Source organism: Amblyomma mixtum, chromosome 10, assembly GCF_055824585.1.
Source record: "Amblyomma mixtum isolate Tamu chromosome 10, ASM5582458v1, whole genome shotgun sequence".
Lineage (NCBI taxonomy): Eukaryota > Metazoa > Arthropoda > Arachnida > Ixodida > Ixodidae > Amblyomma > Amblyomma mixtum.
This window is the reverse complement of record NC_143021.1, coordinates 127,121,528-127,193,425: the sequence shown is the minus strand read 5'-3', so window position 1 is coordinate 127,193,425 and position 71,898 is coordinate 127,121,528. Positions and strand designations below refer to the sequence as shown.

General features: G+C 47.8%; 1 protein-coding gene and 2 pseudogenes across 1 annotated transcript; 2 read left to right on the top strand and 1 right to left on the bottom strand.

Moving 5' to 3' along the window:
- The first annotated feature begins 17,767 nt into the window (after positions 1-17,767).
- LOC149326902 (uncharacterized) lies at positions 17,768-28,130 on the top strand (annotated as a pseudogene).
- Positions 28,131-39,990: 11,860 nt separating this feature from the next.
- On the top strand, positions 39,991-43,559 carry LOC149326901 (uncharacterized). Its single transcript, XM_089563209.1, has 3 exons — positions 39,991-40,516; positions 40,582-40,789; positions 43,171-43,559. Exons 1-3 carry the CDS (start codon positions 40,049-40,051, stop codon positions 43,557-43,559), a joined length of 1,065 nt encoding a protein of 354 aa, XP_089419335.1. The 5' UTR covers positions 39,991-40,048.
- Positions 43,560-43,900: 341 nt separating this feature from the next.
- LOC149326900 (uncharacterized) lies at positions 43,901-46,718 on the bottom strand (annotated as a pseudogene).
- Between the last annotated feature and the right edge of the window lie 25,180 nt (positions 46,719-71,898).

Genomic DNA, 71,898 nt, shown 5'->3' with positions numbered 1-71,898 from the left:
ATTTGAGCTCTTCGTAACCGAAATGACACTTCTGGGGCTTCAGGGTAAGGTCAGCCGAGCGGAGAGCGTCGAGGACAGCCCGCAGGCGCTGGAGATGTTGATCAAACGTTTCCGAAAAAACGACGACATCGTCCAAGTAGACAAGACAGCTTTGCCATTTGAGGCCTGTGAGGACGGTGTCCATCATCCTTTGAAACGTAGCCGGGGCGGAGCACAAACCGAAAGGAAGCACTTTGAATTCATAGAGGCCATCTGGAGTCACAAAAGCGGTTTTTTCGCGGTCCCGTTCATCTACTTCAATTTGCCAATAGCCGCTCTTCAAGTCAATAGATGAGAAGTACTTAGCGCGCCGTAATCTATCCAGCGAATCGTCAATGCGCGGCAACGGGTAGACGTCCTTTTTGGTCACACTGTGCAGTTTGCGATAGTCGACACAAAACCGGAGAGTGCCGTCCTTCTTCCGAACGAGGACGACAGGCGAAGACCACGGGCTTTGGGAAGGTTGAACAACGCCATCATCAAGCATTTCCTGAACTTGGGTTTGAATAACTGCCCGTTCTTTAGCAGAAACACGGTAAGGCTGCTGTCGTATAGGGCGAGCGTCGTCATAGGTGATGATGCGGTGCTGCGTGATGGGTGTTTGACGAACCTTCGAGGAAGAAGCGAAGCACGGCTTGTATTCCTTCAGCAGAAGCTCCAAAGCCAGTCGTTGTTCCCGAGGCAGGTGGCAGTTTATGTCGACGTTTTCAAGGGAGGGCTCGTCAGTGCCGGCTGCCGCGGAAGCAAAACAAACAGGAGTATCGATAAAAGGTTCGGCAGAAGCAATAGCGGTTCCTGCAAAAAGATGTCGGTATTCATTAGAAAAATTTGTGACCAGCACCGCAGATCTGCCACTACGAAGCGTTAGTAGACTGCGAGCGGCACAGATGCCTTGAGTAAGCAGGAGTGAACAGTTAGCCTCGGCGACTGCTTCTGCGTCATGCAAGTCGTTGCAGGCGACTTCAACCAAAACACTGCTCCGTGGCGGCAACGTGACACTGTCAGCAGAAACTCGAAGGGCGGCACTGCGGTGGCAAGAGTCGGCGAGGTGGGTGGCTTGACTGGTCGAAAAGCTGATGATTCGGTGGCGGAGGTCGATCACAGCACCATACTCCCGCAGAAAGTCAATGCCGATAATGAGATCGCGGGAGCAATTGCACAGAACTACACAACTGATGACGAACGTAGATCCATGAATCTGAACGCGAGCCGTGCAAATGCCCTTTGGGGTAACGAGATGACCACCGGCTGTACGAAGATGCACCACAGAACATGGAGTAAGCACTTTTTTCAGAAGAGTCGCCAATTTATCACTGATAATTGAATAGTCGGCCCCGGTGTCCACTAATGCACTGACTCTGTGACCGTCGAGAAGAACAGGTATGTCCAAAGAAACGGGGCTGTCTAGGTCGGATGACGGTGCCATCTGTTCACGGTCGGAACGTAGCGGCGGCGACGGGAGGTCTTCAGCGCAGCGACTCCCAGCGACCTCGCCCCCGAAGGTCGCCGGTCTCAGTTTTCCCGACGAGGGCTGGGCGAGCGACCCTGTGGCGCTCGCGAGGAGCTGTGGGGGTTCGGGGAAGAGCGCCTCGGAGACGATGAGCGCGGCTGATGCGGCGTGCGGGCTGAAATTCGCTGTTCCGCTAGGAAATCTTCAATGGCAGGGGGCCGATGGCCAAACCGGGGTCTGGGTGAATCGGCTCGAAAGCCCTGCAGACCGAGACGTCGATAAGAGCAGTTACGGTAGAGATGTCCTGGTTCTCCGCAGTGAAAGCAGAGTGGCCGGTTATCAGGTGTGCGCCAGACATCGGCCTTCCGCAAGGGCGCTCGGCGATCGTCGAAATACTGCACTGGTGGCACTGAGGACCGCGGCTCAGGAGGCGTTACCGGAAACGGTGGTGGCGAAACCGCAGCCGGGCGCCTCGCAATTTCAGCATAGGTGGGGCGGTGGCATTCTCCTGGTAGGGGAGGTGTTTCGACAGCAGGAGCCCTGAACGCCTGTTGCACTTCCTCGCGAACAAGAGCAGAAATCGAACCTAGCGCTGGCTGCGAAGGGCTGCAAAATTTCAGGACCTCTTCACGCACGATGGTGCGAATAAGTTCACGCAGATCGTCAGGGTGGCTCCCGGAGGTAGCAAACGATGCGGTGACAGCAGCAGCATGCACGGGCCGGTCGTAGGTCGCAGAACGTTGTTGCAGCACCTTTTCCATCGTTGTGGCCTCTGTAAGGAATGCAGCAACGGTCGATGGTGGGCTGCGCACGAGGCCTGCGAAAAGCTGCTCTTTGACGCCACGCATCAAATGCCGGAGTTTCTTGTCTTCCGGCATGGCCGGGTCAGCTGTTCTGAAAAGGCGCGTCATGTCCTCGACGTACATCTGGACACTTTCGTTCGGCAGCTGGATGCGAGATTGTAGTGCACGCTCAGCTCGTTCACGACGATCAGCGCTTGTGTAGGCCTCCAGCAGCCGACGACGGAACTCATGCCACGAGATTAAAACGTCCTCTCGGTTCTCAAACCAGGTGCGAGCACCATCCTCGAGGCTGAAGTAAACGTTCCGGAGTTTGGCTGCGTGGTCCCATTGGTTAAACGCAGCTACGCGCTCAAAATGAAGGAGCCAGTCCTCCACATCCTCAAGAAGTTCCCCACGGAACGTCTTGGGAATCCGCGGAGTCTGCAGGGTGTAGTGAGATGGCGCGGCAGCGGCAGTTTGCAGAGGAGAAGGAGCGGCTGTCGCCATGGCGCCGCTCTCTACTAGTCCTACCTCCGAAGGCAGTCCCTGGATCCTCCGACTGAAGCGGTGTACCGGGGTGTCGAGTGGTACAGGGCTGGCGCGACGGCTGCCTGGAGGGGTCTCTTGCATGGGCTCACGGGTACCCCGCACCTCCACCAAACTGTAACGTACTTGTTGACGAAGGGGGCTTTAATAACAAGTGCGAAGACAGACAAGGCCACGCAAGCTGGGGCAGCAAGGGCGACAGATTCCACACGGCGCGAGCCCTTCTTCGTCGTCATCAGCAGCTATGCGCCACCTGGCAATGCTAGGTGGCAATATCAAAGGAAATTAATTGGTTCGGGCAGCATGCTGTCGGCTACCTTCAATACAATCTGATACACAAGCTATCACGAGTACTACGGGGAAACGTTAAGACATGGATAGCTGTGGGTTCATTGATGGCTGTTATTAGGAAACTATAGATATGAGCCAAAATATATAGTCGTCAGCATTGCGGCCGAGTAAATTCTATGGGATCAACCTGTGGAAAGAAATGCAGGAACAGCTGAAATTGTGTTGCTTTCCGATGCATTGCAGATGCAGACGAATCCAGCCTGGCCCAACTGAAATACAGGATTATTGTCCAATCGGGGAAGTCGCGCTGCCGTTTGCCTTGAAAAAAATGTCCCGTAGGTGTTATATGCAGCTAGACACGAGCACGAGACTGAAGCAGAATAACATTATCCTGAATTACCAGAAGAAGCAGCCAGCATGGAGTCAAATCGATGATATGCAATAGTTAATATCATTCGGCCAAATATTTCGCGCTGTTACACAAAGCAGTGCTTAACGGCTATATTGTAACGGAAAACAGGGCGGCAGGTCGCTAACCAGCAGAATGCTGCAGCCAGCCAGCCAGCGCGAGACACTTCACCGTCTTCGAAGACACTTCAGCGCCACCTGAGAACACCAGGTGGCAATATCATTATGAACTACTGCGTGACAGAACTAAGCCTGAGTCGAAAAGTTGTTTTAAAATAAAAGTGTTTATACATGCAGAAAACTCATTTATCATCCACCAGTAATCGAGATTCGTCGAAGGCACTCCATTTGCTTCAAATCCAGTATCTGCCTGTGGCTTCCATTATGGTGACAGGATAGCATTGATCTCATTTGTAATGAGTGGGATCTCGCTCACTTCCAGTTGCGCATCGATGACCGCAAGAAGGCATAAATTCTTCAGTGTCGGTTCCATGTCCAACACGTGAAGATCGGCCAGAGTCTCGTCCTCCTCAACAATCTTCCCTTCCTGAATGTTCGCTACCGGGCCATAGCCGCCGAACACGAACACTTTTTAGCCAGTAATGCAGCACCCTGGAAACCACCTGGCAGACGGTCGTGACCCCCATGGCTTCACCTCCGTCCAGCACGATGTCTGAGGGTCGTACTTGTGCATGTCTGCACAGAAAGTGTACTGAAGTAGTTTGAACCCCCCAAAGATGTAGTACAGCTCGCCCCTGTTTATACAAAGGCTGAATGCCCATGCCGGCCCACGGGGGCAAAGCCTTGTACCGTGTAAGCCGTGTTTTTATGATTATGTAAAGCCGTCGCCATATATATATTGCTTTTCTTTATATCGCTATCACTTTTTTGTCCCCTGCTGTATTGCTTTGTGAACGGGGTGCTAGCCTTTGTCAAGCCGTTACAGGCTTTTTGCTAGCACCCCGTTGCATCACGAGTTCTGTAACATCATTGTTGATGCTAAATAAATTTGAATTTGAATTTGAATTTGAACCTGTGGGCGCACCCAGGTCGAGGTGTTCGTTTCAAGGTAGAATAGAGAGGTGACGTTTTCAAAGCGACCAGCGAGAAAAGTGGCAGCTAAGCCGCCACCCCACACGTACATGTGGGTCCCGATTGCAGAGGCCGTGTGGAAGGTTCGCGGAGCAAGGACTTCTCCACTGGTGGGGACGCGATGCCACTACATGGTATCCAGGTCTAGCGCGCTGACGTCTTGGGAAAAATCCGCGTCACCAAAGATATACATGCGCTGACCTACCATGCAAGCTGAGGTGCCGTAATGCGGTGTCGGCGCATCACCATTCACTTGAGGGCAACTCCAAGTCGTGGTGTTGGTGTCGAAACGATAAAGGACGCTTTCCGACTGCGAGCCGTTCCGTAAGCCTCAAAGGTACGCGCAGTGACCGTAGGCGACAACGGTGCGACGGAAAATGTTATTCGGCCGGCCATTGAGCTCTGAATGTGTTTGCACGACATCCCACAGCGACGTTGCAGGGTCGAAGATGGACACGTCGACGAGGTTCCTTAAGGGGTGAGGCCCGTCCTCGTGAAAGGAGCAGAACGAGTATACCTTGCCGTTGATGGAAACGGGACCGTGGCTGACTTGCTCTGGAACACCACTCAGTCGCGCCGTCCACATCTTGACGGGGCACCTAGTGCACTGAGAAACGCGGCGCGATCGTTCCAGCGATTCTGCCGACCTCACGTGGCCTATTCTTGAAGCAGCGATATGATTAACAGTTTCCGCGGCGCATGCGCCAGCGATGATTTGAAGGGTGGCTATGGTTATGTTTCTCATATATTAGAATTTTTTCGTCATTTCATGATGCGCAGGTGGATGAACGTTCCAGGAAGAAATTTTAAAGTTGCTGTCGGCGAGAAAAAAAAATCTAAAATCGCCTTAACAATTATAGGAGCGGTGAGGCAGGCGCTTCAGTGATTTTGCGAGCCTGTTTCTAAGCGAACTGTCTTGACGCTGCGAGTCACGCCTTTAATGCTTCCCACTTCACTTTATTAGACACTTTAAGCTAACCGGTTTTGTGGTCCGCTACAGAGCTGAGCGGGGCGGATTCTCAAGTGTGCATGTGCAGCACGCTCACCCGCTAGCGGGTCAGCGGAGCGGCGCCTCCGTTGTGCAGGCGCGCCGGTTTAGTGCAGCGTCGCATCGTACGGAAATGCCTCCGGTTTTCTAGTTAGTTCAAGATGTCTGCCTCTGGCTCGACGGTCATGTTTGAGAGCGCTTACCAGTTTCACTGTCACAAGGGCTCATTTTCTAGAATAAAGTCGTCGAAAGCGCTTAAAAATGTACAAAGTTCGCAGTTTGCACTGCGGCGTAGTCGTGGTGAATCCTCTAGCGCGACTGTGAGCTGATGTGGAAGCGAGTGTCTGAAGATGTCGCTGTCGAAACAAAGCACGATTGGACGTTGCGAGTTGCGAAAACCGCGTTAACCTCCTTACGGGCTACATCCAGCGAAATACAGAGCACATTCGAGAAAGTCGCCGCCTTCACGCCTGTCTCAATTGATTTTGCTAATCAGCAGACGTTTGTGCAGTCGTATGCAGAAGTGTTCACCTCGACAAACTGCAAACGTTTCCAAATGAAGTTATCATCTAGTTATCTCCAGTTTAATAGCGCGAAAGGGAACATACACTGCCGCAGTTGGAATTCTTGTTGTGCGCAGCGTAGAGAGCAGGAAAAAAACTAAAATAGCGGTTGAAAGCGACGACACCCACGAACAGTGCGGCATTGGTCAGTGTGGATCAAACTGCCAATGCAAGTCGCGTTTTCTTTCACTGAGCTGCCCAATCAGGTGCCCTTTAAGCAAGCTTGTTCACTTAAAACCAGTAAAGTTCCAAGCAAACAAAAACAGAGAGATGTGAACTGATAATCATCATCAGTCCGGCTACTACCATTGCAGGGCAAAGGCCTCTCCCATGTCTCTCCAATTAACCCTGTCCATTGCCAGTTGCGTCCATCGTATCCCCGTAAACATCTTAATCTCATCCGCCCACCTAACCTTCTGCCACCCCCCGGTACGTTTGCATTCTTTTGGAATCCACTCCCTGGAATCCGCACAGTGGATATGAACAAAAATGTTTAATTTATTATTTTATTGGTGTTTAACGTCCCAAAGCGACTGAGGCTAAGAGGGACGCCGTAGTGAAGGTCTACGGAAATTTGGACCACCTGTGGTTCTTTGACGTCCACTGACAACGCACAGTACACGGGCGTCTAGAATTTCGCCTCCATTGAAATTCAGCCGCCGCGGCCGGGATTGAACCCCCCTTTTCCGGTCAGCAGCCGAGCGGCGTAAGCAATGAGCCACCGTGGCGGGTTGTACTAGAAACACTCATCATTCGGTTCTATTTTTCACCGCTAGATGGCGTCACAAGTCAAAACCACTCTTCTGAACCTTACCAGCAGAACAATTTGCTTTATAAAACTTGCTCGCCGCACTCCCGCTATGCTTATGTTGAGCGGGCCAGCATAAGCGGAGGGGACCGTAAAACCGGCCAGCTAAAACTGTCTTATCGCATCCTTCATAGCGAACCGCATTGATAGTGGCTAGAATTTGTCGCGACCTTACAAAATTATATGAACGATATATTGGTGATATTCTGATGCCCATGTTTTAAGAGAGAACGTTTTATTCTTTTAGTTTCGCATCCTAATCATGGCGCAACTTTACCGTGTATCAGTCCTGATTACAGTTGTCATGAAGCGCTTGCTCAATCGGATTCTCAGGAATAAACTACCTGTCCGGCTTTTCCAGAATAAAAGAAAAACGTGAGTAGCGGGTAACTAAAAATTGCGTTTCCGCTTCTTGTATGGATAGCCCGAATGGCTGAATAACTGCGTATGTTGTGTGACTTCAACAGCTACGGTGCTGACAGTAATTCGTATGTCAACATCGCAAACGTTTTTCGAGATGTGCGTGCGAGGGCTTTTACGTACATCGATTCTCAAGCACGCGGTAACTTCCAGCCTTACTAAGGAATCCACCAGAGCGTCATGAAGCCGCTTTCTTTTCAAAGATGTGTGCTTTATAGAGCCGGCGTTATCACCCCCTTCCTCCTGCATAATATACTGCTGCAGTACCACGTGTAGAACAGGGAAGGCCCGAACAACGTGCAATGCTGGGACGATAAGCACCGGGTTTGCCTGCACTCCGCGCATGCAGCACCTGTTTCAGGAGGTATGCTTGAAAAACTTTCCATGACATGAGAAGAAATGCTAGTTGTTCGATTAATTAGGATCAGTCGCACTATAGTGCGGTAGCACCTATAGTGTGGATTCCCCGTTTTTATCCGATGTGTTTTTGTTTGCCTGTTTCGTCAGAGTATGGAAAGCAGTGGACCACGATCCCGTGAGAGAAAAGTTTATAACAGCTGTTTTTTTTTTTTTGAAAACACAAATGAATACAAGCAAACTATGTAGAGTGGTACTGGACCCATAGCCAAGGATAGTGTCGGGTGCAACACAATGATAAACTGCAAAATGCAGCAGGTGGAGAGAACACTTCTCACATAAATTATTTCAAAATATTAAAATCACAACATACATAGCTAATATATACACTTGTTATCATGCATACATTCTTAGTACGCAGTAACCTTAAATATTAACAATTTTACAGTCATTTGGGTACAGAATTTACAGCTCAACCGGCGGAAACTTACAGATTCAGCAAGAATATTTTAAGAGATTGTGAAAAATTAACTTTTATTTTAACATCATTAGGGATGCCATTCCATATTTGTGCACCATTGAATTCAATCAACCTTTTCCCGTAAGTATTGTGCAATATTGGTAGGTTGAAATGATTTGCACTTGCAGCTCTGTGTCCCTTTTAGGATTTATAAAGATACTGTGATCAAACGGGTCATTTAATTGCAGAATTTTATGAATTGTCTGTGCTGTTTTTGATGTGTAGATAGAGTGTAAAGATAAAATATGTGCCGACTGAAATAGTGGCCTGCTGGGGCAAGTGTATTTTGAGTATGTGATAATTCTTAGAGCAGTCTTTTGTAATCTGACTATGGGTTCAAGATATGTGGGGTACGTATTGCCCCAAGATTCTATGCAGTAACTTAACTGACTGTGTATAAAAGCAAAATATAGTATACGGAGAACAGGGAATTCAAAACATTCTCACGCTTTCTGGAGAATATGGCATCCATACGCAAGTTTTGAACAAACTTGTTTTGAGTGATTTCTCCAGTGCATATCAGAATTAAAATGCACACCTAGGAATTTAAAACTTGTTGCATGTTATTGAAGAAGCGTAGCTTGTTGGGCCAGTTGGTGCATGGTATGCCAGTTGGTGCATGGTATGGTTCCAGCGTTGTCCTGTGTACTTCTCCTTGTGAATGCGTCCTTTTCGCTGGTTTTCTACATATTGTTACATGTTGTAAGGGCTCATTATTTACAAGCAAGGTGATAGCATTGTAGTTTAAACTTTTTCCCCTGGACCTAAACACTGTGTATTTTGTTTTCTGAATAATAACAGTGAGCTGGTTGGTAGTAAAGCACTTTAGGACCCTGACAAGTTCTTCGTTTATTTTGCTGTTTAGTTCTTCTATTGATCTTCCTATAAATACCGGCATTAACAAACGAGGCAAAAGCGTGCTGGGTACCGATCAGGATACAAATTTAATTGAGGACAAGAGAGCTAGCTAGTGGAAGAGGGCAGAGTGGGTCATAAAAGAAACCGGGGTGAATGGTATTCTAGACGAAGCGAAGAAGAAGAAATGGCCTTGGTCAGGACAGGCAATGCGACGGCGAGGTAACCCGTGGTCATCAGTCAACGGCGTGGATAGCAAGAGAAGGCGGGCGTAGCAGGGCACGGCAGAAAGTTAAGAAGGCGAGTGAAATAAAGAAGTTTGAGGGGGTACGGCAGCACAAGCTGCCAAAGGACAGGGTTAATTGTACAGATATGAGAGAGGGCTTTGTCCTGCAGTGAACGTAGTCTGGTTGATAATGATGATTTGCTTGTTTGCTTGTCTGTTTTTGTGGAGTCTGTCTTGTGTCCGGCTGCCAACCGTCCCTCCGAGTTGTGGACCACCTGCCAGGCGTGTATATGGCGGGTATTTCAGCGCACACTTTAAAAAATTCAAATATAGGCTTTTTGGTGTAAAAACATGGCTTTTGCGGCATAGCATTATCAGAGTTGGCGGACGCTACAAAACCGATGAATATTCTCACGTAGTAAGCTGATTAACTAAGTATTAATAATTAACTTATTAACTAGTAAAATTGGGTACCTAGTCGCAACTGTAGCCGGTTGTTTTGCAGACGGTCGTTGGTAATAGCCCTATCACAAATTAGAATTTCGAAAACGTGCTCACCCTTGGCGCTGTCGCCCGTGAAAATTTGGCCTTTTTACCTGCACTGGAGGGGTTGCTTTGAATACATGCTTTCGAAAGCGCGTTTATTCTCGCACTGTGCAGCGAAATTGGCTCTCTTTCTCATTCAAAAACACCAGTCGAGTGCTGACACAATTGTCCACTCTCTCAGCAATTTCAGAAGCTTCCGCCATCTCCCTCGCCACTTTGTTCACGTATTTGAGAACTGTTGTGGTTCTTCCGAAGAAGAGCGGCAATTTTTTAGGAATGTAACCTGCACTGAGTTACGAATTTGGGGGTTTAACCCTGGGTCTCTTGGGTTCATGCCTGATAGTTTTTTAGCCTGCGTTTTGCTTGCCTGTTCGTGGGAGAGTTGGTCCTGGTGCAACGTGATGCCGGTGCCAGATAAAGCGTAACATCTCCCTTTTCCTTTCATTGCTGCACATGCGCGCAAAAGGGTATTTGTTTACGCTACGCGCAGCATTAAAGTTTTGGCGAAGTCAGCTCTTTGTGGTTTTTCCATATTTGTCCGGGTTTGTCTTTGCGCTGTGAAGCTGTAAGCACAATTTTCCAACACGCCCAGTAAGTGGTGTTAAACTCGTTATAGTATGCTGCAAAATACTTATCTTTACCCTAAAAACCTTTTTAGAAAATTTTAATTAGTCCCTGAAACACCTGGTATCTATTGCAAAAAAATTAGCTGAAGCTTAGCTCTGGTTAAGCGGGCATGTTGCGTAAGCAGCGTCGAGAGCGCGCGACTAGGCGCGCGGTAGCGGCGGCGGCGCAGCGACGATCCTGCCGCCTGGTGGAGCGCGGCAGAAACGGTTGCTGTGGCTACGGCGCTCCTTCTCTTTGACCTCACTGCGGTTAAAGGTCTACCGTGACCACCGCCGGGAGCTACGCGACGGCTCGAAACCTGGCGTAGTATTGCTTACGCAATAAAAGAAGACGCAGATTTGAGCGAAAGACGAAGATGAACCTGCGCTTGAGCGGCATTCACATCGCCGCGTGTTGCTGTGCTTGGCCTGGCTTTATTCCTTCTTCTTTACGACTTTTATCTGCCTGCTACAGTAGATACCACTCTCCATTACCAACCGGCGTCTGCGAAACATACTCCTGTTTGTAAACTCGCGCAAAGTGCTAACGCTGCCGCCAGCTCTCCCGTTGAACCATGACTGACACACAGCATCGCCAGAAATGCTTCTCTACTGGCCCGCTTGTGTGACTTTGGATGCTATCAAGCACCCTTGGACGGTCCTATACGCAGTGCCCACCATGGCGGGTGGCAGCTCAGTTAATGAATGCTCTTGAGCGGTGTTCGGGAAGAGCAGCCTAAGTCTCTCAGTTTCCAACGTTCAAACACCTGACACCGAAGGGCAGTGCCGCATCGCTTAACCAGTGCACCAGTGGAACCAGTGCAATCAATCCAGTGTCATTTCCACGAAACATACACTTATTCTGCCTGGCCTTTCTATGTGTCTAACGACCTTGCGCCCATGACGTTTTCATAAAATGTACCACTTTAATCCATTCCTGAAAGAAAATCTTTTCACCGCACCCATCTGCACCTCATCTCGCATCGATCATCAACACAAAGTTGGAGTGCCAACTTGCCGTACTAATTCGCACCATTCTTTCTTTTGGTCAAGAACAGCTACTGAATGGAACCGCCTTCTCGCCTACACAGTCTCCATTTGTGATGCCATTCACTTCAAGATCGCGGTTGAAGGTGCCTTAAAGTTTTTTTTGCTGTTATTGTTCTGCAACTAATGTTACAAACTCAACACTCTTTTCTGTAGCGCCTACGGGTCTTGAAAGTTTACGTAATAAATTAATTAATTAATTAATAAACTGGTCTGTTTAGTCGTCGCCTTTGAACTGACCGCAGCAATGTCTCTCGATAGCCCTTTAGCGGTCGCCTAGTATTGCCCACGAAGCGTTTGCGATTTGCATAGTGTAGCCACCTGTCTCAGGGATGCATCGAGAATAAGGCGATTGAAATAGAAAAAAATTCGGCCACTTTCTCCAAATGCTTGCCAATGACGTGACAAGAATATCGGCCTGCCCGCAAACACATAGCTTAAGCAGATTTCCCAATATTTGGAAGAGTTCATTTTTCCGGAGCTCCTCCCCGATGTCTACCAGATATGGCATCACCATATTGTGATCAATGCAGGATATATATAAAGAAAATCATTTCCGTTCTGCTCTGGAAACGACTTGAATGTTCACCACACACTGCAGAGACGGCCACGAAAGTCTGGGATATTCCGTCAATACGCAATCATGCGCGGGGCTGAAACAGCTCAAGCAGCTTGTCCTTAACGACACCATTGAAGAATTGCGGGGATGGACAGGCCAAGACTTCACCCGCATTTTCCGGCGGCCAGAGGCACGCGCAATGCGGAACGCTGACGCGAAGAACACGCTTCACGTAATTATTCACCATCCATCACCAGCATGGAATACGGAATAATTTAGCGGTCACAGCTATCGCTCGCTGCCGCTTCATGAACCGTGAGGTTTCATGCTCTGAAGGGCGAGGATCAAAAACCTAATATCAACACTTGATCCACACCGATATAGTATTACTTGTGCTAATCGCTGGCTAATTCTGACAACCTTATCCTCTCGTGGATTTTGATTACAGCTCCCAGAGTTTCTACGATGGCAGCGGCTTTTGCAGTTGGCTTGCGAATGTCTGTGGTTTACCCCGGCAGATCAGGGCTGTTGGTCCGTCCGAACTTCTCCAAAGTTACCTCGTGTACAGAACTCAACCTATAAAGTTTGCTACAGCTTGGGCGTCTCCTGGCGACAGCCATCAGCTGAAACTGGTTCATATAGTGCCACATACCATCCTTGCCTATAAACATAATGATGCCTGTCAGTGCAACTAGTTCAAATGATAAATTTAACGGAACATCAAAAGAGACTGTCCAAGCCATCGTCTCGGACGTGGCTCGTGTGACATCCAAGGAAAAATCCATGTCAGCACGCTCTCTCACGGAATTCCTCTGCATTCACATGACCCAACATACGATCAACCAACACGACACAATCTTCCAGGGATACACATGTTCCAGAAAATTTGTCACAACTTAAGGCAGGCGCCCATTTTCTCATTATAGTGTGATCAAGGAACCGATAGGGGTGCTTAAGCGTCAATAGTTTTTTTTTCTTTTTTCTTCAACCTTTGGCGAGTGTATGTCTTTCGCCAATCGCGATGTTTTTTTTTTCACGTGTAGGATTCCAGGGAACCCTGCGTTTCACCGTGTCTTCTGTCTTCGTCCACGTGTCGCGTACGGCGCTGAAGGATGAAACGTTCGTGCATTTCTTTTTTGCGAACACGACGATGTATGTTATATCATAGCGTACGCTTTAAGAAACATGTACACTATCCCGTTAGCCTTTCTTCATTTGATGGCCTGGCTTGCTCTGCCATTCACATCTGAGATTGCGCTGGTGTGTGCCCACAAGATGCGATGTTTTCAACCTATGGCCGTCTGTGAAATACACGCTACCACTGTATATATATCCTGTTCGGGCTGGTGTACACTTTTCATTTTTTTAGACTTAACATAATTTATGTATACCAATCCTTTGGCGCAGGCTGGGACTCTTTGTTCTTACATCTTTTTCTTCGTCCAAAAATAATTTTTATATCGATGTTTTGGTGTTCTTCACCGAAAGCAGTTGCCCAAATGTTGCGTCGCGGCATGCTGATGAAAACACAACGACCTCACGGATAGCGATGGCATGAACTAATGTCCGCGGGTATAGCACGTCCATCAGTTGTCACAAACAAGGAGGAGACCATCCCCACATAATTGGGCTTACAGAAAGCCTGAACACGACGCGCGCGGATATAATTTCTATTTAGTTGTATGCTGAACACAAAACGTTGGATTAGATACTCCCGTACATTACCTACGTGTTTAACAGCGCAATTCAGGAAATGACCTGCTTTACCGCGGTCCGTATTGTCTACGGGAGAGAAGTGCTGATTATGCTGGACGAGGAGCTCTCGAGCGCCGATGAGGACGTCGCACAAGACACGGGCACAATCGTCGCCCAAGCCGAACAAGTGCGTCAGTTGGCTCGCTTACTCATGAAAAAGCAGCAAAAGACGGACTCCCGACATTACAACCTCTGCCAGAGAGGAGTTTCTATATCCCATGTGACCGTATATGAGTGTCGACGCCTGTCCGCCAAAAAGGGTGAAAAAAATTCAGGGGGCACTTTGTCTAAAGTGCGTAGAGGCGAAAGCGTTTTCCGCACCACTTTCGCTGCTTCTGTGGCACTGGTGGCGTCACATATAATCGAGTACTAATTACTAAGTGATGACAAATCACTAATTAATGCCTAATTACTGATTAATGCCTGAATACTAATTCACTGCTAATTAATGACGCTTAAGTTTCGCCTTTACGAGTGGAACGCGACAGCGTGTTGTAGCGCTTCCAGGGAGTCCACGGAACGCCACCACCCGTTCGGCGCGATGCCTTGCCCTTTGAACGCAACGCTTTTTGAGGAAAGGAAATGACCCAGTAATTCTCTGTCATCTCGGTGGACACCTGAATCGCACCGTAGAGAAAGGGAGGAAGTGGGAGTGAAAGAAGTCAAAGAGGGCCCGTAATGAAGAAAATGAAAGTTGTATTTGAGGAAAGGAAATTACGCAGTAACTGTCTCGCATATCTCGATGGACAGCCGTCAAAATTCAGGGGGTCACTTTTTTTACCTAAAGTGCGGTCACTGATGTGTGGTTAAGATGTTAAGCTTCGCCTCTAAGAGTGGAACGCGACAGCGTCTTGCAAGGCTGCCAGGGAGTCCATTGAACGCCATCGCCCATTCGGTTGTACGCCTCGCTCGTCGCTAAATTGGATGTTGAAGAAAGGAAATGTATCTGTCTTTCATACCTCGGTGAACACCTAAACCTCGCCAGGAGGAAAGGGAGGAGGATGTGAGTGAACGAAGACACCGTATTCAGTAGACGCGCCTTTGTTCATTCCAAACCATCGCGCTGGAATGGCGGAGTGGATAGCATGCTCGTCTCGCACGCCGAAGACCGGGGTTCGATTCCCGAGCTCAACCAATTTCCTACTCGGTTTTATTTATTTATACGGCCTGACTAGAAAAGTTAATTAGGCTAATTGGGTAATTAAGCAATTAACTAAGCTCAGTCCCACTTGGAGCATCACTATACGATCCCTTCAATAGGTTGCATGGTCACTAGCCAAAGTACAATTGGCCCCGTTTGAAATTCGCGCACTATGACGTCACGACCATTTCGACCTACTGAAAAGCGTGACATTTCTGTCGACAACTGCTGCTCACAACGATGAGACATTAAAGGCTTTCGCCTTAAAATTCCTGCACTACTAATTCACTCTATATCAAGTTTTCGGCCACGTCGAAATCATGAATTATGAATTCGTTCCTTACGGAACTGTGGCCGTTGGAGAGCATCAATAAATGTTGTGCATGTGTTCCACTTGATCCCGCAACTCTCACGTGACTGCAGAGCTCCTAAGGCTGTACATTAAACACCTTGTGCTACTTGTTCCGCTACTATCCGTTTAGCAGAGAAGCAAGGGCTAGAGGCCTCGATTACTTTCTCTTTGTGCCCGGCCGAGAAGTGTAATTGCGTAACACGGCGGGTGCTTCGCTTGGCAGCCAGAAAGCATTTAGGGATATGCGTACAAGCAGCAAGAAACTTTTTTCTGCAGGTGGTGGTGAAAACTTTTAATTACTGAAACAGAGTTTGGGAGCCACAGAGTGGCCCCGCTACATGGTCGGCGTCCCTAGTCCGGGACACCGCATGACAATGCCCCGTCTCTCGCCCGTTTCACCAGAGCCCTTTGGGACTCAAGCGAGCAGCAGTTGAGCAGGGCAGTCTCCCATGCCTCTCTGGAAGGGGTAGGGGAAGGGGGGAGGTGGGGATTTTGAGTACATGCCCACACCATGTGGAAGATATCACAGGTCTCCCCACAGTGCGGGCATCGCCCATCCGTGTTAGGATCGTAACGCTTTAAGATTGCAGGACAGAGTAGAGTACCTGTCTGCAGGCGCCTTAAAGTACGCTCCTCCGTCTTACTCAGCCCCTTTGCAGGGGCCGGGAAAAGGCGGTGGATGTCGCTATAATGCGTTATAATTTCCCTGAATCGCAGCAGCGGCTGGTTAGTCTCCGAGCCAGAAGAGCTGGGATGAGGAGCCCGGTGAGTAAGCGCTCGGGCAGCCGCATTGCTTCTAAATACTGCGTCGCTCGTATTAATCATACTTGATAACATTGCTGAACGCAATTTTTTTTATTTCGGGAGCGCTTGGAAATGTTTCTTATGAGATGAATATTTTCGTACCTTCCAGAAAATTAGCGAAGAATCGCAAGATATAGAATGATAAAACATCTTAGTGCTAGGTCTTCAGGACATAGAGCCAGGCCAAGGGTTTGAAGTCAGTCATCAGATCAAACCATTCCAGCATGCGACACAAATGAATAAGATTTATCAGCAGTATGACTAAAGAGCGCGCTCGTTGCTCTCCTCCATTAGAAGCACATGAAGCCACGCACTAATACGTATGTAATAAAAACAAATACTGTCAGTGAACTGATTGCGTTTCTTACCTAATCGAGGAGAGTGCGCACTTTCAAACATCCAGGGATGCTGGCTAAGGATCAGCGCATAAGCACCAGAACAGGGCTCTTCAATGGCGGCTATACACATGTCAAATATGCAAGTTATGCTGCGTAGTTTCAATCCTGCGCACCTCTGCCTTCTGGACGAAGAGAACATGTGGTGGCTGCCGCGCGGCTCCGGGAACTGCCGCCGTCCCACATTCACCGTGCAGTATGAGAAGGGCCCCGCCGCGGTGGCTCAGTGGTTACGGCGCTCGGCTGCTTACTCGAAAGACGCGGGTTCGATCCCGGCTGCGGCGGCTGAATTTCGATGAAGGCGAAATTCTAGAGGCCCGTGTACCTTGCGATGTCAGTGCACGTTAAAGAACCCCAGGTAGTCGAAGTTTCCGGAACCCTTCACTACGGCGTCCCTCATAGCCTGAGTCGCTTTGGGTCTTTAAACCCCAATAAATGGTATGCGAAGGCGTCCAAGCTGCTGAGTGCGACGAATACCGTCTCCGGCGGATAGCATGGCTGCGCGGCTGGATGGCGCATCGCCAGTGCATAGAAGTGTGGCGGGTCCACTGCCTTGGGATTTCACCTGCTTATGATTTGTGTCCCGCACTGCTGATTCGCATTGCTGCTGCCTTGGGAATTGGTCATCGCGAAGCAACACTTGGCTGGACAGTGCAGAGGACTGTGGTCACCGCCTGCTTGCTGACCGAAGAGCCGGAGAACCCGACCCAGACACACAGTGCCGTGTATATAGCTCTGTGGCCGGGGTAGCCCTTACTGGCCGTCGACTACTCCGGCAACACTATTCAGCAACGAGTGATGGCAGCTCTGCGCATGGCAATAGGTTACTGTCCTTGAATGTTGCTCTGCGTGCATCAGAACAACATCGAGGACGTATACGGCGTCGCCTACCATGCCCTGCGCGATTGCCTATCTCAACCAGGCATCGGCCTGCCACTTCAAGAACCACGTAATTCTATGGTGGATTCCCGCACTGGTAATTCTGCAGCCTCTTAGGTTGATGAAGGCAAGCATACGCTACCATTCAGGAATTTTTTCTTCTCGGTAACATATATAGCTTTAAAATATATTGCCACCTGGTGTTCTCATGTGGCGCTTGACGAGGAAGACGTTGAAGGGTCTCGCGCTGGCTGGCTGCCGTGTTCTGCTGGTTAGCGACGTGTCGCCCTATCTTCCGTGACATATTTTGGTGGAGGTGCTGGGTACAGATCCCTGTATATGTCTTATACTCCTTCGGATACGCTGGGCTCCAGTCCTTCGCTTGTGGACACCCCTGTGCACCATGCAAGCCGGAGAAACCAAGGCCTACTTCCCGAACACGGGCCATTGGAGTCTGCCAGAGCACCCTCCCATCGACCTGTCATGCAATCTGCAGCCTACTATACCTTGCCAAATCCACGACTGCCCAAACCATTCCTTGGCAGTCAGCTCGAAGACGTCGAAGACTGGCTGGTCGAGTTTGAACGCGTCGCCTCGTTCAACCAGTGGGACGACGCCGCCAAGCTTCGAACCGTCTTGTTCAGTCTGGAGGATGGTGCACGTACCTGGTACGAGAACCGAGAAGACGCCTTAATATCATGGCACGAGTTGCGCCGACGCCTCCCGGAGACCTACATCAGCACAGATTCTCGAAAACGGGCTGAACGGGCTTTGCAGTCTCGTATTCAGATGCCGAACGAGAGTGTCACCATGTACGTGGAGGACATGATCCGGCTTTTCCGGCAAGCTGACCCGGCCATGGCCGAGGAGAAAAGGTGCGCCACCTCATGCGCGGCGTTAAAGAACAACTGTTCGCTGACCTCGTGCGCAGTCCACCAGGGACTGTTACTGAGTTTCTCACGGAAGCGGTCACGATGGAGAAGATGCTCCTGCGGCGGGCTACCACCTGCGACCGGCCGGTACTCGCCGCTTCACTTACAGAGCCGCTTCCTGCCTTCGGGGCTAACCCTGATCTTCTCCGTGACCTGATCCGCTCCGTTGTGCGCGAAGAGCTTAAGACGCGTTTCGGTGCTCCCCTGCCGACGGCCGGCTCTCTCACTAGCCTCGTCCGCGAAGAAGTTCAAGCCTTGAGACTTTCGTTCCCGTCTGTTGACCCGTCGCCTGTTCCCACGGAGTACCGTCGGCCAACCTATGCTGAAGCCCTGCTACGTCCTGCGCCCTCTTCGGCGCACTTTCCTCCGTCCAATCAGGGCTCACTGTTTTCCGCAAACCCCGACGCATACATCGACAACCGACGACCGCCCCAGCGAAAGACGGACCTGTGGCGTGCACCAGATCGGCGCCGCCTGTGCTTTCACTGCAGGGAACCCTGTCATCTGTATCTCCAGTTCCCGTATCGACAGCTTGGGCTGCAGGGGTTCCCTGTCGACATGATCCGCCCACCAATGGGTCAAGGACCTCGGGAGATCGAGGACTACGTGGCCCAGCAGCGTAGGGCGACAATTCCCCAGCGGCAGTCTCGGCCTCCATCACCACGCCGACCTTCACCACAGCCCCAAAGCTCCTCCTGGATGGCGCAGAGACGGTTCGCCAAGTCCCCGCCGGGAAAACTAAAGAGAGTGACCTCCGGGGGCGAGGCCGCTGGCAATCGATGCGAACAAGACCCCCCGACAGCGCGAACAGCGACCGACCGCGATTTAAAGTCAACGACTGCAGTACCTGAACTCGGAGATCGATTCTCGTTCGATATACCCGTGCTTCTCGACGGCTGTAAGGTTAGTGCTTTGGTGGACACTGGCGCTGATTTCTAGATTTTAAGCGGAAAGCTAGCGGCGCTTCTTAAAAAGGTAATAACGCCATGGACCGGCACGCAGATTTGCACGGCTGCCGGACATGTCGTAACTCCGCTTGGCCTGTGCACGGCAAGAGTCCAAATTCGCAGCTCCACATTTGTTGTCAGCTGCCTAGTTCAACCTGACTGCTTCCGTGACTTTATCCTTGGCGTTGATTTTCTCCGGGAGTATGGAGCTATTATTGACCTCCGAAAGCGCACTCTCACATTTTCTACCGAGAAAGCTGAAGTTTACTCCGAGGACTGTCAACGCCGCACTGCCCTTCGAATATCGGCCGAGAGCTTTTGGATTCCGCCACGCGCCAGTGTTTTTGTGAGTGTTCACTGCGACGGACTACGTGAAGGGACAGCGGTTGCAGAAGGCAACCTGTCCCTTTTGCTCACCCACGGCATCAGCGCACCGCGAAGTCTCATCCATCTCCGCGACGGCTGGTCTGAACTCCTGGTGACTAACTTCACTAACGAGCCCCAGCATCTTTTTCGTGCTACTGCCATCGCATCCGCCGACCCCTTAGCGGAGATTTCTGAATGTTTCGCGTTCGAAGCTGTTAAACCTGTGCGCCCATCCCTTGATGCTCTTGACATCAGTCCGGACCTTTCGGTGACTGAACAGCGAGAACTACGTGCCCTCCTACTCGAATACTCTACCTGTTTCGCTTCTTCGTCGAAAGTCCGGCAAACGGCTCTTCTGAAGCACCCCATCATTACGCCCCACGATGCTCGCCCTATCCGTCAGCAGCCGTACCGTATCTCACCGAAGGAGCGTGAGGCGATCCAAACGCAGGTGAAGGCGATGCTTTCAGATGGAATCATTCAACTTTCCAGCATCCCCTGGTCATCACCTGTCGTGCTGGTGAAGAAAAAGGATGGGACACTCCGCTTGTGCGTCGATTATCGAAAACTGAACAACATCACTAAAAAGACGTCTACCCGCTGCCTCGTATCGACGACTCGCTCGACTGACTTCGTCGCGCCCAGTTCTTCTCCTCAATTGATTTAAAGAGTGGGTACTGGCAGATAGAGGTCGACGAGCGGGACAGCGAAAAAACGGCTTTCGTGAGCCCCGACGGTCTGTACGAATTTAAAGTGCTGCCTTTTGGGCTATGTTCAGCGCCGCCAACTTTCCAGCGGATGCTGGATACCATTCTCGCTGGACTCAAATGGCAAACTTGTTAGGTTTATCTCGATGATGTCTTCGTGTTTTCCGAAACCTTTGCCGAACACCTTGAACGCCTGAGGACAGCATTAGATGCCCTCCGATCGGCCGACTTGACGCTCAAGCCCGAGAAGTGCCCCTTTGGGTTCAAAGAGCTGAAGTTTCTCGATCACCTTGTGAGTGCCGATGACGTTAAGCCCGACCCCGAGAAAACTGCTGCTGTCGCCTACTTTCTTGTTCCTACAACAAAGAAAAGTGTGCAACGCTTTTTGGGTCTCTGCGCACATTACCGCCGCTTCATCGCTGACTTTTCATCCCGCACCCCTGTACCACCTCACGCGCGATGATACACAGTTCGTGTGGGCCGCCGAGCAACAGGAGGCTTTTGTCGAGCTGCGCAGACGACTGCTAACAACCCCTGTTCTAGCGCACTTTGATGAAGAGGCTGAAACCGAAGTCCACAGTGACGCGAGCAACGTCGGCCTCGGGGCTGTACTCGTCCAACGCCAAGGTGGCGTGGAACGTGCCATCGCGTTTTCAAGCCGCACGCTTGCTCGCGCTGAAACAAACTATTCGACCACAGAAAAGCAATGCCTCGCGGTTGTGTGGGCAACCATGAAATTTCGTTCTTACCTCTACGGCCGCCCGTTCAAAGTAGTTACCGATCACCATTATTTGTGCTGGCTGGCCAATCTTCGCGACCCATCGGGGCGCCTAGCCCGATGGAGCCTCCGCCTCCAAGAATTCGTCTACACTATTCGCACAAATCTGGCCAGACGCACGAAGATGATGACGCACTCTCTCGCGCACGCGTCGGGTTAGCCGGTGATAGGATAGAGGACGAGGGTGGTTTTCATGAAGTTGTCAGCGACTTAGACTTAATGACCAGACAGCGAGCTGACCCAGACCTGCGACCTATCATTGATTATCTGGAGGGCCGAGCTTCTGTCGTACCTCGACAATTTTCTAGGAACCTGCCGGCCTTCTGCCTCCGGAACGGCATTTTGTTTGAGGAAAACTCCAGCACTGCTGACAGAGCGTAGCTCCTCGTCATTCCGGCAGACCGCCGCGCCGATATCCTTCTTGCTTGTCACGATCAGCCCACCTCCGGCCACTTGGGCTTTGCCCGCACACTTGCACGCGTGCGCCAGGCGTATTATTGGCCCAAACTTTCCCACGCCGTTCAGAGTTACGTCAGAGGCTGCCGCGAGTGCCAACGTCGTAAGGGGCCCCCTCTTAAGCCCGCGGGTTAGCTCCAACCTATTGAACCGCCTCGGACGCCGTTTGATCAAGTCGGCATCGATCTTCTGGGCCCATTCCCTGTGTCATCGGCCGGTCATAAATGGATCATAGTCGCGACCAACTATTTAACAAGGTATGCGGAAACTAAAGCGGTGCAGCGTGGCACGTCATCTGAGATCGCCCAGTTTTTTATGCAACAAATCGTGCTGCGTCATGGCTCACCGTCCCCCGTAATCACTGATCGAGGTACGGCGTTTACGGCACAGCTCATGCGCGACGTGTTCGAGGTCAGTCACAAGAGTCATCGCAAAACTACTGCCTATCACGCACAGACGAAGGGGTCACAGAGAGACTGAACAGAACGATTGCCGACATGATCGCAATGTACATAAACTCGCAGCACAAAACCTGGGACGAGATTCTCCCGTACGTTACGCACGCCAACAACACGGCCACCCAGGAGACGACCCGCTTTACACCATTTCGTCTGGTCTACGGACGTGACGTTCAGACGATACTGGATGCCATGCTTCCATGCTGCACTGATGACCACCCACTCACGCCAGACGCTGAGAAGTTCGCTCAGCGCGCCGAGGAAGCACGTCAACTTGCCCGTCTTCACATTCAGCGGCAGCAGAGCATGGATGCGCGCCGCTACAACCTCCGTCATCGGCACGTCGAATGCCGTCCCGGTGACCAAGTTTGGGTGTGGACCCCGGTACACCGCCCAGGTTTGTCTGAAAAACTGATGTGCCGTTGCTTTGGATCTTACCGAGTTTTGCGCCTTGTAACAGAAGTGACCTACGAAGTTCTTCCTGACGGGACAGTGCAGCCTCAGCGTCGCCCACCCCGCTCTTAGGTTGTGCACGTAGTCCGCATGAAGCCGTACTTCACGCGGTCATCGGCAGTACGCTCAGTGTTCCGCTAGTTGTCGCGTGGGACACCTTCGCCCACCTCCCTTGTACATTTTTTTGTGTGCTTGTGCTGTTGTTTCTTTTCCCCTTTCATTGCTCTTGCTCCAGCCTCGCTTTTATATTTTTTCATTTTTTGGGAGGGGGAGTAATGCCACCTGGTGTTCTCAGGTGGCGCTTGACGAGGAAGACGTTGAAGGGTCTCGCGCTGGCTGGCTGCCGTGTTCTGCTGGTTAGCGACGTGTCGCCCTATCTTCCGTGACAAAATTTGTAAAACTGGCTTTGCGCTTGATATGTCTGTATCAGCGTGACATTTATAATAGAATGTCCATATACAAATTATCAGCTGCTTAGCCACTGTTCGCAGTAAATTATCCCGGAATATAAAACAAAATGGAACAGACACCAAAGCTACGCCTTAAGGGTATGAAAAGATAGCGCAATGGGTTAACTGCCCTATATGCAGGTCATTCACTAGTTTGCATTCATTAATCCCTGGGAGTCCTCATTCCCCTCCTGGCGAAGTGGTGCAGCGTTTAAGCGATGCGCCACGGCCCTGCAATGGCGGTGCTCCAAACGATGGTCAATGTGCGACTGAGGTTTGTGTTCTGCTGCTTCAGTTTGCTGCTTCAGACCAAACCAAATGCAGTGACGTGCTTGTCCGGAACAGCAGGCGCTGCTCGCAATAGAGGTCGCACGGAGTCATGTTCAAGCTGGAAGTGAACAGTGTACATTGATGATCCGCCCCAAGGACAAACGGCTGCGAGCAGATTTGTCTTAAAAAATTACACCTAACCTTACATTTCCCACGGGTCTTAAACGCTTCCAATCACTGCCACTATTTTTTATATGCAATGGCCTGAACATCGATCTTAATACTTTGCCCCCTTATCAAAAATAGCAATGCCTGTAGGAACTGCAGCCCTCCCGACTTATCCGAACTGAACCCGCCGCGGTGGCTCACTTAGGGCGCTTGGCTACTGATCCGGCGTTGCCGGTTTCGAACCCGACCGCGGCGGCGGCGTTTTGATACAGGCGAAACGCTAGAAGGCGCCCATGTGCTATGCGATGTCAGTCGACGCCGAAGATCCCCAGATGGTCGAAATTCTTCAGGCACCTTCTACAACGGCACCGCTTTAATCCTTTTCTTTCTTTCACCCTTTTCCTTTTCTCTTCCTTCCGGTGCCGTTCGCGTCTCGAAGGATATACGTGGAATTCATTTCACCATTTCCTTTCCTCAAAACAAAACTTTTTATCAGTTCCGCAAACGCACGGAATCCGTGGCTGGCTCTGCCGATTCAAGCTTTTCGTCAGGGGCGGAAAGAAAGAATAGTGCGCACTAGAGAACAAATTCTGGTACTCTTCGCAAACATATCCTTACGGAACGGCCAATTGATCACCCATCGATGCTCTATGCGAAGTACAGGTGTGATGTTGTTTGAATGTGTTGTGTGCTTGGATATGGTACACACATTTTTTCATTTTATGTTTAACCTGCATGTCTTACTATGCGCCTTGTATGCAGACTCCTCAGTGTTTTCCACAACTTCACTTAGGTACCGACTGTTCGCTTCATTAGCGCCCTACGACGGAGTGAATATACGAACGCGGCGAGAGTTGTTGCCTTGATGCTCATAACACACAAGCAAGGCTGGAAATCACCTGCTAGATCGTCCCTAACGCCGCGCGCATCCCGAATTCCTTCGATTGTCTATCGCACTGTTTCGCATACATGGCACCGAAACCCCAATATTACCGGAAGCATTTCCTTCCGTTCATTTAGAGGTTAAATTTTTATTTCCGTTTATATTCCCGGTGAGCACAAATGCAGGTCTGCCTAATCCACTGCCGTAACCGTCGGAAAACGTGAACATGCACTGGATTTCCATGGACACAAAAGCGAAGTGACAGAGGTGTGTCGTCAAAAAGGCAGAGACCGACACCACAGAATGTAGCTATATTAGTCCTTTTCCATACGTTTCCTTTTCCATTAGTCCTTTTTTATTGACGTTGTAGTGCGGGTGATCTCTGCCGCTGCACACTGCGAAAAAACGCTAGATGACTGTGGCGGATGCAGATTTAATTCATTTCATTGAAGGCTGTCCAGAACTCGAGTTGAACACGAAGAAACTGTCACAGCCACTTCGGCACCCGCCAATAGCGACCGCTGCGTCGTATCGCTTGTGGGCTGGTACTGAGCCGATTGGTTGCAACTTCCCGAGTTACCGAGGGTGCACAACCGCTACGAGAGGAAAGTAGCAACACATTGAGGCGCTATAGCAGAAGCGAGCGCTCTAAAAAAACCAGCCGAATGTTGTAGCGCCCGATTTGGACCAGCATGAGGCGCTAGCTGGCGGATCTCATAGAGCACAAAGCCCTCTGTTATTTATTTATTTATTTATTTATTTATTTATTTATTTATTTATTTATTTATTTATTTATTTATTTATTTATTTATTTATTTATTTATTTATTTATTTATTTATTTATTTATTTATTTATTTATTTATTTATTTATTTATTTATTTATTTATTTATTTATTTATTTATTTATTTATTTATTTATTTATTTACAGAATACTGCAGACCCAAAGATGGGTCCAAGCAGGAGGGGCAAAAGCACAAAAAAAGAGGCGCGGCAAATTACATAGCACATTACATAGCACAAAACAGTAATAGAACATAGTAAAGAACAAGGGAAAAAAACAAAACAAAAACAAAACAACTTAGCAATTATTAATAAGCAATTTTGTTAATGGCATCGATGCTGTTTACAACTTCAGGCGGGAGTTCATTCCATTGAGTTATTGTGTGAGGAAAAAATGAGTATTTAAAAGCATTGGTTCTAGCGCTGTAAGGTGTAAGTGATTCCGTGTGACGATGTCGTGTTAGTCGCGTTGTGATCGGTTTAAGAACTAAATCTGGGTTCATGGAGAATTTGTTATTTTTGAGTAGGAAAAGAAATTTCAATCGTTGAATTTTTCTTCGTGTTTGCAATGTCTGTATGTTGTTTGTGCCATAAGAGTGGTTGGAGAGTCAGTAGAACGATATTTATTAAAGATGAATCTAACACACTTTCGCTGGATCATTCCCAGTGCCTCAATGTTATGTTTTGTGTAAGGGTCCCAGACGGTGCATGCGTACTCAAGTTTCGGTCTGATAATGGATGTGTAGGCTAGAAGCTTAGCACTAGAAGGGGCACCTTTTAATCTATGCCTAAGAAAGCAAAGTTTCCGAAAGGATGACGTACATATGTTGGTTATGTGTTTGTTCCAGCTAAGTTTATTGGTTATAGTAACACCTAAGTATTTGTATTCGTTAACTTCCTGAAGCGGATGATTTGGAAGGGCATACGGAAATGATTGGCTACTTTGTTTATTGGTCACTTTCAAAAAGACTGTTTTGTCATCGTTAAGCTCCATCTCCCATCGACTGCACCATGAGTGAATGTTGTGAAGGTTAGAATTAAGGATGACTTGGTCTTCGTAGGATCTGACTTCATGAAATAAAACACAATCATCGGCAAAAAGCCTGATTTGCACTGGTTCACTAATTACATCCACAATGTCATTGATGTAGACCAAAAACAGTAGTGGTCCAAGCACACTTCCTTGCGGCACGCCAGAAGTGACCGGAAGGTAATTGGAACAATGGGCATCAATACTGACGAACTGGGCGTGGTTGGAAATGTAAGCAGAAACCCAAGAAATTATAAAAGAAGGAAGACCGATATTTTCAAGCTTATGTATTAGTTTGGCATGAGAAACAAGGTCAAACGCTTTCTTAAAATCTATATAAATGACGTCCATCTGCCCTGCTTTGTTTAGAATGTCAGCAAAACTATGTACAACAAAAGTTAATTGAGTGACGGTCGAAAAGCCCTCTCAAAATCCATGCTTATGTAAGTGGCTACAATGTAAGTGGCTACAATGTAAGTGACTACAATGTGTTCGATTAGTTTACAAGAAGAAGATGTAAGTGATATCGGACGAAAATTAGTAACAGATGAGGTTGTACCTTTTTTGAGTATTGGCACAATCCGCGCAACTCTCCAATCCGTGGGAACAGTGCCGGTTGAAAGGCTGGCATGAAAATTTATGGCTAGAAATTGGGATAAAAGTTCACTATAACGGCGCAAGAACATATTTGCAATTCCGTCTGGACCAGGAGACACTTTTCTTTTCAGATTCAACAACACTGAAAACACACCTGCAGAAGATACAATGCTTGGTTCGGGATGGCATGACACAGCAGGGTGACATAAGAGGGAATTTGATTTCGTGAAAACACTGTGGAAATATCTGTTAAAATGCCCAGCAATGCTTGTTTTATCAGTGATAAGAACACCATTGTGCAGAATTTGGTCGACAGGTTTGTTTTTCTTGCACAAGTGACTCCAAAACTTCTGCGGAGCATTATGAATGAAGCTTGGTAGCGTGTCCTCAAAATAATGTCGTTTTGATTGCCCCACAGCCTGTCGTAGAGCACCTTGCGCAGCTTCAACAGCGTTTCGGCAGGCACGTGTTCGTTTTAATCGCTTTAGTTTTCGTTTTAGGTGCAAGACTTTACGCGTAATCCAGGGATTATTTTTGTGTTTGTGTTTATTTTTTGTGTTATGAACAGCCTAAGATATAAAAAGCTTCTGCAAATATAATAATAAGCCCAAAGCTCGCTACGAGATTCGCCAGATACGGTGGTCATGCTGCAAGTAGTAAACGCCACTTGACTCAGCCTGAACATGCCAGACAAAGTGATTATTCAGTAATGGAATCGCGAGCTGCGCGCAGCTTAAGGAAGATGCTATGAACCGACGGGCGCCCAGCCGTGTGCTTCGTTCGCATGCAGCCACTCCTGCTTAGTCTTGCGATTCGCTACATCATAGAGCCCTGATGGAGCGAACAGTCGAAGCTCGAGTGATATTACTAAAGAACAGGAATCACGTACAGCCTCTTGCTTCATGCAAACCAATGAAACCAGATAGGTTTTCATTTCACCGTCTAAAGTTAGGTTCGTGAGCACTGTCGGAAAGAAAAAAATCACCGAGGCGCCCTATGGAAAAGTATTCAGTGGCCCGACTGCACATTTGTGCTTGGCCAATGAGCAACACGTGCAGCGCAACAGCTTATAGTATAAGCACTGTGGTCTAACTTGTGCTATGGTAACTGGAATAGAATGACACTTTGGTCACCTGTCTTCCGGCGCGGCGAGAGCGCCTTGTGTCATCCCGTTCACCTCCTACCAGAGGTTCTGCTGGTCTACTTTCTTTTGGCTAGCACTGCACTTCGCGCAACACAAGAATAGCTTGACCAATCCTATGCCACAACTGGAACCGCTCGCCTGGAATGGTGTGCGTTACGCAAAAATAAACGGCGCGTTAGCTTTTGTTAAATGGAGTGAGAAGCGGTTGCTTCACGATGGTTTAGAGTGGCAGCGTCTTGTTGTGCGGTTTGTTGAGCGTTTCTTTGGCATTTTTCAGGCTAAACAATCGTGAAGCTACCGCTTCTCACACCCTTTAATTTTTTATGCTGGCTTGAACGCGCGACGTTACTGCCTAACACGTAAAAACCACATGTGCACTTCGTGCCAGGCGCGACAGTGCTACTCCCATTATGTACTTCTGTACACTCGCACTCCCGTTATGTACATCTGGCGAGCAACCGTTCGGTCGTGCGTAGTTGTGCAGCCTTGTGCGCGCACTTAGATGACTGGAAGAAAGCGAGCGAAGTTTAAATGAATAAAAATTGGCAGTATAGAGCCCTAGAAGGTGTAAAGATGATTCTGGCGTGTTAGCATTCATGTGTAATGTAAAACTGAAAGCAAGCTAATAATAAAAATAATAATAATAAACACCTTTATTTTCAAAGAACAGAATACAATCTTTAAGACAAGTCTGCCCAAGCCATAAAGGCTTGTAGGGCAGTACTCGGCAATCGATGAAAGACAGATATATTAAACAATAGGTGTTACAAAGCAAGCAAACAATGATAAACCGCAATACCTAAGGCAAACAAGAACAAAGAAACAGTTTAGGTTACCGACATATGTGTTTTTTAAGAAGTTCTTTAATAGAGGTTTAGTAGAACGTTAAGTTGGGCGAGTTGGTATAGGTTCATGGTTGAAAAACAGCGCACAAAAGACTAGACACAAGAGTAAAGGCGACGACAGGACAAGCACTGAACTCACAACTAAGGCTTTATTGCGAAAACCTGGGTATATAAGGAAGGCATAATCATGAAAACAAAATTGAACAAACAAAACTATGACAATGCTAAAACTAGAGACAACGAAGAAACTGAAAATATTGAATCAGGCAGAGAATTAAACATTTTTGGTATGTAATAATTACGAGTGAAGTGGCCATAGTGAGTGTAGCAGCGAGGTACCGTAAAACGGGGATGACGTCGAAAAGGACAAACAGGAATGAAAGGCACCAAAAATGTACTCTCCCAAAAGTGAGCACGAATGACTACATGATGGAAGAGGGCCTCAAAAGAGGGCACCTGTAAAAGCGAAAACAAGTTGCAATCAGGTGAAGCATTTGTGTTGTATGCCACGGATCGAAGGATATTCTTTAGTATTGCATTTAATTTCATTCGCCAAGTCTTTGAGCAATGATAATAAAGAGTGACTCCATATCTGAGAATCCCATAAATGAGAGCATGTGCAATAAGCTTGCGAGTCTGAAAAGGTAATAAATAACGAACATTGTATAGTACACATGATAAACCACGAAGCTTGTTGCATACTAGGGTAAAATGACTGTTCCAAGACATATCACTGTCAAAAAGTATACCAAAGTACTTGACACTATTTGAAAAATTAATTGGAATGCAAGAACAATTAAGACAATGCGAAGAATGTAAAAACAATGGTTCAACAAAAGAAAGCTTTTTATGAGGATTACGAAAACAAATGAGTTTAGTTTTCTGTTGATTAATTGCAATAGAATTATTTAAGAACCAGCTCATAACATGCACCACATCTGTTCTAAGAGCATCCATGGCCAGAGGCAACGAAGTATTTGTTGACAACAATAACGTGTCATCGGCGTATTGAAAGATGTAACATTTTGCGACAGCATTCGATAAATCATTTACACATAAATTGAAAAGCAAAGGCGATAAAACAGAGCCCTGTGGAACACCTGCCGACAAAAATGATTCAGAACTTCGATGCCCGCTTATTTCAACAACTTGAGCCCGATTAGAAAAATATTCTTTCAGCAAATCTTTAAAAGGACCCCTAAAGCCCATGACATGAAGTTTTTCTAGCAGTAGGTCATGCCGAACACAGTCAAAAGCTTTGCTAGCGTCCAAAAAACAGACCACATGCGAATTTGTTATTATCAAAGCATGAGTAAATGATATCAGTAAAGGTTTCTAATAACAGAACTGTTCTTTGAATATCGGCCACAGGTCTTTGAAATAATCCAGGCTTCCGTGTTTGTTGGGACAGCGCAGAGCATTATTTTTTTCGACTTCTGCGACATTGGAGCGGCACGCTGGGCTAGTTCATGCGTGTTTATCTTGAAAATGCCACCGCCGTCTGGAAGACGTTGAAGTAACGAGAGTTAGCCGTTCGGTAGCGCCATCTATCGCCCATGTGATGTGCTGCCGCGTGAATAGGCTACTTTTCCATACCTTGCAGCGAGCGGGCACCAACAGCCTTGAGGTACGGTATATTTGAGCAATTTGGGCCGAAAAAGTTTTTCCACTGTTTGGAGGCCCATTTTTCCTTACCTCAAGGCGGTAGGTCGCCATGAGTTATGAAATTGGGAGCTGCCGAGTGCTGACCACACGGCCGCTTGTTAAGCCTAACCATAAGTAAATATTAGCCTAATTAGCCAATATTGGTGTCTGACATGTCCTAGTCATGAAGCCTGTTACTAATATCCATTATAGATGATGGTTTACCGGTTAGCTAATAATAAGCAATTAAGTATAAGCATAACCATAACTAGATAATGACTTCATTAGTTAATTTTGGTGTCTAACGTGTAGTACCCATACAGAGGATTCCAAATATCTAGTTCATTTTATGATGCCTAATTAATTACTGAGTTAAAAGCGATCAAACATAGTCACGTGACTATTTAATTACGACTTCACAAAATCAGTGACGTCACCAATCGCCAATTCGATATACTAATGACGTCAACAATCAATCACCGACTGGGTTGCTATGTCGATTTACTACAGGGGCCGCCATCTTGAATTCCTCGGACTTAGAAAATTTCACGTCAAAGGGAGCTGGTAGCAGACGCCAAGAAATCGAGAAACGTGAAGAATAAGAGCTAACGCTCTTAAAAACCACCTGCTCAGCGCTATACTTTCGCTGTTGTCACAAACTCTCGTCCAGAAACAACTCGCAATCAGCAAGTACATTTAAGGATCCTATGCATATACACTTTTTTAATTTGTTTTTTTTTGCAAGTTGTTTCTTTTTTGAGGAAACGAAATGTAGCAGTATCTATCTAACATACCTCGTTGGACATATGAACTGCGCCGTAAGTGAAGAGAGGAAGGAGGGAGTGAAACAAGAAAGGAAGGAAGAGGTGCCGTAGTGGCGGTCTCCGGAATAATTTAGACCACCTGGGCATCTTCACTGGCATCGCAAAGCACGCGGGTGCCTTTGAGTTCCGCCTCCATTGGAACGTGGCCGCCGCGGTTGGGTTCGAGCCCAACCGCGGTACTCCGGCTCGGTAGACGAGCATCTTAACGACTCAGCCACCACGGCGGGTAATTTTTTTCTTTATATTGTCACGGCTAGACTGTCAGGACAGGCAGGACACGTTTTACTGTGAAGTTCCATGCAGCAGCGAACTCGAGCGGAACACGAAGAAACGACGATGAAGAAGAAGCACTGCCCGCCACCCTGGCTAAGGCTAGCCAGAATAGCAGTTAAGGCAGTTCGGCTGGGAGGCGGCGCCACGAGAATGCCCAGGAGTGTGGCATTGTTCCCCCCTCTGGAAAGCGCCGCCCTCATCGTGGGAGGTCTTATGGACCGACAGCCGCTTCCCCGGGCACGGGATTTTGGGGCACGAACACCTGTTGTTCATGGAGTGTCCGTGCAGAGGCGCAGTAGTCCTGGTGCATATGGCAGTTATCGGCGAAGGGCGCGGAATCCACTGTCTCCACCGTCTTGATCACGTACGCGAGGAGGGAGAGTCACTGAAACACAATCATCGTATCTGCGGATAGCTGGAACATATGGGTGGTCAGGATGCATTTTGCCATGACCTTTACGGTCTCAGCCGTCTGGAGATTAGCGACTTCCACTTCGAGCAGCAGGCGGTGGGTGAGCGTTCCCGACACTGAGGTGTGGGTACTCTGTGCGACGAAATGTTCAAGCTCCAGCGTGTTGTGGTTGAAGAGCACGGAGAGTGTGGGATGAGCGTTGACGTTGCCGAATACTGTGAGGCGGTTCTGGCTGACCACCATGTCGACGGGTGCGCACGCTGAATACCTTATTGGAGTGAGAGAAGGTAGAGACGAGTGAGCTGCTAGCGGGCGTGGTAAGGCTTCATTCGTGCGACATGCACAACTTCGGACGTTGGTCGTCTAGAGAAATCAACATTTCCTTGAGGGAGAACTTCATAGTTTACCTCGCCGAGTTCGGATATCACATTATAGGGGCCAAAGTACCGCCGAAACATCTTTTCAGAGCGCCCTTGTTGACAGATTGGGCTCGACACCCAAACATTTGCTCTGGGTTGGTAATTGACATCCCTGTGGCGATGGTTGCAACGGTGAGCGTCTTTTTCTTGTTGGTGGCGGATATGCTGCCGAGCAAGTTGGCGGGTGGCCTCGGCTTCGTGAACAAAGCGATCGGCCCCCACGACAGTGGAGTTTACACTACCAGGAAGCAGCATTACGTCGAGCATAGTCATGGCTTGTCGACCGTGGACTAATCGAAACGGTGTGAAGTGAGTCATCTTTTGCAGCGCAGTGTTATATGGGAATGTAACGTAACGGAGTACTGTATCCCAGTTGCGGTGGTCGTCGTCGACATACATGGAAATCATGTCGGCAACCGTCTTATTTAGGCGCTCAGTGAGTCTATTAGTTTGCAGGAGATAAGGTGTTCTTCTTCAGTGACTGGTGCCGCTTAGTCGCATAACTTCCTGTGTCAGCGCCGAAGTAAAGGCCGTTCCTCTGTAAGTTATAACGACCGCCGGTGCGCCATGACGAAGCACGATGTTGTGCATGAAGAAGGTGGCAATTTCCGCAGCTCTCCTATGGGGAAGCGCTTTCGTCCAAAGTATTGATTTAGGTAGTCGTTGGCGACCATAATGTACTGGTTACCCAGCGAAGACACCGGAAAGTGGCCGAGTAAATCCATTCCGACTTGGTAGAAAGGAACTTGTGGTAGATCAATAGGCTGCAATAGTCCGTCCGGTGTAGTCGACGACGTCTTGCGAAGTTAACACTCGCGGCAAGTTCGGACGTAGCGTTTCACAACCAGCGCGACCTTGGGCCAGTAATACTTGTTTCGTGTGCGGGCCAACGTTCGGGAGAAACCAAGGTGACCAGAAGAAGGGTGATCGTGGCACGCCTTCAAGGCTTCATCGCGAAAGGCATTATGTATAACGAACAGACAGACAACCTCCGTCGGCCCATAGTTCTTTTTGTACAGAATGCCGTCCCGTAAACAGAATGATGACAGGCCGCTTGAAAGGATGCGGGGCGGAGTCTGAGCACTTCCTTCGAAACAGTCAATCAGAGACCGTAATTCAATGTCGTCTCGTTGGCGTTGAGCCAGGACGGACGCTGAGATGACCCAAAGTAAAAGGGAATCGTGATCGAGGTCCGCGCCAAGGCCAACGTTACTCGCGTCTGTGTGCAGTTCTATGTTAGCTGACTCATCGAAGTGCCCAAGTATGGGTGTACTTTGAAGACGCGTGCGCAGCTTTTCGAAGGCATGTTGTTGCTCCCGACCCCAGAAGAACGGTTCGTTATCTTTGGTGAGGCGGGTAAGGGGCTCAGCTATTCGAGAGAAGTTCTTCTCAAAAGACTGTTAATAGGCGCAGAGACCCAGAAAACTGCTTACATTTCGCTTGCCAGCAGGAATGGGAAAAGCAGCAACGGCGGCAGTCTTGTCGGTGTCTGGGTTAACGCCCTTGGCTCTCACAGTGTGGCCCAAAAACTTCAGCTCCTGGAAAGCGAAGGGACATTTTTCGGGCTTAAGGGAGAGACCGGCTGAACGGATAGCTTCGAAAACAGCGCGTAAGCAGCTGAGGTGTTCTTCGAAAGTGTCGGACAAGATGACATCATCCAGGTACACGAGCCAGGACTGCCATTTCAGGTCAGAAAGCACAGTGTCCATCATTCGTTGGAAAGTTGCCGGAGCTGAGCATAGACCGATGGGGAGCACCCGGAATTCGTACAAATCGTCCAGGGTAATAAATGCGGTCTTCTCCCGGTCACGTTTATCCACCTGTATTTGCCAATAACCACTGCGTAAATCGAGAGATGAAAGGTATTTGGCGTGGCGCAGCCGGTCTAGGGAGAGTCGTCAGTGCGCGGCAGAGGATAAACCTCTTTCTTAGTTACTTTGTTCAGACGTCGGTAATCAATACAAAACCGTAGGGTCCCATCTTTCTTTTCAACTAGGACCACAGGCGACGCCCACGGAAACTTCGATGGCTGTATCACGTCGTCTTGGAGAATTTCTCTAACTTGCCTTCGAATTGCATCCCGTTCCTTTGAAGATACCCGATACGCCGACTGGCGTAATGGTCTTAGGATTTCGCCAACTATAATTGGATGTTTTTTTCATCGGCGTTTGTCTAACTCGGGAGGTTGACGTAAAACAGTCCCGGAAAGAGTCAATGACACTGTCCAGGTTGCGTTTTTGACTAGGCAGGAGATTCGGGTTCACGTCGAGTTTAACCGGAGCATTCGTTGATTCTACTGATTTCGTAGTCCCCATGAACGCGTACTCTCTGGCGCATTCCCCGAGTTCTTCAAAATAAGCAATCGTTGTGTTGGCCGCTTAACGTTGGGGTTCACAACCGAAATTTTTTATCAAAAGCTCGGCTCACTTATTAAGGCGGAAGCCTTTAATGCCTAATCGTTGTAAGCAGGAGCTGTCGACAGAAATGTCACGCTTTTCAGTTGGTCGAAACGGTCGTGACGTCCCAGTGCGCGAATTTCAAACGGCGTTAATTGTACTTTGGCTACTAACCATGCAACCAAATAAAGGGATCGTATCGTGATGTTCCAAGTTTGACTGAGTTTAGTTAATTGCTTACTTAACCAATTAGTCTATTAACCTTTCTAGTCAGAGCAGATAAACAAATAAAACCGAGTAAGAAATTGGCCGAGCTTGGGATTCGAACCCCGGTCTCTGGAGTGCGAGTCGAGCACGCTACCACTCCGCCATGCCAGCTCGATAGTTTGCAATGAACAAAGGTGCGACCAGTCAATACGGTGTCTTCGTTCACTCCCATCTTCTTCCCTTCCAGTTACGGCGAGGTTTAGGTGTCCACCGAGATATGAGAGACAGATACATTTCCTTTCCTCAAAAAGCAATTTACCGACGAGCAAGGCGTATTTGTCCGCGTTTCCGATTGGTCCAAGTTGTCGTGACGTAACCGCGCGCGAATTTTGACGGGTGTACACCGAAATATGTGAGACAGTTACTGCACAACTTCCTTGCCGCAAATACAATTTTCGACTAGTGTCTACTGAGATATGTGAGACAGTAATGCGTAATTTCCTTTCCTCAAATACAATTTTCATTTTCTTCATTACGGCCCCTCTTTCTTCTTTCACTCACACTTCATCCCTTCCTGTACGGTGCGGCTCAGGTGTCCACCGAAATGACAGAGAATTACAGCCCCATTTCCTTTCCTCAAAAAGCGCTGCGTTCAAAGGGCAACGCATCGCGCCGAACGGGTGGTGGCGTTCCTTGGACTCCGTGGCAGCGCTACAACACGCTGTCGCGTTCCACTCCTCAAGGCGAAGATTAAGCGTCATTAATTGGCAGTTAATTAATGCACCAACAAATTGTGCAGTGAACAATCGCGTAGCAGAATGCAGCACTCAGGCTTTCGCCTTTCACCACTTTAGCCGCTAAAGTTCGTCGTAATTTTTGTTCAATTCCATAAGCACGCGAGCGGCACAGCTGGACATGGGTACTGCAGAGCCGACACAGGTGAAAAATCTTGTGCCACTGCCGCATGCCGTCGAAGTGCCCCACTTTAGGTCATGATGTAGGGCTGCGGCTCCGGAACAACTGGTGCTGGCTGCACCACTCACCGGATTTCATTCCGCACCACGTCCGACAGTGCATTGACGCTGGCCTGTGGTGCTTCGAAGCGGAGTTTCGCGAGTTCTTCGCGAGCGATGCTCGTGACGAGATCTCGAAGATCCTCAGCGGGCAGCGTCGTAGGCGTGCAGATTTCGGCGGCTGCCATACTAGCCTGCCGGCCGTACTGCGCAGGGTCGGCTTGATTGAAGTGGCGCATCATGTCCTCAACGAGCATGGTGACGCTCTCATTTGGCTGCTGCGACCTCGAGTGCAGAGCGACTTTCGCCTTCTCTTTTCTTTCACTGGTGCCGAATGTCGCCAGCAACTCGCGACGATAAACCTCCCAGGTGGCAAAAGATTGAAGTAAATCTTTGCCGAGTCATTCATTGCAAATTAGACGTTCCTCAACTTGCGCTCACCATCCCACGCCTCTTTAAGCAGCTGATCCCGCTCCATCTAAATTCGGTGCGGTTGCTTTGGGTACCGGATCACGTGGGCACTCAGGTAAATGAGGTTGCTGATTCCTTAGCAAGGGCCTCTCTCTGTGGCCTAATAATTGCTGTACTGCCAACCTGCGTATATACAACTGGGGTGAGGTTTCGCAGATACACATTATTTCAGGAATTTTCAGCTTCGGCGCTTACTCCATCTCCCATTATCAGCACCTTCTGCACGCTTGGAGTAGCAGACTGGCGCTCGCGCAGGCTGGAGGCCTCTTTCACACGTTTGCGATGCCGATGTTCCGCTGCTGAATTTTTACCTTCACAAATCGGGTCTGGCGGTTTCTCCACTGTGCCCATTTTGTGCCGAGCCTGAGACAGTGGATCACTACCTGCTGTTCTGCCGCCGATTCTCTTCTTTAGGAAGGCGCCTATTAGAAATTCCATTTCACCAGCTGGGTCTGCCTGTGTCCACTGCGGTTGTTCTTTCCTTTGGTGCTACTTCGCTTGGGCGAAACAATAGGAGTGCGCGCTGTGCTGTTCAAAAGCTTCTTCTAGAAACAGAGCTACTCCCATGCTAATATTAATTTTATTTATTTATTTTTGTATTTGTTTTCATTTTTCTGATTGTAAAAGAGTTCATTTAAAATTCTTTTTTTTATTTTTCTCTTTCAGTCAATACAAAATTGAACCACTCCATGTGTTGCATTCGAATTTGCACATAAAGCCATCTTCCCATCTTCGATCTGCCAGCTAACAGGACCCCTGTCGTTGCGTCGTCCAATCTGTCAGCCTATACCCTATTACGACTCCTTATTGTCTAAAACTGCTAATATTTTCAACAGTTCACCACCTGTGCCTTGGCCACTCCCCCGTAGTGGGTATGTGCCATTTTACTTGAGGCCAACCAACCAACCAACCGTCTCACTGGTAGAAGGCTGCCACACGATCGAAACTGGCCAACCAATCTTCAATGTCCTGGAACCTGTGCCGTGCAACGTCGGCGGTGGCCGGGCGCATAGAGTACGAACGCAGCGTCAGCTCCAAAACGTTGAGTGGTCTGGTTACCAGTGGCTTATATAATCTCCCTCGACGGTTTTGACAGGCCGCTGAACTCTGGATTTAGGCCTCGCAGGTGGCGGCTCGCTTTGTGGACGGGGGTTGTGTCCACCCACTGAAAACTGGCTTCAAAGGCGTCTTCGGGGTCAGTGCACACGGGACGTTACCCAGCCGGCTCCACCAAATATATCACGGCTAGACTGTCCCGACAGCCAGGACACATTTTACCGGGAAGCGCCAGGCAGCAGCGAATTCCCGAGCGGAACACGAAGCAACAACAGTGAAGAGGAGGCACTGCCCGCCACCATGGCTAAGGCTCGCCAGAATGTGCCCGTACTGCGGAGAACCCGAAACGATAGATCATTTCTTGTTGACCAACCGCCGTTTCTCCTCTTTACGGAGCCGCCTGCTGGCGCATCCGTTACAACAGCTAGGTCTAAGTCTGTCAGCTGGGGTTGCTCTGTCCCTTGGGGCTTCCTCCCTTGGGCACAGCAACTGGAATGTGCTCTCTGCCATGCAAAACTTCCTTACAGACACTAAACGGCTGCCGTCTTAAGCTCTGCTCTTTCTCATGATCAATATTTCTCTGGAACGAAGGCTTTCCGAAACATGGAATATTTAGCCCCGTTCTCTATTTCAGCCACCCATCTCACAGTATTTGTTTAGCTTATTTCGATTACACATCTGAGTTTCTTTCATTTATTTACTAATTGCTATTATTATCATTATTATTTTATTTTTCCCAATCATTATTTTTTTGTTTAACATTTTGTACACCTATCAGTTGCCGCCTGTGTCTTTGCCAATCCCCCGCAGTGGGTACGCGCCATTATCTAGAGGACAACAACAACAACCGCAACAGAATAGCGGTTAAGGCGGTTCGGCAGGGAGACGGCGCCACGAGAATGCACAGGCATGTGGCAATATTATGCGCCTCGAACAAGTCTGTTGTGTTGAAGAGGAGGAATACCCGCGAACTTGGACGAGACTAAAGAACGAGAAGAAGACAGGACGAGCGGTAACTAGCAACTAGTTACCGCACGTCCGGTCTTCTGCTCGTTCTTAACTATCTTGTGCTACGGTCCTTATGCCTGCATCAAATTGTAGTCATGTCTAGAAGCGGAGAGCGCATCTTTTTTTTTCACAGGCACTGCAAATGTGTTCTAACTTGGGATACTCATCGGAAGAGAGATTATTGAACTGTTCTATTATCATATTTCATCGAAAATAATTCAGCTGTCAGTCCGCGCGCATCCTTTTGTCTCTCTTTTCGTTTTCTGTGTTCTTTAGCATTTTTGTTTTCAAGATGAACGTCTCCTACTTTGTTGTCTCAATGAAAGACCACTTTAGATTAACCATTTTAAGAACTGCAGCATGACAATAACTTCTTCCACTACGCCAGATGCGCGTTTCTTTGATTGCATGTACGTCATTAGCTGTATTTGGCGCTCTCTTTTTTGAACACAATGCAGGAGAATGCTGATAGCTTGCGCAGTGCAGAAGACAGCATTTGTGCGTTGTGCCCCCCGCCAACTTTCTTACATCATGCGAAAGCTTGTGACGGTGCAGGTTCCTTCATAGACGCTGGCATTTTAGTCTGCAGGAACTGTTTATTTTCGTTTTTTTTTTGTTTTTGAGTACTCCCTCCAAAACAGTGGATATCACATTTGGTAGAAAGCCGGCTCTTAAGAACGCCTCGCTTGTGCCTTAGAGCTGAACTCCATGCACTGATGACAGGTTTCTTTTGAGCAGCTTTAAGACAGCTTCATCGTATGCCACGTAGCAAAAGCTCTCAACTCACGTAGACAACAATAATATAAAGTTTTGTTCTGACGTCCAATAGTTTTAAAAATAACAACGTAGATGCATGAGCAAGCTAAAATATTTCAGAAAGGGTAAAGTGTGTAGTGCCAAAGCGTTTGTAATGTCACGTGCTTATACTGTGTTTCGTGCATAATTCTCTACACACGTTCTTTATTACATGTTGCGCAGCGTACTGCAACAATGTCCAAATAGAAACGTGCCGTGATGTTTTCATAACTTCCGCTTCCTGGATCAGGTGGTTGAATTAGTCTACAGCCTACAATTAAAGCACCTGTTCATCACTGTGTTTAACTCCCTCTTCATTATTTAGGTAAAACCGGAGCTGAGGTATCCACCCACAGTGAGGCAACTACTTCACTTCATGTTATTAGAGAGTTTTAGCTGAGCGGATTTACGTTCCGCTCCGCTGTGAGGCCTTCAGTGGAGCGCCAGCGGAACGCGCCGCAAATAAGACTTTTAGCGCAGCGTCTAGAACGCCGGAATGAGCGTAGTAGAGCGGGGCGCTGTGCTGCTCCATCTATTGGTAAAAAGCAGAGCTACGCTGAAGCGATTATGCATCACGCTTGCTTTTATTTAACTAAAACTGAAAAATAAGAACATTATTTGTGTTTCTAGTATATGTTAACATTAGTGGTCTTCTTATTTTAATAGTAAGGATTTCGTGTTAGAAAAAAAAAAACGTTTGAGGCTGTCGCGGTGAAGTCAAGCCGAAGCCCCATGCCGCAAGCAGTGTTTATGGAGCGCTGTGTGGAAACTGTAGCGTGAGTTCGCGTGCCGCGACCGCAAATTTCCTTTACCGCAGCAGTGTTGCAAGTTATAGAGATGCCGAAGAGCATACTCGAAGACCCGCTACTCCTGTCACAACTAAAGTGGGAAGAAATAGAAGATTTGCTATGCCTGGAGGTTTTCGGTGAAACTCAACGTGACCCACTCTCTGTGCGCGGGCTTCTGAACATTGACGCCATCGACAGTGGTGTGTTCAGGACACACTTTCGATTTGAGAAAGATGATGTACATAGGCTGCAGAGGGCCTTACTGCTACTCGAAACGGTGGTGACTCCACAGAGGGTGACAGTTCCCGGGGACGAAGCCCTCTGCATAACCCTGCGACGGCTCGCATATCCAAATCGGCTTTGTGATCTGGAAGATCTTTTCGGGCGGCACAGCTCTGCCTTGTCGTCTGTGACGAAGGCAGTTCTCGGACACATCGAAGAGCGGTTCTTTCACCTATTAGATGACATCAACAACCATGCTTGGCTCAACCTGAACTCGCTGGAAACGTTCTCTCAGGTAAGCCGTGAATAGGACAAGAATTTTGTGAGTCAAGATTTCCCACATTTTTATTCTCTTTTCAGGCCATTCACAAGAAAGGAGCCCCTCTTAAAAACTGCTGGTCGTTCATAGATGGCCCGGCGCGGCCGATATGCCGACCATCTAGAAACCAAAAAGTTTATTTTAGTGGCCACAAACGCGTGTACGCTCTGAAATATCAGTCCATAATGTGCCCGAGTGCGATAACCTGTCAGTTAGATGGATCGTATCCCGGAAGCAAACATGACGCTGGTGAGTAACTAGCAAGCTCAGCCGCCTGAACAAAGCGTTGTTGCTTATTTATTTTTTTATTTACCAGTGAATCCACAGTGCCTGTACGGCATTAAGAGCGTAAATGCAGGAATTACATCGGAAGTCAGATATATGCTACAATGGTATGACAGTTGCAAGAGCACTATCGATTCCATTCCCTGATACCTCGGGGGAAAAAATGACATTTTAAAGAGGTGTGTTCTACAGTAAATATCTTTCAACTTGTTCTTGTGATCTTCACGCTACGAAATTCAATTGGGACTCGGCGTGTGCTGACTGGGTTCTTCACCTGTTTTGGAATGGAAGATATTATGAAAGAATTTCAGACGACGGATTTTTCTTTATTTTCAAGCGTGTCCCAGCCAAGACTGTCTTTTGCAGTTGCTGCACTGCAGTTGTTTGAGTAGTTGTTAAAAACAAAGCAGAGTGCCATGTTCTGTAGTCTTTGTAATTTTCGAATATTACTCACTGTACAGGGATGCCACACTGTGCCCCCATATTCAAGTAGACACCGGGCAGACTTCTCGTATATAAGTGCTTTTATTTCAGCGGGCAGCTGTTTCGTGCTTCTGCAGATGAACCCCAAAACTCTGCTGGACTCTATAACTCTGCAGGCTTTAGCTGCAGTAAAATCAATATGTCGATTCCATGTGAGATTGGCTGTTATGTAAACGCCTAGATATTGGTGCTCAGCCAGTGACTGTAAATTTGCTCCATTAATATTACAGGCATATTTATGGCCTTTTTTCTAGTCAAGCATATGTGTACTGCTTTGTTTAAGTTAATTTGCATGTCCCATGTATCGCACTATATGGCAACCTTATTTAAGCCTTCCTGTAATTAGATGGTCATTTGAATTAGTAATTTGTGCGTACATCATGCAATCGTCCGCGAATGATTGTGCACAAGAGGATATACAGTCATGATGTAAAAAATAGCGCACAGGGAACACACGGGACGGAAAGTAAACGACGCAGACAAGCGCTAACTCGCAACTGAGGTTTATTGCTGACGCGCGCAATATAAGGTAGTCACTTTAAAAACATAAAACAAAAACAACCACAAACAGTCCCTCCTGGAAAGACCAAGTCAGAGGAAAAAATTGAAATTGAAGCATCAGGCGCCACTCATCGCTGTGGAAGATCAGTTAAAAAACCATTATCAAAAAAGGAATTCAATGCAACGCTGAGGCTAAAAAATCGATTTCACAGTCTGCCAAGTTAACAGAGGGCTCACTGATACACGGATTCCGACATTTCCTAATATGGTATGCCTCCATTATCTCGCGTACACGCTGATCTCGATGTCTGAAAAGTATGACAGTACTAGAAAAAATCGGTTTACAAGTTTTCCCCTTCTGCTCTTCTTTTTTGCTACATTCCCGGCAATGCTCAGGAAGATTGCCATAATGATCTTTTAGGGAGTTACGGTGTTCACCAAGCCTAACGTTGAGGCATCGCCCCGTTTGTCCTACATAGACAGCTCCGCAGGAACTGTCTATGTAGGACAAACGGGGCGATGCCTCAACGTTAGGCTTGGTGAACACCGTAACTCCCTAAAAGATCATTATGGCAATCTTCCTGAGCATTGCCGGGAATGTAGCAAAAAAGAAGAGCAGAAGGGGAAAACTTGTAAACCGATTTTTTCTAGTACTGTCATACTTTTCAGACATCGAGATCAGCGTGTACGCGAGATAATGGAGGCATACCATATTAGGAAATGTCGGAATCCGTGTATCAGTGAGCCCTCTGTTAACTTGGCAGACTGTGAAATCGATTTTTTAGCCTCAGCGTTGCATTGAATTCCTTTTTTGATAATGGTTTTTTAACTGATCTTCCACAGCGATGAGTGGCGCCTGATGCTTCAATTTCAATTTTTTCCTCTGACTTGGTCTTTCCAGGAGGGACTGTTTGTGGTTGTTTTTGTTTTATGTTTTTAAAGTGACTACCTTATATTGCGCGCGTCAGCAATAAACCTCAGTTGCGAGTTAGCGCTTGTCTGCGTCGTTTACTTTCCGTCCCGTGTGTTCCCTGTGCGCTATTTTTTACATCATGAACGTTATCCAACTTGCCCAACTTTCCGCTTTGCTGGATATACAGTCACAAATATCATTCACACGAATTAAAAACAATAGTAAGCCCAGAACGGACCCTTGCTCTACACCAGAAGACACACCTACACCATTCGACTGCTCTTCATTTGTAATCACCTCTTGGCTTCGTAAATTAAGATACTCTTTCCATCTATTTAAGAACTGATTCATTTATATCAGGACAGCTTTATCTCATCCTACGCTAGGTGCTTGGAAACAGGCAAGATTGAATGTCATCTTATTATACAGTTTGTTTTGTCTCTTTCAGGTAACTTTGGAAACAGCAAAGCATATGCAAATTTGGAAAAGCTTGTTCAGGGGCATAACTATGTCATCTACGGGGACCCTGCCTACCCCTTGAGGCCCCTTCTGCTGAAGCCCAATGGCGGTGTGTCCTTGACCCCTGAGCAGCAAGCATTCAACAAATCTATGAGTAGTGTGAGGCAGGCTCTGGAATGGGGCTTTGGGAAAATTACGAGACTTTTTGCCTTCGTGGACTTCAAAAAAAATCAGAAGCTTTACCTACAGAACCTGCCACGTATACACAAAGCCAGTGGGCTTCTTGCAAATTGCCATACCTGTCTCTACAGCGCCCAGGTGTCGCAGTATTTTGACCTTGATCTACCACCTTTAGAGGTTTACTTTGCCCCTCGGTAGTGCTTATTACACCACACAGCTGCTAAACTGAACACTTTTTTTATTCACAACACTACAGATGTGTCTTAATTGAAATGATACACAATTATTTGGTTATCAATATTATATATGGTGTGCACTCAGAAGATCAAACAATTTTTTGTTTTGTTGGTCAAACATTTCCTGTACATGTTGAAGCATTTTCTGCTGAGCTGCTTCCCGGGAGGATGCTTCTAATTGGAATCTCTTCTCTTCGAGCTCCACCTTTCGTTCCTCTATAGCAAGGCGGCGCTCCTCATTTTCCACTTTCCTCCTCTCAATTTCCAGCTCCCTATTCCGTACCTCCAATTCATTCCTCTCCCTCATTGTGAGTAACTGGAGACCCAGGCTTTGCAATCCTCGAATCCCTGCAAAGGTAGACAAGCAACATTATTTTGGCCGTCAATTGAAGTATGTGCGTTGCGTTCTCTGTACAGTTGCTGTGTAGCATGATAATGCCGTAGGACAAGCACAGATCCTGTGATAAAGCATAACTACTCTAAAACCAGCTTGTCATGCAGTTCATACTCAAGGGATTGAGTACTGTATGCTCTGCAAGCATGTATTTATGTGGCACCTAGCTTTTAGGTGTAGTGCTTTTGTGGCTATTGTACCCTGATAAGCAAATTTTGTCCCTGTGCATTTATTCAGCAAAAGAGATGGGAATGTTTCCAATTATGTTAAGCATTCATGTGATAAAGAAGCATTCCAGTCAAGAACTGCTGTGCCATGGCGAAATGTATTTTGATTTGTGCGTTCTGTCTCCTACTCGCACGAGGTTTTCAATGTACATATTCGTGATTTGTATGCATGTATGCATGCACATCATCCTGCTATGTACGTGTGGTAAATAATCATTTCCAAAGGATTGCCTCTTGGCCCGGCCGGCAGAATTTGTTGCCTAGTTGCAGGGTGGCGCTGCTCTTGGTCCACAGAAGGAGGTGCTGAGGGAGGACGCTGTTGCTGAAGTTGCCCTGATGCGACGTGGTTCTGGCACTGCTGGCCGCCATCCATTTGGTCGGCATGGTCCTGGTCAACATCGCTGGTTGCTAGAGACGGCTCCAATACATGCTCCTGATCGTGCATACTCATAAGCAGCTGGGCAGCCGGAGATTCTGTTTATGATGGATGAGAACAGTAGAAGGCAGAATTGTACAAGCGGGGTTGGTTGCCAAATTGCGCTGCTGTTTGTCCGAGTTGGCGTTCATATTTTGCTTTTGGCTATGTGGCTGTTTTTGGGTTCAGTCTTTTGTTGCGCCCATGTAAAAAAGATATTTTGCATTTGGCTGTGTTACTGTTTTTCGGTTCAGTCTCTTGTTGTGCCTATGTAAAAAAATACAAAAATCAATATAACTTGTGGTGTAATAAATGCTTTGAATGATTGCTTTACATCCTTTGTCTGCTTTATGCCAGTCTTCGATGCTTCTGCGGAGAGGCTGTTTTCTTTGTTGAAGCGCAGTTAGCTGCCTTGCATGTGACATAAATCCTCTGAACAGCCTGCGCCTTTCTGAACCAAAAAACGCAAGTTACTCAGCGAGTTTCGTCTCACTCATTCGGTGCTTTTATAGCAACAAATTCAATTTATGCAATAGAATCTTAGTATTGCTTGCTATAAATGAAATTCAACGATCTGGCATACAACACAAGTTCAAAATGAATTCTAGGTAAGCGTGACTAATGTAAAGCACATTGCTGGCAAGCCGACGTTCCCACTGACGTCTGAACTCGCACCCTTGTCACTCATCAAACGCTGCCGTAGAAGGAGTGTTCAGCTAGGTCTCCCTCACTAAAATGGGGCTGAGAAATTGTGTAAGTAGAGTTTACAAGCACTCCTTCAAGTGAAGTTTGGCCTGGCAGGAATGGTGGCAGTTACAAGAATATTAAACCGGCGAAGAATTTTTGTCCCGTTTCAGCCCTTCACATTTTGTACGGGCCAAGCAGTTCCACTTCAAAATCAGCTCATGATGTCTGAGATCCTTCTCTAGCCTGCTTTTTTCTGTCTCTTGTGCTGGATTTTGTCAACTCTAGGTACAAGTCACGTAAACAGATTCACCTGTGACCAGGCGCGGCAAAAAAAAAAATCTCAGCACACTTGCATGCAACTCTCATCTCCGCTGCCACTTAATTCAGTCTGGCAAGCGCGCACACGCAGCAGTCTCGTATACAGCTCTGTGCACAGTCATGCGAACTCCCTCTCCCCACTACGAGAGGCTCAGAGAAAAATGAAACAAGCTAGAACACAGACAACATCGAAAATCGAGTGTTTCATCTGTGCACACACGTGCAACTAGTAGAAAGCCCAGTACACAAGCTTACTGGCCGTGCATGCGGCTTTACAGCTATCCAATCGAAATGGAAACACGAGAATGTGAACCTAGGCGCAGGCATGACAAAAACTTACCATCTCTCTCAACGGTTATCCCAATTTGCGAAGCTGACGCTGCCGCGGAGCAGTCGCCAGCAGCTTCTTCCTCCAAGTGACCCTCTTGTAGCTCCTGTGCTCTCGTAGCCATTCCTGGCCTTTTCCTGCGCACTGCGCAGTCTGCACTCCTTGGTGTAATCCTTGGCTCATATTGAACAGCCCGCGCGTAGTCAGAGAGATCTTGAAGTATTTGCTCCTTCTCTGTATATTGTTCTTCCGTCCCCGATCTGCATAGGCAAAAAAAAAATGCACGTCACATAAACATGCGCGCAAGAGCGCAATATGTGCAGAGCGAACAAACAAACACACTCACTTTTTCAGGTTTTTCGCGTCTTGCCGCCTCTAGTAGCCGATGAGAAGATCCACACGGTCTTTTATGCCGCGAAGCGTCAGCTCCCGGCCCACCGCACGGTTAACGTTGGCGAGAACATGCATCCACTTCAGCTCGTCCCCGAATGGCCTAGTAGCTGCTACTTCCCGCAGAAGGCAGAGATCATCTTGTGTGCTAAAACATCTCTGCGGCTTTTTCGATGATTGGAGGCGTGCTTGAGCCGCATCCGTGCACGGTGAAGCCGACCCGCCAACATTCGCACTAGTGGGGGGCGCCATGTTAGTCTTTGACGACGCTCGCTCGCTGGGCGCTTTCCGCTGGAATCACCAGGCGAGCGGGCGAGCGCGCAGCGCCGCAAACCCGCTGGCCGCGTCAGCGTTCTGCGCATGCGCAGTGGCGCCCCCCTTCGTTCGCTCCGCTCCGCTGGCCCGCTCTGCTAAAAGTCTCTGATGTTATAGTGCCTAGAATATACTGATGTTACGCGCGCTCCTTCAGAATCGCGGACATCGACCGGTTTGTGATGAAGGGAGCTTTGCGCGGCGGCGACTCCTTGCCGCCGAGTGTGGCCGTTGTTACGACCCATCTTGAGACCCGCGATGAAACGGAGGTGGATTCAACAGTAGCGGCCATTTCGACGGGACATTTGACTCCAAGATGACCCCACCGCTGCCACCAGTTGTTGTGGCGCACAGGAAAGCTCGAACCCGGGCTCCATTTGGTAGCTTGTTTTTGTAATCTCCAACTTCGAATCTTCAGACTTTCCTCAGCCCGACGACTCAACACGCTACCAAATGGAGCCCGGGTTCGAGCTTTCCTGTGCGCCACAACACCGTCCCTTTCGCGGCGGGGGTGGCGCCGCCAGCGGCATGCCGCGCGTTTTGCCGCTGGTGTGTTCGTACCTTTAGAATTTGCGTTCCGCAGCTGTGCGGCTCGGCCACACTTGGGCATTCGGCGGCAATAGCGAGCGAAATCCGCCGAAATGTAGCCTCGTTCACACCTCCCGGTCACCACGTCGCCGCTCTTGACGATCGTATGCATGCTAACGTACGCTAAAAGCAGGCATTTCGCGGGAGGTTGCGCCATTCCTTACATTCCCAGTTTTAGTTACCCGAATGCAAACGCGACGAAATGGCATGACGATCATGTACGTTACGTATGCCCTTTCTTGCACCTGGTGACCGATGTTTTCCGCCCAGCTCTGCCTAGTGGCGCCATCTTGTTGTTAGGACGAGAACCATGTCTGTCAACAAATCTGCGGTCCTCTTAAGCCTAAAAGCGGCAGAATCGTCAATCTAAATTTAAAAAATAGACAAATTTATTAAGTATACGTTTTCTTGAAGGCGAGATCAGACGAAGCGAAAGATTCATGCCCCATTTATGGCCAGCGAACGCAATGAAAAAGGCAGTAACAACGAAGTATTCAGACCGAATCGATGGAGGCGGAACGTAAGGAGCCCGCGAGCTGTGCGATGTCAGTGCGCGTTAAAGGTCCCCGTGTGGTCGAGTGAGTGAGTGAAAAACATTTATTGCTCCAAAAATCAGGTTTTAGCGGTGGGCCGATGTCTTCACATCTTCGGTCTCTTCACAAGGTCGGCGCCCCTATTCCAGGGCACCGCTGAGTCTTGCTGCTTCGCAGGCGTGCTGCACCAGTGCCCTTTGGGCCGTGAGCTCGCTGCTGGTCAGCAGGCCCTCCCATTGTTCCGCATTCGGGTCATTTAGCTTGTGAAATGCTCTGTTACGTTCGCATTCCCATGTGATGTGATATAGCGTGGGGGTTGCTCCGCACCACGGACATGTGTCCCTGTATTGTGTACGGAACATCTTATGTATTATGTATAAATTGTGGAAAGTCCCTGCTTGCAGTCTCCGCCAGCAGACCGCCTCGTGCTGTGTTAATGATGTGTGGGGTGGTGGGTATTTGAATCTCCGCCCTCTGTGTGTAGTTTAATATTTCTGCATACGTTGGTTCCACCGTCATGGCGTCCTCCAGGGTTTGTGACTGCCCTGCTCGGCTCGTGATCTCGCGAACTAGGCTGTCTACCCTCGAGTTACCCTCTATCCCGGTGTGTGCCGGTATCCAGAAAATCCTGTGTCTTAAGGTCTTATTTGGAAGCTTTGCTTCGAGGAGGATGCTCAGCGCTTCCTTGCTTATTTTGCCCTGTATGTAGTTCCTGCATGCTGCTTTGGAGTCTGTTAGAATTATGAAAGACTTGTTCCTACGGTAACCTTCGGCCGCCGCTAGAGCTACGGCAGCTTCCTCCCCCTCCGTTACCGTACAGTTTCTTAATGTCGCTCTGCTAACTGGTTCCCCCATGTGGTCTACCACTGCTGCCGCGACTCGGAACTTTCTGGTCCTGTGGTCCCATGGATAGAGGGCCGCGTCTGTGTATACTGTGTTTTCCATTGTGGCTAGGTTCCGCTTCACATAGTTTGCCCTGGCCTGCATTTTAGTGGCATGGAGGTTGGGATCCATGTTTCTTGGCAGAGGGCTGATGTCCAGTGTCTGGCGGACCTCATCTGGAATGCTAGCTGTTCTATCTACGATCCCCTCTACGTTGTGCCCTAATCTCTTTAGGAGCTTGCGGCCGGTGGCTGTCTGCTGGAGCCTAGCTATTTGAGCACTTAGCTGGGCTTCCGTTAGTTCTTCGAATGTGTTGTTTAGGCCCATTTGTAGCAGCTTTTCATTTGATGTGTTTCTTGGCAGGTGGAGTGCCGTCTTGCACGCCATTCTTAGCAGCGCCTCCGTCTGTTCTTTGTCTTTCTTGGTCATGCGGTGGTATGGCAACGAGTACGTGACTCTGCTGACTATCAGGCTTCTGACGAGCTTGATCGTGTCGCTTTCTTTCATCCCGCTTCTGTTCTGTGATACCCTCTTTATCATGCGGCTTATTTGTTCTGTTGACATCTTGAGTAGGCTAATTGTGTAGGTACATCTCCTGCTTCCTTGGATCCACATGCCCAGGATGCGTATTATATCCCTTTCTGGTATATTTTGGCCTTCTAACTTTACTGTCAGTTCCTCCTTGGTAGGGTTGGACCCTACCCTAAGAAGTTCCGACTTTTCCGTGGAGCAGGCTAGGCCCCTTTCCCTCACGCACTCTTCTACACACGTTGCTGCTTCTTGCAGTCTCTCTAGCTTTTGTCCTAGCGAGCCTCGATTCACCCAGACCGTAATGTCGTCGGCGTACATAGCGTGCTGGATGCCATCGATCTTGCTGAGTCTTCTGGCCAGTCCGATCATTGCAAGGTTCAAAAGCACTGGTGAGATTACGGATCCTTGCGGCGTGCCCTTACGTGGGGTGGTAAAGGTGTGCTTCGCAGGTGTCCCAATCCCACTGTCGCAGTGCGTTCTGACAGGAAGGATCTTACGTAGTCGTGGGTTCTTCTTCCGCAGTTGGCATTGTTTAGGCCTTCCATAATGGCCTCGTGGCTAACATTGTCGAAGGCCCCTTTGATGTCCAGGGCCATGATAATGTTTTCGCCAGTTCTAGGTGCCGTGTCTATGATCTCTTCCTTGATCTGCAGCAGGACGTCTTGCGTCGACAGGTTCGCCCGGAAGCCGAACATGCTGTGCGGGTACTGTTCTTCGTCCTCCAGGTATTGTTGAATTCGCCTGGTGACGATTCTTTCGTACAATTTGCCACGGCACGACGTGAGGGAAATGGGTCTCAGGTTCTCAATCTGAAGCTTCTTGCCGGGTTTGGGTATCATAACCACGACAGCGTGCTTCCACTCCTTCGGCACCACTCCCTCTGCCCACAGCATATTGAGGTGCGCCGTGAGCTGGTCGATCGCCTCGTCGCTGAGGTTGCGGATCAAGGCGTTCTTGATTTTGTCTGCGCTGGCTGCTGTATTTCTTGTTGTCGCGCTTATCGCCGCCTGGACTTCCTTTCTTGTGATCGGCCTGTCCATTGCGGGATTTTCTGCTCCTTGGTACTCCCCGTTGTAGCCCTGGGGGTTGTCCTTGCCGTAGCATTTGATGCGGACTGCTTCTAGCAGTTCTTCGTCCGATCCTTCGTACTGGTAGGCCAATTTCTGAATTGCCTTGCCACTTTATGCTTTTGTCTTGGTTGGGTCCATGAGGGCCTTATGTATGCGCCACGTCTTGGCCGTGCTGAGCGTGCCGTTCAGTGAGCTGCTGAACTGCTGCCATCCCTGCCTGGCCAGTTGCGTCGCATACTCCTCTGCCTTCATCGTAATTTCCGCAATCTTCTTTTTGAGTTTTCTGTTTAGCTTTTGTTTTTTCCAGCGTTTGGTGAGCCCGCGTCTTGCCTCCCATAGCCCGAGTAGCCGCCTGTCCACCTCCAGTGCTTGTTCTGTTCTATCTATTTCCTTTGTACAGAGTTCTTGTATTTGTTTCAGCTGTTGGCTCCACTCCTCTATGGAAGTGATTTCCCCTTTTAGCCGTTCGCTGTGCTTGCGGAAGGCGTCCCAGTTGGTAAGGTGGGCCGTTCCGATCTTCTTCTTTACGTTGTCTGCTTCGATTGCCGTTCTTAGAATGTAGTGGTCACTGCCAAGGTCTTCCAGCAGATTTTCCCACTCGGCCTGTTTTTCTCCCTTAATAAAGGTGAGGTCAGGGCAAGTATCTGGACTCACACTGTTACCTCGCCTAGTTGGTTGGTTTTCATCCGTTAGGAGGTCGCAGTCTATGTTTTCCGCCGCTACGCATATCTGCTGCCCCTTTTTCTCAGTTATTTGGTATCCCCAGATCGAGCTCCTTGCGTTAAAGTCACCCGCGATTATTAAGGTGTTCGTCTTGGCTAGCTTATTCGCCTCCGAAAAAAGCTTGCTAAAATCGCCATCCCTTTGTCTGGGGGGGCTGTAAAGGTTAACTATGAAAGTGCTTTTGGCCTTGTGTTTCTTTTTAGGTATAATCTATGTTATTACATGTTCTGTCTGTGTGCCCTCAATCTCCTTGTGTGCTATGGTGACCAGCTTGTTGCTGATGAGGGTGGCGGTGCGTCCGCTTTCCTGGCAAGTATAGCCCCTCAGGGTGGGTGTTATGTTAGTCTCCTGTAACATGATGATGTCTGGTGTTGCGTGTCTAGTGTTAATGAACTGCTGGAGGAGTCCCTGCTTACGCCGGTATCCCCTGCAGTTCCACTGCCATATGTCTAGTTGGTTCTGTCCTGCCATATTGCGTCACTACTTTTTCCACTTTGGTTTTCTGCTCCGAATCTTCTTTCATTAAAAAGCCTGTCTCTGGCGTCATTTGTGGTTTTTTGTGTCTTTTGGCTTTTGGCGTATGTTCGGAAGTTCTGATCTTGCAGCGCTACTTTCTGCTGTATGCGTGTCATTTGGTTTTGCATCTGCGTTTGCAGTTGCGTCATTTGATTTTGCATCATACTCATAAAGCTCTTTAATTTGCTTTCTAAGCTCTGTGGTTGTTGTGTATGCTGCTCCAAGGGCAGGCCCGGCGTTCGCGGAGGCGGACTCATTATCCGCGGAGGCGAGCCTTGCCTCTGGAGCTGCATCTCCCTTAGGAGATCATCTATTCTTTTTTTAAGTTGCCGCGTTTCCTCGCGACAAAGTTCGAGCTCTTTTTTTAGTGCCCTGTTCTCCTCAGCTAGTTTCTTGTCATTATTTGTCTGATTTTGCTGACCCGAGTGCGGAAAGAGTGATTTGGGAGGGCCTGCTCCCCAGCTCACCTTCACTCCACTCTTCTGTTGTTGTTTTTGTTGTCCCGGGCCTCCGCTTTGCTTTACCAGGGGTGGGTAGGACTCGTCTCTGGTCCAGCTCTGCCCCCGGCCCTGGCTCCGCGACTGGCTCCTGGACTGGCTCGCCTCGTCCCGGCCCTGGCTCCCGTTCCGCTCCGAGCTGAACCACCTTGGTCCACGTCCTCCCTTTCGGTTCCGGCTCCGGCTTTGTCGCTGTGAGGGCCCTCCTCGTGGGGGTCCTCCTCGCAGCTCTTCGGCCGTCTTGAGCCGGTGCTTGCACTCTCTCGTGCCGGCTGCGTGATCACCTCCGCAGACCAGGCACTTGGTTGTGCACGAATGTCCTTCCATTGGGTTCTGCGTCCCGCAGAGCCTGCAGGCCTTGCTCTCCGGGTTGGGGCAGACGTCCGATCTATGTCCTTGTTGGCAGCAGATATAGCAAATCTGCCGCGTTGGGCGGTATGGGTAGCACCACATCTCCCCTCCGTAGTATAGTACTTGTCTTGGGGTGGTGGGTCCGTCGAACGTGATGACGGCTGAGCTTGACTTTCCAAGCATTCGGGCGCTGTGGATCTTGACTCCCTGGGTCCGCACCCTTAAGTTGGCTTTGAGCTCGGCGGATGATGTCCCCGGTTCTATGCCGTGGATCACGCCTCGCTGAGTGCCTTCGGGGGCTGCCACGTAGGCGTTGACTTCGTAAACTTTGTCACCGAACGCTAGATGGTTAATGCGTCTCACGTTCTGGGCTGCATCTTCCTTGTCCGTGCTGACTATGATGATGTTCGAATCGTTTCGTAGTCTTATGATTAAGTCTTCACTTTTGCACTTTGCACTGGTCGCCGCGACTACGGCTCGGGCGACTTGGTGAGTTTGTAGCGATCGTACCACGAGGCCCCTCGGCCTCAGGGATTATCTTGAAATCGTCTTTCGGGAGCGGCGGCAATCTCGGGCCCGGCCGACGCGCCGCTTCCTTCTTGTCTTGCTTCGGCGCAGCTGGCGCGCTAGCTGCCGTCGAGGCGCTCCCCGGCGTTTTCGCGCCAAAATCCACCTGGGCGGAAGGCGGGAAGTCTCCGGGGTTTTTCCGTTCCTTGCGGGGTTTCTTCTTGCGTTTCGACGTGGCTAATTCCCAGTTTTGGTCGTCGTCCTGCTCGATTCCGCCCTTCGTTCCCTGCGGGCCCAGCATGGCGGCCTCTTGAGGCGCGAAAACCGCCTCGCTTCTCGGCTCGACCGTTGGCCGAGTGCTGACGTGGCAGTCTTCTTCCATCTCCTGGGTTTCCATGAAATCTTTTGACGAATTTTCTAGTGCCTTCTCGATGTTGGGTTGGTTGTCGGGGTAGGGGACCATTGCCATCGTCGTCGTCGCTCGTGACGAGGCCGGAGAGTCCTCGAACGCCCGTAGTCGTGCAAGGCCAACGAGGCTTAGCTCACACCCCGCCGCTCGGCAAATTCTAAGTCCGGCAGAAAACCCAAGAATGGGCCCACCTCTTCGAATTTGGTGTCCAAGTGGTCCGCTTCTGATCCTCTTCAAGCTCCAACAAAAATTTTGGAGGTCCGTTGAGATGATCGGGCCTGGCTGGACAAAATTTGCGGAGCCCATGCGGAGCACGTCGCTCGCGGTGGACACCCGAAGCCTCTTTTTTCAAGAGAAGGCAAACGTACCAGGGGGCGGCAGAAAGTTAGGTGGGCGGATGAGATAAAGAGGTTTGCGGGGATACGGTGGCCGCAGCTGGCAAAGGACAGGGTTAATTGGAGAGACATGGGGGAGGCCTTTGCTCTCCGTTGGGAGTAGACAGGGTGATGATGATGATCAGTTCATATCTCTTTGTTTTTGTTTGCCTGGAACTTAACAAGTGTTAAGTGAACAAGCGTATTTAAATGAGGGCACCTGATCGGGCAGCTTAGTGAAAGAAAACGCGACTTGCATTGGTAGTTTGATCCATACCAAGCAATGCCACACTGTTTGTGCGAGGCGCCGCTGTCAACCACTATATTTGTGTTTTTCCTTTTCTCCTACGCTGCGCACAACAAGAATTCAGACTGCATCAGTGCATGTTCCCGTTGGCGCTACTAAACTGGAGATAAATAGACGATCACTTCATTTGGAAACACTTGCAGTTTGTCGGGGTGAACACTTCTGGATATGATGGCACAAACGTCTGCTCATTCGCAAAATAAATTGAGACATGCGTGAAGGCGGCGACTTTCCCAAATTTGCTCTGCATTTTGCTGGTGTAGCCCGTACGGAGGTCCACGCGGTTTTTCGCAGCTCGCAACGTCCAATCGCGTTTGGTTCCGACTGCCGCATTTTCAGACACCCGCTTACACATGCGCTCACAGTCGCTCGAAAGGATTCACCCTGACTACGCCGCAGTAGAAACAGCGATCTTGGTCAATTTTGAAGCGCTTTAAACGAGTGTAGTGTAGAAAATGAGCCCTTAAAGCAGTGAAACTGGGAAGCGCTTTCAGACGCGACCGTCGAGCCAAAGGCAGACATCTTGAACTAACCGGAAAACTAGAAGCATTCTCATACGATACGATGCTGCACTAAACCGGCACGCCTGCAGAACGGAGGCGCCGCTACGCTGGCGGCTGAGTACTGCGCATGCGCAATTCAGCGTCCGCTCAGCCGTGTAGCATACCTCAAAACCGGCTAGCTAAAAGTGTCTTATAAAGAGTAAACTGGGAAGCATGGACCACGTGGCTCGCAGCGTCAAGACAGTTGGCTCAGAAAGAGGCTCGTAAAATCACTGAAGCGCCTTCCTCAGCTCCCATAAATGATCAGACCGTTTTAGGACGTTTTTTTCGGCGACAGCAACTTCATAATTTCTTCCTGGAACGTTCATCCACTTGTGCATCATCAAATGACAAAAATATTCCAATACATTACAAACATAGTCGCCCTTGAAGTCATCCCTGCCGCACGCGTTGCCGAAACCGGTCACCGTATCGCAGCGTCAGGAATAGGCCACGTGAGGCCGGCAGCATCGCTGGAACGATGGCGCCGCGTTTCTCAGAGCACTACCTTCCCCGTCAAGATGTGGACGGTGCGATTGAGTGGTGTTCCAGAGCAAGTCAACCACGGTGCCGTTTTCATCAATGGCAAGGTCTACTCGTTCGGCTCCTTTGAAGTGGACAGGCCTCACCCCTTAAGGAACGTCGTCGACGTGTCCCTCTTTGACCCTGCAACGTCGAGGTGGGATATTGTGCAAACATATTCACAACTACATGGCCAGCCGTATAACATTTTCCGTCGCACCGTTCTCATCTACGCTCACTGCGCGTACCTTTGGGGCTTACGGAACGGCTGGCAGTGGGAAATCGTCCTTTATCGTTTCGACACCAACACCATGACATGGTGCTGGCCTCAAGTGAATGGTGAGGCAGCGACACCGCATTACGGCGCCTCAGCTTGCATAATCGGTCAGCGCATGTATGTCTTTGGTGACCCACATGCTTCCCAAGATGTCAGAGCGCTCGACCTTGATACCATGGAGTGGCATCGCGTCGCCATCAATGGAGAGGTCCTTGCTCTGCGATCCTTCCACACGGCCTCTGCAATCGGGACCCGCATGTACGTGTGGGGAGGTTGCTTAGCTTCCACTTTTCTCGCTGGTCGCTTTGCAAATGTCAACTCTTTATACTACCTGGAAACAACCACCTCGACCTGGGTGCGCCCACACGTACAGGGCGTTCCCCCCGTGACTCGGTACAGGCATTCAGCCTTTGTCTACAGAGGTGAGCTGTTATATCTTTGGAGGGTACAACGCACTTATGGACACTTTCTGTGCAGACATGCACAAGTATGACTCTGAGACATCGTGCTTGACTCAGGTGAAGCCGTAGGGCTCAGGACCGTCTGCCAGGGGATTTCAAGGCTGCTGAATTACTGGCGAAATAGTGTTTCTCTTCGCCGGCTATGGCCCAGTAGCGAACATGCAGGAAGGGAAGGTTGTCGAGGAGGAAGCGACGCGGACCGATCTTCACGTGTTGCACTTGGAACCGACACTAAAGAATTTATGCCTGCTTGCAGTCATCGATGCACGACTGGATGTAAGCGAGATCGCACTCATTATAAATCAGGTCGACGCTATCCTCGCACCCTAATCGAAGTCCCTCGGCACATGTTGCACTTAAAGCAAATGGAGCGCCTTCAGCAAATCTATATTTCTCGTCGACGATAAATCAGTTTTCGACCTAGATACCTCTCTCGTGAATAAACACTTTTACCGTAAAAACTTTTCCTCTCACCATCAGTATTCTGGCGCAACAGTGTCAAGCAGAACTTTTTGCTGGGCTAGTTGCTCCATTGTGACATGAGTGAAAACAGCCCGAAAGAAGCCCGAAGGCGAAACGAAGAAGCGACAGGAAAGCGCGCTGAAGTGACAACTGAAATTTTATTGATCGAAACTCGTACAGTATATAGGCAGGCAGTAGCAAAAATAATCAGATGCAGTCTACGTCACATGGTGGAAACAGCCATAAAAGCGATAAAAACATAACGGGGTGAAAAGCTAAAGGTCATCTGAATCTTAAAGCGATGATAACAAAATGAGAAAAAAAGTACCCTTGATGACTATGAATAGCAAAAGTAACAAGCCATAAAAACGGATAAAACATCAATAGCAGGTAACAAGGATAAAACCGATAAAAACTGACGAAATGAAATTGTGGAAGGAATAAAAACTGACTGAATGTGGCAACGGGGGGCTAAAAAAGTGCACAGACCTTAACAATAAAACGATGAAACAGAAAATACTCAATGATTGAAAAACGTATAGTCAGAAATAAAAATTTAGCAATGTAGTTCTAAAAAGGCAAGTTCACTCCCGTACAATGATTTTGACGCGTCACTGACCCATTCAATCCCTTTCTTTTTATAAAGAAGGCTTCCTTTAACTCCAGGGCTACGCTATCTCTGCTTCTATCTAGAACAACAGTTTCACGTAAACGAGGCATGCATTTGCATTCCTTGCAATGAAGCGGAAGATTAGAGCCAGTGCCTTTTTCAAGTGAGTGCTCGTGTTCCCTTAAACATTTGTTCAATCACCTTCCGGTTTGTCCAATATAAACTTTGTCGCATGTAAGCGGAATCTGGTAGATCACCCCTTCCCTACACCTGACGAACATGTTGGCATGCTTTACGCCACAGGTTTGCTCTCTTGGTTTTTCATTGTTAATTCTATGACACAATGTAGCTAGCTTCCAAGGGGCAGAAAACACTACGGGAATCTTATATTTATTGGCGACTTTTTTCAAATTATGTGCTACACGGTGGGAATACGGGACAACGGCTGGTCTCACCGTCTCGTTGCTTTCCTGAGTAGCATTTTTCTTCCTGCCTTTAACGTTCTGAAGCAAAGCTTCAGTCACTGCCGATACCACTGTATGAGGAAAACCTGCCTGTAGGAACCGTGCGGTCTGCAGTTGGAAGCTTTCTTGCATGCAATGCTCACATGATTTCACGAGCGCAGATCCTAATCCTGATGTGGCTATGGCTCGTTTCACTGTTTTTAAGTGAGCCGACTCCTAGGACAACAGCTCTTTTTGATTTCAAGGTTTGTACATCCAACAGAATCTGTCTCGTTCCAAGGAGAGTTCCAAGTCCAAAAACTGTAACTCGTTGTTCTGTGGCAATTCACAAGTGTATTCCAAACCACGGCTGAGTTCTTTAAACGCATCCAGAATTTCATTTGTAGTGGCTCTGTAAGTTGGTGTGTCTTGCTTGCTTAACACAACTAAAAAATGGTCAACATACCCCAAAACCTTCAAGACTTTGCTCTTGTCAAACCTATCGTCCGGATTTCTGTCAACCGGACCATGCCTCGACCATGTTCTATGCAATTTCGTGCCACCTAGTTATTTGGCTGGGGCATATGATACAGCAGTGGCAGATCACTTCGCGATTGCCTTCTTATACCGCGTAGACGATAGAGATAGCCGTAGAACTTCTGACAGCACGTGCGAACATAGGAAGAAAATTGACTATCAAAAATGCGCACTCAGGCTCTCTGAAATGAGCTTTGCAGACCTCGCCGATATGAATGCCAATGAACACTGCTGCAGCCTTGTCGATAGAATTAAAGCTGTGATAAATGATTGTAGTTTTACGCAGAAAAAAACGTACTATACACATCCAGTGTGCCCTTGGATGACAGCAGCTGTGCTAAACATGATAAAAACGCGCGATCACTGGCACACCAAAATGAAACAAAACAGAGGGAACGCATATTATAGTGCTCAGTATAAGATTCATAGAAATAAAGCTGTTGCTACCATGCGTGTACAGAAGAAGCTATATTTTAGTAACCAAATAAACGCATGCGCCGGCAATTCTAAGAAACTCTGGGCTACAGTGAACTCGATAATTCAGCCTACTTCATCAAACCGAATACTTCCTGACCTGGCCCTTTCCGCAGATAAACACCTGCTATCAGATCAGTTTAACGATCATTTCTGCTCAGTGGGTGCTGATTTACGTTTAAGTATGGGTCTCACAGACGAACCTTCTCTGCCTGAGTATCTTGAAAAGACCTTCGGTTTTATAGAGATAAGCAGTGACGAAGTAATGAGTGCACTTAATTCAATGGATGCCACTAAGGCCACGGGTCTCGATGGTATTCCGGTTTCCATAATTAAAAACAACAGTGGCGTCCTAGCTGCCACCTTAGCCTCTTTATTTAATAAAGCGTTTCTGTCCGGCATCTATCCTGATATTTTGAAGCTCGCCAAGGTAGTCCCTATCTACAAAAGTGGGAATCCTAATGAACTCGGAAACTATAGGCCGATCTCAATCCTTAGCTGTATCAACACTCTCTTCGAAAAACTATTGGCTAAAAGAATTACGCAATTCCTGACTAAAAATGCAATTCTGTCAACGTCCCAACATGGTTTTCAGAAATTTAGATCGACCACCACGGCTGTGCTTTCTATAACTGACTCAATCAATGAAGCACTCAATAATAACAATATTTCTGTTGGTGTATTCCTGGATATTAAGAAGGCATTCGACACTGTGGATCTCGATATTTTATGCAAGAAACTAGAACGATATGGGTTCAGAGGTGTATCACTCGATTTCTTTAGAAGCTATTTAACTGGGCGACGGCAGTGTGTTATTATTGACGAACACGCGTCAAGTTCGCGTTCTATTTCCGTAGGTGTTCCGCAGGGCTCAGTACTGGGGCCTATACTTTTTACACTCTACATAAACAACTTACCCGATTGCCTAATAAATACCCGTGCCATTATGTACGCCGACGATACCTCATTGTTGGTGACTGCTAACTCCGTTGAAACAGCCAAGCATATTTTAAACTCAGAACTTCAGAGAGTCAATAAATGGTTTTTAACAAATAGACTCACTTTGAACATAGGCAAGACTAAATATGTTATATTTGCATCCCCTTATAAAAAATACCAGAATACCTGCTCCGCAATATCGATAGGAGATAAAGAAATTGAAGAAGTTAAAACTATTCAGTACTTGGGTGTAACCTTAGACGATGCATTAAACTGGAAACCGCATATCGAAAAATTGCGCAGCAAACTATCTTATGCATGTTTCGTTCTGGCCAAAGCTCGGCGACATTTCGAAATACACACACTAAAAACAATATACTTTAGCTTTTTCCAATCCCAATTAACTTACTGTATAGAATCATGGGGGTTCACTTACATCACTTACATTGAACCTGTTTTACGCCTGCAGAAGCGGGCACTGAGAATAATGACTTGCACAACACCGTATACGCCTTCTCGCCCTTTGTTTTTTAGACTCCAAATAATGCCGGCATTGCAGCTTCGAGATTTTCGCGTTGCACTACTCGTACTAAGAGTCCTCTCCGGCACCTCCCCCTTTCCTTTGAACACATTCCATAGAGCCCCAACTAACAGCCGTTCAGCAGCACAGGGAAGATTTCTGGTCCCTACATCTCGCAATGACTATGGCCAGCGCCGCTTCGAGTATCAAGGGGTAAAAACTTGGAATAAAATCCCCTGTGCAGTCTTTGCAACGTCTAATCCTTATATTTCACTGAAGACCTTTTTTCTGTCACAAATAATTACCTGATTTACAATGCAAATCGCTTTGTGATTGTTTCTTATTATTCTCTGTAGTGTCTATGTTGGGTTTGCCATTTATATGTCATTGAATAATCACTTCTAAGGCAACTACGTTTATTTTGTATAAAGAATGCTGTTCCTGCCTTCATGTTTTTTTGCACACTCTTCTATTTTTTTTGTAGTGAGCCCTCTTGTATTTCTGTAATTTGAACGCTCTTGCTTGTACGCTTTGCATTTTTCCACCATTCTTATGTGTATTATTTTGGCATGCATATAGAGAGCATTTGTCCTCACTAATATCTTTGCTTTTATTGCATGGATCCATAACTAGCCTTTGGCTAAGGATCCAGACAGTGATGTTATGTACTGTGCTGAAGAAATGATAATAAAAAATTGAATTGAAATTGAAATTGAACTGCTGCGAGAAAAATATTACTTAACACTGGCGCAACGCAGGATCCTATGCAAATTCCTTTCTTCTGTATGTACACCCGATTATCAAACTCGCCCACAGTATAACTAAGGTAGAATTCTAACAATGACAGAAAACTCTCCATTGAAATACCCGCTGATTTTTGAAACAAAACACCTTTCTTTTCAATGCAAGACTGAACCGCTGAGAACAGATCTTTGTGTGGAATAGAATAGAACAGTTTGGAATAGTGTGGAATAGAATAGAATAGTTTTTATTCCTTCCCTAATTTCATTTCGTCAGTTTTTATCGGTTTTATCCTTGTTACCTGCTATTGATGTTTTATCCGTTTTCATGGCTCTTTACACCTTGTTACCTCTACTGTTCATAGTCATCAAGTGTACTTTTATTCTCATTTTGTTATCATCGCTTTGAGATTCAGTTGACTTTTAGCTTTTCACCCTGTTATGTTTTTACCGCTTTTATGGCTCTTTACACCATGTGAAGTTGACTGCATCTGATTATCTTTGCTACCGCCTTCCTATATATTGTACGAGTTTCGCTCAATAAAATTCCAGTGGTCAGTTCAGCGCTCTTTCCTGTCCCTTCTTCGTTTCACCTTCGGGCTTCTTTCGCGCTGTTTTCACTCATGTCGCAGCAGTGTCGGTAGCATGCACTTTACAATGATAGAGGAGTTTATTAATTTTTTATCAACACGAAAAATTTCTTCGAAGGTATATTTAGAAAGGTCGTGACGTCACCGTGCGCGAACTTCAATCGGGGTTAATCCTACTTTGGCTAGTAACCATGGAACCAATCAAAGGGATACCGTATTTTCCGGTATATAAGACGCGGCTTTTTTTCAAAAATCTTGCTGGTGCGTCCTATAGCAGGGTGCGTCTTATATGCGAATTTTTCGGTTTTTTTTTCGAGTTCAAAGATTACTCGGGTTCATGCTGAAGCTTTTTTCCCCAAAAAATATCACTACCAGTAACGCGGTTGTAACACGGTTAATGCTTCAATACCGGAACCGCCGTGCGCAACTTTTTTAGATGAACATTATCATGAAACGGCAGAGATGACGTCTTCGGGAGCACAAACGTGAGGCCGTTTCGGAGGCCCCAAGCAAAAGTAATGAGAAATGCCAAAAGATGGTGACAATCGCGCTTCTCGCCATTGTCAAGACAAGCCAAGACAAGATGTACTCATGGGGAGCTCATTCGTTGTTTCTTTCTTTTTTGCTAAAACGTAGGCGGGCATGGCGTGAGTGTTGCCTTTTTCAATCACTTAGCGTTGCTTAAGAATTTCTCACAGGTACAGTGCATATCGCGATGGCCGCGAAAGCGGGTTTATTAAGCCTCACTAGCCTAACTGGGTAAACTGGGGTGCGTCTTATACACTGGTGCGTCTTATATACGAACTTTTTCAATGACAGCTTGCATATATGGCGGGTGCGTCTTATACACCAGAAAATACGGTAGTATAGTGATGCTCCAAGTAACAAATAAATAAAACAGAGCAGGAAATTGGTTGAGTTGGGGAATCGAACCAGGGTCTCTGGAGTGCGAGACGAGCACGCTAACCACTCCGCCATACCACCTCGGTGGTTTGGAATGAACAAAGGCGAGTACAGTAACAACTGTCTTTTCGTTCTCACAAATCTTCCTCCCTTGCCTTACGGCGAGGTTGAGGTGTCCACCAAGATATGCGAGACAGATACATTTTCTTTCCTCAAAAACCAATTTACCGACGAGAAAGGTCTTACAGCCTAACGGGCGATGGCGTTCTGAGGACTCCCTGGCAGCGTTGCAAGACGCTGTCGCGTTCCACTCTTAGTGGCGGAGCTCGACATCTTAACCACACAGCAGTGACACAAGCGACACCACTACACTTCAGGCTTTCGCCTCATCGCACTTTAGTTCAACAAAGCACCCCCTTGAATTTTGCACTTGGAACCGACACTAGGGAATTTATGCCTGCTTGCGGTCATCGATGCACCTTGAGAAAAAACAGCGCTTGCAGACAAAGGACCAGAACAAGAAGTACACGCAACTGCGCTGACTAACAACTTTTATTTCGGAAGGGGGCCGATCCGCGCCTTTTATACAAACTAGAGGGAATGATGCGCACGCGCACAGATCAGCAAAGTGGGAGCATGGAAAGAGCCAATACATAGACCAACTATTCTTATCGTCACTGATAACCAACAACGCAGCCAAAACAAGCGAGAAAAGAAAAAAGAGATAGAAACAACGGGGGAAACAAAGGCAGCGAGCGTAAAGAAACAATTCCAAAAAGTTCTAAAAAGATCCCGAAGAAGCCAACAACCAACACGGCTAAACGAATGACGATGAAAGGTGACAAAGATGAACAGACAAGCATAAAAAGTGCAGGAAAAGCCTGCGGAAGATGTAAAAAAGCGGCACAGCTAAAAGATGACGGAATAAAAGCGTTAAAACAGATACAAGCAAAAACCTGAGAAGCCGATGAGAATAAAAACAAGCAGGAAAGGTGGTCACTAAAACATGCAGTCCTTGCCGACGCATCTCCCCCACTTTCAAGGAAACTGATATTCTGGCAAAAAACTTAAATCAACTGACCCGAGAAATCATTGAAGCAGCCACTATTAGCAAGCTAAAAGATGAGTGTGTTAGCACACCATCAGTTGCGCTGTTAGACAAATAGTGTTCATTCCTCTCTGCTTCGATTTGATTCAGTGCATTCTTTTGGTTTCATTCCGTGCTGTTTTGTTGGCGCCCACTTTTTGCGATGTTTTCCATCTTAAACTTTTCTGTGAAAACTTCTCTGTTATTTCACCTTAGGTTTTATCGCCCACACGTTTTTTACGATTCATTGCTTGTTTTTAGGGATCTGTTGTCTGTTCAATTTCATGTTTTAGTGACCACCTTTCCTGCTTGTTTTTATTCTCATCGGCTTCTCAGGTTTTTGCTTGTATCTGTTTTAACGCTTTTAATTCCGTCATCTTTTAGCTGTGCCGCTTTTTTACATCTTCCGCAGGCTTTTCCTGCACTTTTTATGCTTGTCTGTTCATCTTTGTCACCTTTCATCGTCATTCGTTTAGCCGTGTTGGTTGTTGGCTTCTTCGGGATCTTTTTAGAACTTTTTGGAATTGTTTCTTTACGCTCGCTGCCTTTGTTTCCCCCGTTGTTTCTATCTCTTTTTTCTTTTCTCGCTTGTTTTGGCTGCGTTGTTGGTTATCAGTGACGATAAGAATAGTTGGTCTATGTATTGGCTCTTTCCATGCTCCCACTTTGCTGATCTGTGCGCGTGCGCATCATTCCCTCTAGTTTGTATAAAAGGCGCGGATCGGCCCCCTTCCGAAATAAAAGTTGTTAGTCAGCGCAGTTGCGTGTACTTCTTGTTCTGGTCCTTTGTCTGCAAGCGCTGTTTTTTCTCAACATGAATCCCAACCAACTCGCCCAGCAACACACCATCGATGCACGACTGGATATAAGCGAGATCCCACCCATTAGAAATCAGATCACCGCTATCCTCTCACCCTAATCGAATTCCCTATACAGATGTTGTACTTGAAGCAAATGGAGCGCCTTCGGCGAATCTATATTTCCCGTCGACGATAAATCAGTTTTCGACCTAGATACCTATCTCGTGAATAAACACTTTTACTGCAAAACCTTTTCGTCTCACCATCAGTATTCTGACGCAGCAATGTCGGTAGTGTTCACTTTATAATGATGTAGCAGTTTATTAATTTTCTATCAAGATAAAAAATTTGTCCGAAGGCATATTTACTCCTACATATCGATTTCACTCCATCCTGGCTGCTGCTTCTAGCAATTCAGGATAATATTATTTTGCTCCAGTCTCGAGCTCGTGCCTAACTGCATATAGAACATACGAGACATCTTTTTCAAGGCAGACGGCAACGCGACTTCCTGTATTAGACAGTATTACTGCATTTGTGGTGGGCACCAGGATGGATTCTTGTACATCTGCATTGCTTCGGAAAGGGACGCGGTTTTCACCTGTTCCTGCGTGTATATCCGTAGGTTCAGAACAACATCGGTCGGAATGCTGACGACTTTATGTTGTCGGGTCATATCTGTAGTTTCCTAATAACATCTCTAAACGAACCTACTGCGATCCATGTCTTAACCTTGCATGGTAGTACTATTGATAGCTTGTGTATCAGATCGTATAGAAGGTAGTCGGCAGCATGCTGGCCGGAACAAAAAATTACCTTTCATATCTGCATGTCTTATCTATACGGATGTGGTGGTGGCGCAGGCGCACATGGCATATCACTTGTATTCATGACGATGCATCACCCTGCCCAAACAAAATTGACTGCGCTTCACGACTAACGTCATGTGGCTCTACCTTGCCCACTTCAAGAAATGTGAACAGCAGAGAACCTGGCAGGAAGGCGCTGCTGATGACATTGAACAACGCATTGTCTTAGCGACTCTACGCATTTTATCGGGAAGGACGGGTAGCTTTCGTGCTAGTCGAAAAATTCTTTCTTTGCGCGTGCTTTTTCTGTAGAGAAAGCGCAGCTCGTGTTCGAGGCTTTAATAAAACTGCGCAAAAGCGCTGTTTTTGCCAAACCCATTTTTTTTGGCTTAGACTGAATAACCACGGGGTGTCTGATATAAAAACTGACATTCAAGGCTATCTTCAAACGAAACTGCGGTACAACTGCGCTTCAGGTTATCTTCGTATCTACGTATTGCATTTTCTCAGCTCCCTCTGACACTTTTTTCTTTCAGTGTGTCTTTCAGTGGCCACGGTCTTTCAGTGGCTTTCGCGCCAGGGTTTTGACTCCACTGTCGCAGGTTGAATGTTAACCGATTTCGTTTGAGGCAAATTATGAAAACACGTTTCGCAATGTCGGTGCGCGCTAATGAATCCCAGGTGCTTAAAAAATATGATGTTACCTCTGGCGTAGTTCTGGTGCGTTCATTACAATAACACAGACCTCCATTACCGTGCTTACCCAGGCGGTACCCCGTACAGTCGTAGTTAACGCTTATAGTGTATTTATTATGACTCAGATTTTCTTTAAAATCCCGCTTAACCCAGAGCCCTCAAATACGGAACTGCTCAAACCCTGCGTACAGGCTCGTTGTTCTAAACACGGAAAACCCTACCACTCCAAAGCTTTTTGCGCTTCAATGGGGCACGTACCGCTCCTGAGTCTGTGAGAAATCACAGACACGCTAATCGCATGCGTCATTTCCTGATTGTCCAAGAAATCAGCCGCTTCCTCGTCTTTAGGTAGCCGCGCACTGCGTCAGTCATCACTAAACTGACCACCGCTGAGCATCACTGGCTCTTGGTGCAGCAGCTGGGCATCTGCACGTATTCTCGCGCCCGCGAAGAGAATGACGCAAGAGGCGCCAGCTGCACGCGAACATAGAAAGTGCCCGCAGCAAGTGAACACGGTCACTCAAGCGCCGCGTCGTCGCCGTGCCCCAATCAAAGTCTCATAGTGCTAGTCGAAGGAATGCGGGCCGGTAGTGGCGCAGCTACCAGTGTTTATAGGCGAAGCGAAATTTCTGCTCTAGTCCCTAGTGCGGTTTCCTGGTATTGGTGCTATTTCTTCAAATATAAACGTTGAGTGAACGATCAGAGTTTACTTTCTCCTTAACCGTCTCTGATATCCTCAAGCAAGTATTTCCTTTTTAAAAATTCTTGAGATTATTCTAAAGTTTTTTTTTCCATTCCGAATACAGGCGCGAGTCTAATATAAGAGTTGTGTGCTCTGAGAGGTAGTAAATATGTATGGGGCCCATTGGGCAACGTAGGGTATATTTTTTTTTAGCACACAGCAAAATAAAGCAACCCTTGTGCAACTACGGAAGTTTCTCACCATGCCATCGTAAGGCGCGGTAAGGAATCCTTTGTAACTTCCGCCCTTAAATCTGGTCTTCTGCCTTAGTCCCGATGCATCTGCTTGTTAGGAATTTCTGTGAAGCTTGCGTTTTGCGTATAAGCAGACATGACTAGGCAAATGAGGGGCATGTTATGAGAGGCATTTAACCAAGGGAGTTAAAATTCCTATATCCCCAAGAGGCCACGAACAAGCGACGCTAGCGCCAATGCCTCCATCTGTTGCGTTGAAAGTAGTTGGAGGCCGAATAATTCGTATTAATCTCCTTGGCAACGAACGACCAATATACGCAGGCGCGGGGGGTGTTCGCAAGGCATCTGCTTCAGGCGTGGACTGGTAAAAATCGGGCCACCTAATCAATGGTGGGCGGATGTAGTGTTGTCCGCCAGTTCTGCGGGTGGCCGTGCGCCGCGCTTTACACGGGTTTTAATACAGCATTTATTTCTTGCTGTGGTATGGTAAAATTGGCTGCTCTGCTAGTGAAGTGTAGTAACCGAGGCTCGGGCCTAATGCAGCCGGAGTAGAGAACACATTTCTGCATGGTGTTATTGACATATATGTCCTTGCCGTTACTTTCAGTCGAAAAGAGATATTTCTCAAAATAAACTTTGTCTCCATTACAGAATTCCACATGACTCAGATAATCTTTGTCGACATACCAGAGATGTTAAGTTTATCGCAAACAGCGCACCTAACAATCGAAGTCCATCAGATTGGGCATCGTTCACGCAATAAGTGTGCAATCATTTGGCGCATGCTGTTCGCGCAATAGAGAAGGATGCTTCTGTGCACATTGAGTTCACGCAATTTAATGCCTGCACGATTTTTATCTTGCAATCGTAGATAATTTATCGTAGATAACCGTAGATTAATAATGATGTATGAAACGGAGAATAGCTGTAGAGGACCTTTTTTACACTATCCCGCAAGCTGAGCTGCTGGCGCGAGTTCGAACATACATTCAAGAAAATGGCGAAGTGTTCCTTCAGAACTAAGCAGAGATGACGGCAGACGGTTTTATCACTATGCTGGAATTTGACCTGAACAGCGCCTTTATAACATACGTCAACAGGGTTTACTTGCGACGGCTTGGTATATGTATCGGCTCATTTGTGGAACCTGTGTTGTGCAACATTTTTTTGTCATTGACCAATCCTTGAAGACGGCTTTAGATTGCTGGCAAATTTTAAAATTATTCAGGTTTGTAGATGACTTTTTAATCCTTTTAGCAAGGAAAAATGATGTACAGTGTGAGGACTTGAAGATTGGTTTGGTTTGTCGGGGTTTAATGTCCCAAATCGACTCAGGCTTTGAGGGATGCCGTAGTGAAGGGCTCGGAAAATTTCGACCACCGGAGGTTCATTAACGTGTACTGACATCGCACAGTACACGGGCATCTAAAATTTCGCCATCATCGAAATTCAGCCGCCGCAGCTGGGATTAACTTGAAGACTGATATTTTAGACCACTTCAGAAGACTTGATGAGGGTTTGACGTTCACACATGAAGTCCCTACTGCGAACACTCTGCATTATTTATACATGCAACTGATCCGGCCCTATTTTCACCTATGTTTAATATTCCACCCCATGGTAGAGAAGGAATTACTGCCATTTGATTCAGCTCACTCGAAAACTGCCAAGATAAGCATTGCAGCCCTTAGTCTGGAGTCAGCGCTCATTAGGTCGTGCATGCATAGAATGAGTGTGAGCTTGGGAAACCTAAGTTAAGGATTCGAAGCTGTAGGCAGTGAATCCCTTCTCCCGTCTATATGAATCCGTTCTCCAGAAGTTCCCGATGTTGAAAGGAAAAGCGCGCAGATGGGCTACAAGCATTGCTACGAAACCTGTTGTGATGCCTTACGTACTCAGCATCGCGCACAAACTGAAGAATGTGGCCAGCAGGCAGAAAGTAAAAAAGGCAGCAATGTGGGCTAGTTGGTTGTACATTTGAGGGTCCGTCGTTCCAGTTGCTGTTTTTTTCCGTGTGCACCGCATTATTCCCCTCAAAGATGCGAAGTACCGATGGAATTCTCAGCGCCAAAAAAGGCTCGGAGAGCTGTGCTCACGCACAGCGAAGCATAAACAGAGGAAAAGAGGTTCTGGAAAAAGGCACCTGAAGCAATTTTGTAGAATTTGCGACAGGAGTGGTTTACAAATATTGGCAGTGGCTTAGCTCGGCTATGCCAGGATTTATATGTAGCGAAATCTAGGCCGCCTCAACTGTGGTTGCGGCGCACGCAAGCTCTCCTTTTCAATGCTCCTTCCGTGTTATGAGGCATGCAACACAGCTGGCGAAGCCAAGGTGCATGTAGAATGGCGGTTAAGGCTGGGCCCAAAAACGGTTTAGCGCGACTGCCGCACAGCCACTTTGGGGGACCGAAACACTTATATAATGAAATTTAAAAGCACAGATAACAATGCTATAAAACAACAAAAAGAAATGAATATTTTAATGCCACGTTTTATAAAAAAGGTTAACTATTTCAGCAAACATTACGCCGAATTTTGTAATTTTTTGCAACGCTCTTGTTGCGCCCTCTGTTGATGAGTGTGCGGTACGTTTGCAGCGCGACTTTGCAGGCCTTCTTTCGGTACCCGGTCACAGTGGCTGCTGGAGCATACGAAGGGATCTCTTATCTCCAGGTGCCTGCTATGGCGCGCCTTCAAAAGCGTGCAAATTAAGCTCGCCGGTCTCGAAATGGCCCCTTTAAGAAGTTTTGTCGTCCTTGCCCGTCGCTTCTCTGTCGCCGTTTGGCAAGATCTGCACGCCGCTGCACCGATGCAGCGTTTCCTTCGGTGTACGGCCAGTGCGAAACCTTTTCCCCGAGGCTTCGCGCTCATCGTTTCAAGCGCTCAGCTCTGCATTTTAAGATGAGGTTGTGGCATGTGAAGAAACCTTGCTCCGTGGCACATTGTGACAGCGTGGGTTGTACCGTGGGTGTCTTACTAAGACTGCACCGCTTGCTCTGGACTTTCGCAGGTGAGCTCTTGCCGTTGTCGTCTGCTCTAGATATGCTTTTGTCGGGCTTTAAGCGCCTATTCGTAGCTATAACCATTTCATACGCATTTGGCTTCATGTTATCGGGATATTTAAGTAAATTGCAGGGCACGCGCTTGCAGTCATAAGGTGTGCAAGAGACACCCATCATTTGTCTTATTTATAGCTAGTTTCGTACAGCTGACTGTCACCAACGTGAACTTGGTACCGGGCTCTCATGAGCAACCACGTGCCCTCTGCTTGCCGCATGGTGAATTTAAAACCAACTACGCTGCCTAACAGCTCTGAGCATGACATTAGTGGCTTTCGCAGCACCGTGAAGCCAATTTCAGGATCCCCTCGCAACTGACAGTATCGAAACTCAACCATGTGTATGTGCGCCGCATTGACTGTGCCTTAACTGAATTGGGCCAGCAGTAGTTATTGCCGTTCTACGTATACATGACCGTCAATGTAGTTTTAAACTTATTTCGCTGCATCGCGCTCGCCACTCTTTGAGCACAGAAAAATAGCTAGCCGCGTGGTATCAGGCGAGCGTAACCGCACTCTGAGGCGCAGAGGCTTGGCGCGAGCATTTTCTGCCATAGTTATAACGTGCTGTATTTAGGTGAAAAGAATCTTGGCGTATTGAAGTTTGGGGTATATGGTATTCATTTGGGCGCAGTTGTGTAACGTGGACGCTGCATCATGTCCACGTGCAAAACGTGGGTGCAGTTCTACCGCAACCTCAGCCTGGAGAAGACGCCGTGCCAGCTGCGAAACCTGTGGGTTTCTTCCAAGCACTTCGAACTGTTTGCGTATCTGCGGCCAGGATGGCTGCGTCTCGATGCTGTGCCTACTCAAGGAAGGAGTGGCTGTATTGAATGTCCTTGCACTTCAATGTAAACTGCACTCCATGTATGTTTTAGTTTGATTAGAATTGCTTCAAATTACTTCGGTTAGCGACAGGAGGTCTTGAGGTTGTGCGCAGGCCCTATGTATGGTATAACGCTCTAGCGTTGAGCACGTTTGTTGATGCTAAAACTTTTTAATATTGTCAGGCAGTTGTAAACATAGCTGCTATATCCTTTCAGTTGAAAAAATGAAATGTGAAGAGTAATCCCTGTGTGCTCCATGGTCAATGTGTTGATGCACCTACTTTTGTCATGTCATGTTTGCCTCAATGGAAGCTGTCGTAGCATTGTTTTCTATATTTTTCAATTTCTTACCTGGCAACGTTCGTGGAACGTCAGGCCTTTTTCCTATCCGCACTGTGACCATTGAGATGAATAGCCAGCTTAAAAAAAAACTACTGCTTGAGCTGCCTGTGAAGCGCATTTTTTATTGGTGTACCTTATCACTGTATTTGTTTGGTTGCTGTAATAAACCATGAATATGAATACCATACTTGCCGTGCACTGTATTGCAAACTGTGCACTTAAGCCTGTGCTTTGTGCATCATACCTTGTTGTACCCAAAAGTACAAGCACCAGTATTTCCACCAAGGTATCCACTACGAGTCATGCATGCTTAGCCATCGTCTGAAAGTGTAGCAGCCTTTCTATGCTGCCCTCTTTACCAGTGGCTTTCATTGGGTTTTCAATTGCACATTAACAAGGCCATAACTAGCAGGAACTCGAGCACATTTGACGAGCAAAGGTTGGTGCGCACTGAAAGACAACCTTCAAGTGATACCGGCTAAAAAATGCGGGTTCTATAAAAAGACAACTTTATAATTCGCTCCAAAAGCATACGTATGCGTGACGTCAATCAACGTCACTCATACGTAGGTTGCCCCCCAAAATAGGGGCTCTGGGGTGCTCCCATGAGCCGCCATTTTTTGGACCAATGGGCGTCTATGGAGCCTTCGCTACCATAGTATATCGACCATGGCGAAGCGAGCGGAACGACGAGGCAAACGGAGTGACGTCATACCAAACGGCGGCGGCGGCTCCGTGGTGAGGCGCGCATTGCGAGTTCATGCCAGATGTCGGGGCGAGCGCGCGACGTCCGCCAGCGGCTGGCGGTTGCTAGGCAACGGCTCAAGGTCGGTCTCTGTGCCTCCTCAAAGCACCACCATAGCGCAATCGCAGGTTCGTGCCCAATGTAGCTTTCGCTACAAAATACCACTGATATGCGAAAAGACCTATATAAGCTAGAGAGTTCGCTGCGTAAATTATCGTACAGGTGAGCATGGGCGTTCGTTACGAGATAACGGTAGCAGGACAAATTTCTCAACATCGCAGAGATTGCAAAAATCAACCGTGTCCTCATGAGACAAAGATTCTTGTCAGAGGCAGTGGTGTCATTGCACGCGATAATCTGGAAACGTTTCTGATAAGGAACGATAGCAATTGTGTAAGTGGTATGTCAGTAGGCTTGTACAACAAGGAGCTCGCATTTTTGAGCTCTATGTTTTAGGGTTCGATGAGTGCACACGTGTATCAGGGCTTGTAATGAAGGTACAGCCTTTGTCAAAAGTTTGGAGCCCAAGGGCTTTGCTTCAGAGCCACACCGTTTGGTCCGTAATGGATCTCCAGCGTTCGAACTTTTCTGAAAGTAAGATGATTTCTGGCTCTGCCTCCTC

Bases quoted from the DNA above. Each gene is read 5' to 3' on its own strand.
- LOC149326901 (XM_089563209.1), top strand. From the start codon at position 40,049: ATGCCGAAGAGCATACTCGAAGACCCGCTACTCCTGTCACAACTAAAG. The intron at 40,517-40,581 runs GTAAGCCGTGAA...TTCTCTTTTCAG, and splicing joins CGCTGGAAACGTTCTCTCAG to GCCATTCACAAGAAAGGAGC. The intron at 40,790-43,170 runs GTGAGTAACTAG...TGTCTCTTTCAG, and splicing joins CGGAAGCAAACATGACGCTG to GTAACTTTGGAAACAGCAAA.